We start from the raw sequence: 72,089 nt of genomic DNA on the forward strand, positions 1-72,089 counted from the left end.
CTTTGTCTGTAAACACAACAACAAGCAGGAGAAAACTACAACATGGTTTGTGTTTTATGTTCTGTCCGTTTTTTAATCGCCAATACGGACCTGAAAAACAAAGGAGACCGCTAGCTAGGTGATAACTTCTCACGGGGCCGCACAGTTAGTAACTTTTTTTTTTAAGCAAAGCAACCAGGCAGTGCGTTTCTTTATTCTGAAAATCTCGGCAGCTCAGTTTCCGCGTCCGATTTCCTGTCTTTCCTTCCCCAAAAATGTCGAACTTTACCCGTTTCAGAGGCGTTGCGCGTAGAAAATTGAACCGGCGTGTAAAGGCCGCGACATGCTGCTCCTGAGACGCGGCCGACTCGCGCCGCTGACGGCTCCGGTGGAAAAGGTTCTGTTGACCACAGCGGTTCCAATCAGCAGCTATGACGTGCTGCTGCAGTAACGTGCTGCTGACGGCTCCGGTGGAAAGAAGGGGTTAGAATAACTGATCTGCAAAGTGATGTTTTAGGAAGTTGGAGGAGTCTCGTGTGTAGGTGTGTCTGAAGTTTAACAGCCCTGAAGCTCGTCACACATTCTCAAATGCTGCTGTATATCATTAGAGCAATTTCCACAGTGTAAACATGAGAACTTAATTGCTATGTGCACGTGTTTGTTGAGATCCATGAACAGCTGTCATTGAATTTTTTGAGAAACATCATTAAAGTCTGCTGGAAAATCTTGTAAATTAATTCAAAACTCCCTGATACTTGGACATTAGTTTGCATTTGCAATGTTTTGGTCACCCTGGACCTGTGAGTGGTTTATGGGCTTACGTGGAGCTTGGTGAGATGCTGAATAGCCACCGAATCTTGTGTTGGACCAGGGAAACAACTAAAACATGCTGGAGGGTTATCCTCAAGAATTAGGGTTGGACACCACCACCTTAATGGGTGCCCATATGTGGGTCTTAAGATTTCCATGAATCAAATAACTTTTTAAAGGGATTACTGTTGACATAATTTGCTTTCCTCCTTTGAAAAAAGGCCAAATGTCTATATAATCTAGCTGTGAGCAAAGTGTCTGTACAACCAACACTTGTTGGCTTTTGAGCTTCTACTGCTTTAATTTGTGGGTTCCAATTTGAAAACATTGGCAGCCACCATCAGACCCTTGGTTTGCTGTGTTGTCAGTGCAGTCAGAGCTCCAGTGGAGTGACACGCTCAAGTCAAAGTCTGACTCTGTGGCTGATGCAGTTTTATCTTTCCTCCTTGACCAGTGGCGGAGCTTGATATGTGCAACATGTGCGGCCGAACAGGGCGGCAGTCTGGAGGGGGCGGCATTTAATTTCTTTTTTTTTTCTTTTTTTTTTCTTCCATCAACCGATACATCAACAAAACATAGAAATCACATGTTCTTCATAATAATAATAGTGATGAGTGATGATAATAATAATATTTCTGTAATAAAAGCACAACAAAGTCATTGTTTGCGTTTATATTGGGATTTTATTGCGCCCCCTTGTGTCCGCCGCGCCTCTGTAGTGCGCTCTATAGCGCCCTTCATCAGGTGGGGGGCGGAGGGATCTCGGAGAGTGATGATGGAGGGATACAGGTACCGTTTCACATATCACCACTCACAAACATAATGGAGAAGAAGCGGTCGAAGCCATCTGGTGCCCAATTTCAGAAAAAAAGAAAAGAAGAGGAGGAGAAATGAGGAAAAGATGCAGGTATGCATCTCTTTATTATTTAGTTTGTATTTTTCCCTTCTGTCCCCCAACTTATTGATTAACTAACCTCTCTAATCTGAACGTTTTACATGGTGCTATGATGATCCCTTCAAATGTCTTTTGCTAGCTTCTTACGTTGCATGTATTTAGAACTACTTCCAACCGCTAGCTTTTTCTTTGTCAAATGAGCTTTTATGAAAAGCTAAGAGTGGGAAAACCGAAAGGCTGATAACCAAACGCTATCAAATTAAAATGAGTCTTTGAGAATTTTGCTGAAATACATTGACGGCGGGCGGCAGGTCTCGCGCCGGCGCCATTCGGCTTTCTTTTTGGACTGGGGAAATGAGCTACGTATTATTTACCCCACGAAAAACGGAGCGGCAGCGGGCCGCTGGAGGTGCCCTGTTAGTAAGATCCCGTTTATACTGTAAACTGCCATAAAATAAAAACTATAATAGCTAGAGCGGTCTTTTTTTAGCTGAAAGTTGAGACTGTCTCGCCTTTCAGCACTGTACAAGTCGATGATGTCATCGTGTTGCGTTAAGTGTGCTGCACAGCACACCGCGGCTATGTTAACTCACAGTGACCTTGAAGCAGCGTGGGAGAGTTGAAGAATTTAACCAGTTAAAATGGATTCATGGATATTTAATCAGTAGTTGTGGCTCCTCTGGTCATTTAGTTCTTTGTGTGCCGGAGACATTTGCTGAATAAGGAAATAAAAACTTAAAATGACAAAAAATTAGGGAATAACACTTGTTTTGTATTTTATCAATTATTAATGATTAATAGATTGTTGGTGTTTTAACTTTTGGTAAAGGAAAACACACAATTTCCAGGCAGCCCCAGTCTGGAGAAGTGATGGTGACATCAGCCGTTAAAAATAAATAATACTCTGAGGTTTTTATGAATAATTTGTACTTTTACTTGAGCATTTCTCTAACACCAGTACTTTTACTTGTAAATGAGTAATATTTTAGCAATGTAACAGTACTTGTACTTGAGTACAGATTTTCAGAATTCTTTCCACCACTGCTGAAAACTGTAAATGCTCATTGTAACATGTTAATTAAAATGCTTGAGCAACAGACGTGACATGAAGATTGTATTGTTTGTTTTATGCAACATCAGGAGCCCTACGCAGATATTTTGGGATGACATCAGCTGCCACTGAGGAACAGCCAGCTACCTCCACTGCTCATACCAGAAGGCCAGTATTTGAACTCGAGGAGGGACAGTCTGCTGGCACCACATCTCCCCAGGAAGATACTTTAGGTGGGTTTTGCACACGTGTGTGTGTCCAGCAAACATTTAGCTATAGACATTTAAATAGTATTTTCACAGAATATGGGAATTGTTCCATATAGCAATGTGGTGAGTTATGCTTCATTTTCTGTCAATAGAGAGACATACCAGTATATGTGAACTTGATGAGGGACAGCCAGCTGCCGCATCTCCCCAACAAGATATGTCAGGTAAGTTTTGCACAAGTGTGTGTGTGTGTGTCCTGCAAACATTAGAGAAATTTGAATGTCACATATTGTATTTTAATAGAATATGTGAAATGGTCCACATAGCAATGTGTTGAGTTACGCTTCTGTTTTCTGTCAATAGAGAAGCCTGAATGATCAACCAATGAGTCCCATTGAAGGTGATGATGAGCCTCTTTCTTCAGACCCAGCCAAGTGGCCATCACCAATTACCGACAGCATACGCACAGAGCTAGTTCGAGGGGGACCTACCAAGGTGCCAACTACTTTCATATTTCCCAGGAATGAAGGCGATGGCAGGTGTTGTCATCATCACTATTTCAGTAGAACTTTGACAAGTGGTGAGAAGGTGGCCAGGAGCTGGATGTTGTATTCAGTTAGCAAACGTTGTTATATATAATACACTCCACGCAATTTGAAACAAAGTTGTAGGTGTAATTTTTTTTCTGGTGTGTGTGTGTGTGTGTGTGTGTGGGGGGGGGGGGGGGGCGCGTCACGGGGGATCTCGCACAGGGCGCCATTTAGGCCAGCTCCGCCTCTGTCCTTGACACACTAAGGCCTAGTCCACACGTAGCCGTTTTTTTAAACAAATATCCGCCCCTCCAAAAAATTGCATCCACACCACCTCCTTTTAAAAAAAACTCTGTCCACACGTACCTGGATAAATACGTTGTTAAGGACATGCCAGACCTGTAGGCGGCAGTACTTCCCCCGTTCTTAACCCCATCCTTCGTCTGTGGTCTTCGGCAAGGAGCAGTAATTCCGCTTGCAAAAACAAACAAGCAAAAAGCTCTTGGACAATTGATAAAGCGAGCGCAGCTCTGAGGGCATCCATGCTGTCGGCTAGTGTAAACACAGGTCGCACACGTGATGTCAGCATTTTTTTGTCGCGGAAAGTGACGCTGCGGACCTTAAAACTCCGGTTTTGTCTGTCCACACGCAGACACCCAAAACGGAGAAAACGCAGATCTTCACTTTGGCCGGAGTTTTTAAAAAGATCCGTTTTCGTGTGAAAAAACTCCGTTTTCGTGTGGATGACAGGCCAAAACGTAGAAAAATATCTACGTTTTGGCAGATCCCCGGCTACGTGTGGACAGGGCCTAATTCTGTGCCCTATAGCTGCTCAAATAACCTCCATGTTCAGCAGCACATACCTCAACTGAAGAGGAAGAAATGATCTTTTATGTAGTGCATCTTAAGATAAAAATCACAAGGTGAGTCACATGAACAAAAAACCAAAAAAATTATAAAATATTTTTTGAAATGTGAATAAAACAATATAATTAAAATTAGAAAAATAAAAATGCTGTTGTTGGTAAAAAAAAAAAAACGACAACTTTGGGCTGGGATGTGATATGCTTAATTAATACTCACGTAAAGTAACGTGCACAGTAATATATGGTTTATATCCTATGATAAAATATTAATTTATGCCAACCGTGACTGCATTAATTTTGTCAAGCAGTGGAGTAGAGGCTGCTGCAGCAGCGTAGATGAACGAGTATTTGTAGAAAAGATGGAATCTAGGGTTATGGTTAGGGTTAGATCAGCTAGATCAGAATGATTTACACTAAAGGAAACTAAAGCTTCTTTTGAATTTTTGTCTTTTTAAGGAGACGATTGTGATTATAAAACCAAACAGACTAAATGACAAGTATTACTGAACCCAAGAGACCATATTCCTATTTTTATATGACACAACAACAATAGAACATAATTAACATGAAGAACTATGAAAAAATAAACTGATTTGTCATCAGTGCAGAGGCGGAGCTGGCCTAAATGGCGCCCTGTGCGAGATACCCCTGTGACCCCCCCCCCCCCCCCCCACACACACACACACACGAAAAAACAGTACACCTACAACTTTGTTTCAGATTGTGTGGAGTGTATATATAACAACGTTTGCTAACTGAATACAACATCCAGCTCCTGGCCACCTTCTCACCATTTCTCAAAGTTCTACTGAAATAGACACACTTAACGCAACATGTCGGCATCATCGACTTGTACAGTACAGATGTGCTGAAAGGCGAGAGTCTCAACTTTCAGCTAAAAAAAGACCGCTCTAGCTATTATAGTTTTTATTTTATGGCAGTTTACAGTTTAAACGGGATCATATTAGCAGGGCACCTCCAGCGGCCCGCTGCCCCTCCGTTTTTCATGGGGTAAATAATAGCTAATTTCCCGATTCCAAGAAGAAAGAATGGTCCTACCAGCTTGCCACTTCAATATGAAGAAGATCAGTTCAACATGGGGAAAAAAAAACCTGACCTGTAGGCCAGAGAAATGTTCATTAGCACATCAAGTTTGATTCAGTTTACCGGTAAACATATCACGAATGTACAACAGGTCAATTATTAATCATCTTGGCTACGTAGCTCAATCTGTGCAATCCAGTAGCGTTTGCTACAAACAAATACAAAAACAACAATAAAGGAAAACAACTGTCTTGACAGACAGCATAGCCGAATTCAAGGCAACACATAACAATAATCATTCGATTGCTCTTGGTTTCAAGTTAAGCCCATTAAAGTGCTTAAGTAAATAAAAGTGTTTCAAAAACAGCGTTTTCGAACCGGAGTTCTGCTCGCGGTGGGAACTCCGCCGAACAAGGTCATTTTTTTTATAGCGAAAACGATCGACTGGTCACTGACAAGTAAAAGGGTGTTATTGGTAGATGTTAAGAACACTTACCGCTGAGGTAAAATGAGAGTATAAATGAATTGAGGGGGAAAAAACGCTTTGTTTTCCAACACCGTTCTACAAGCAACAAGCTTACGGCAGGAGCAGCTTTCATGGTTGCCGCAACTTGGAAGGAGCCAATCAGGAGAGGGACCTCACATCAGCTGACGTGGGTCATGTGACAGGGAGTAGTTGATATGGGTTACACTTTGTTGTGCTTTTATTACAGAAATATTATTATCATCACTATTATTATTAAGAACATGCGATTTCTATGTTTTGTTTATGTATTGGTTGATGCTAAAAAAAAATTTTTTTAGGAAAAAAAAAAAAAGGAAATTAAATGCCGCCCCCTGCAGACTGCCGCCCTGTTCGGCCGCACATGTTGCACATATCAAGCTCCGCCACTGCATCAGTGGCCAATGAATCCTCTGAGATATGGCCTCCCTGGTTTTTATTTGACCAATGTGCAGACCAATGTCACTTTCATAGAATTTTTCAAATATGGAATCTACCTCAGATGCCCCACACACAACTTTGACTTTATTGGCTTTATCTGAGCCCTAGTGTCTTATGTAAAACAGCTCATCATCTATGAGCAAACATTGGAAAAGTATGCTGTGGGAAAGAAAACAATGATATGTAATTAACTTAGATGAGTGAATAATTTCTACGTTAAGCTATTAACTTTGAAGCATAAGTAATTAGACCATGTATCTAAGTTAATAGCTTAATGCAAAAAATTTCAACTAGTCTTTAAAGGCATAGCGCTGGTGTTTGTCACAATGTTCTGGAAACTAGCTTTTAAAAATGAAATTAAGCAGCTCCTTGTATTTTTTTGGATCCATGATAAACTCTGGCTATTTTAATGTGTATGTGTCCAGGGGTCTCATTTATAAATCATTGCATAGAATCCTTACTAAAACCGTTCTTAAGCTCAGCAAAAAATTTTTTTACTTACGCCAAGTAAGTTTGTGATCTATAAAACGTGGAGTACTCACAGCTTCACGCAATCTCCGCTTTATAAATCACACTCTACCTAGAAACATTCTCAGGTGTTTCTGGATCACATCGCACACTCAACACGCCCACTTTCTTCCATAAATGGTCAATGCAAGGTGCCTTGTGGATCTCATGCATATACATAAGCCAGCTTGTTGCAGCATTTCATCATTAACTATGGCAACCGGGATTCAATCCCCAGACTCCCGGGTAAGAGTCACATGCACTAACCAGTCAGCCAAACAGAGATCTCCCGTGACCAAGTAGCCTAGGTGCATGATCAATCGGGTCACAGTGACAGGACACTCACACTGTCACAGAAGCATTATGTTCTGTCTCAATCTGCCCCCCTGCTGATATTCAGCATGCCATATTCTGTGCTTCAGGCTGCGTGTGTGTGTGTGGGTGGGGGGGGGGGGGGGTGGTTGGGTCGGGGTTGGGGGGGGGTCTGTGTGCGCACACACAGTGATAATGCTGCTGGAATTAATAATTTTATCCTTCTCAGCAGCAGCACTGCAGGTGCTCTCCATGTCCAAAATGTGTGTAAGCCAGGTCCTTAGTCAACTTAAAGTTGCGCACATTTTTCCGCTAAGTTTTCTTTTATAAATCCCAAAGTTTGCGTGGAAAGTTGCTTACGCACTTTTCCGACACCGTAGGAGCGTGACTCTTGCTGAACTCAGTCTGCAGTAGAATAAATCTAAGAAAATGAAATTAATATTATTACAGCACATTTTTTTGATAGTGTCCCATTTTGTAACAATTCTACATTTTTTCTCAATGACTTTAACAAACCATGAGAAAAACACCTTAAAATTGATGCCATTCATATTAAAACTTAAAGCTCGGAGCAGGGGAATCAGGTTTTCAGATATCAAGTCAGATAGAAAATCAAGTTTAACTACTTTCTCTGAATTTTAACAGCAAATAAATGATTAAAATTCAACATTCTGCTGTTTTGAATGTTCTAAGCTTTAACAAAAATCAGGAAAAAAATATTTTATGAAACTTAAATTGTAATCAATAAATTCACTTGATCAACCCTTTTAAATCCATTATTAATGTAAGCATATAAACTATAATAAGTAGAAGAAAAGGGGAAGCTTTAAAACAACAGAGCTGTGTGTGAGACTGGAGTCTGGGAAGCCTTGCCTTCAGTCATGCACCGTGTTTATTATGGAGATGAAAGTAGGTGGCTGATGGGTGAGAGGCTTCACTGCTCTCAGATGGTGCACCATTCATCTGCATTAGGACCTCTTACAATAAAGGCAGCAATTTATTTCCACCAGCACAATTTGCTGTGCAGCTGAATACTGTAAGTGTGAAAGAAGAGGCAGAAACCGGAAGGAAAGCGGGCAAAATTGATTTTGCAGGATAAATGAAGCAAATACTGTATAATATTTATCTCTTCTAGATTAATGCACTACTGGGTGCCCAGACAAAGTTTCTAGCTCCTTATTTTTCTGTTGTCGGCTAACAGATAGCCTATTTCATTACTCTATTTTCTTCCTCCATTCTGCTGTGGAGGAGCAGCCTCAGTTAACAGAGAAAAGGATTCACCCACTAGCTCCCTTGTCACCGAGAACGTTTCAGATGCAAGACTGCAGCGAATGCATTCCGCAACACTGGTAGTGTGAGATCACAAAAACAATGGAGATTTGCAGCAGTTGGCTGCACAGTGGCTAGAGCTGTTGCCTTGTAGCGAGAAGGTCCTGGGTTCGCTTCCCGGCCTGGGATCTTTCTGCATGGAGTTTGCATGTTCTCTCTATGCATGCGTGGGTTCTCTCCGGGTACTCCGGCTTCCTCCCACCGTCCAAAAACATGACTGTTAGGTTGATTGGTTTGTCTGAATTGTCCTTAGGTGTGAGTGTGTGTGCATGGTTGTTTGTCCTGTGTGTCTCTGTGTTGCCCTGCGATGAACTGGCTCTCTGTCCAGGGTGTACCCCGCCTACTTGCCTGTTGACTGCTGGAGATAGGCACCAGCCCCAGGCACAGCTATGAAAACCCAAAATTCCTATCTCAAAAAATCGCATGTTTCATCCGACCAATAAAAGAAAAGTGTTTTTAATACAAAAAATGTCAACCTTCAAATAATTATGTTCAGTTATGCACTCAATACTTGGTCAGGAATCATTTTGCAGAAATGACAGCTTCAATGCGGCGTGGCATGGAGGCAATCAGCCTGTGGCACTGCTAAGGTGTTTTGGAGGCCCAGGATGCTTCGATAGTGGCCTTAAGCTCATTCAGAGTGTTGGGTCTTGCACCTCTCAACTTTCTCTTCACAATATCCCACAGATTCTCTATGGGGTTCAGGACAGGAGAGTTGGTATGCCAATTGAGCACAGTAATACCATGGTCAGTTAGCCATTTACCAGTGGTTTTGGCACTGTGAGCAGGTGCCAGGTTGTGCTGATAAATGAAATCTTCATCTCCATAAAGCTTTTCAGCAGATGGAAGCATTAAGTGCTCCAAAATCTCCTGATAGCTAGCTGCATTGACCCTGCCCTTGATAAAATACAGTGTACCAACACCAGCAGCTGACATGGCACCCCAGACCATCACTGACTGTGGGTACTTGACACTGGACTTCAGGCAATTTGGCATTTCCCTCTGCCCAATCTTCCACCAGACTCTGTCACCTTGATTTCCGAATGACATGCAGAGTTTGCTTTCATCCGAAAAATGTATTTTGGACCACTGGGCAACAGTTCAGTGCTTCTTCTTGTCATGTTCTGAGGTAGATGTCTAACCCAAGACATGCAGAATCAGAGATGGAGACTTAGATAAAGGAAAAACAATAATATTTATTTTTTTAAAGGAGAAACTAAGGGCGCACTGGAGGTCCAGCGGATGGGGAAGCAAACAGTAAGTGGCGTCTAGGGGAAAACAGAGGTGAATATAGGGAATTGTAGTTCTGAGGGGATTGTTTGGAGATGGGACTTACGATGCGGAAGTTCAGGAGGGAAATGGAGGGGGAGTGAGCCGGGGTGATATCCAGAGCAAATGAAAACGGTCCAGGAGGATGAGTGGTGATGAGAGGAGATGAGGAAGTTGATCCGGAGAGGGAGCGTGAGCGTGGTGGAGAGCAGGACGGCTGAGTGAATGGTGATCCAGGAAGCGAACCGGAGAGATGTCCCTACAGAGATGGCAGAGGGTCCAGAGATGAAGCAACCTGACGTAAGTATCCAGAAAAAGATATCCACATTAAAACGAGTCTTCAAAAACATGCACAAAAACGAATTGAGGGACTAGAGAACACAAAGGGCTGGAGACTACCAGTCAGTAGTAATCATCCGGCGTTGAATCATGATCACCATCCTCCTTTTAAAGCCGACCCGCTGATAACGCTGATGAGGTTCAGCTTTCGCTCCCTCTCCTGCAATCTGAACACTCATAGATGGTGAATAGTGTGAAGAGTACTCGCCCCAGCTCATGACAGTACCCCCCCCCCCCCCCTCCCTCAACGGACGCCCCCTGGCGTCCTAGCCGAAGCAGCCTCGAACTCCCGGTTCAGGGACGGATCCTCAATGAAGGAGCCAGGAATCCAGGAATGTTCCTCGGGACCGTAGCCCTCCCAGTCCACAAGGTACTGGACACCACGCCCCCGACGACGAGAGTCCAAGATCTTGTTCACCGAGTACACAAGACTACCCTGTGTAGAGGCGAGCAGGAGGAGGCGGAGATGAAGTGGGACAGAGGGGACTGGAGACCACAGGTTTAATAAGGGATACATGAAAAACAGGGTGAACACAGAGGGAAGAAGGGAGGTCCAGGTGAACAGTGGTAGGAGAGGGAACGTCCAGGATCTTAAAGGGACCAATAAAATGTGGAGACAGCTTGCGGGAAGACGCCTTAAGGGTTATCTCCTTGGAGGACAACCATACGGATTGACCTGGAGTGTGGATGGGTGCGGGGCGCCGCCGGCGATCAGCAAACTGTTTATTGTGCCTCGCCGTGTGGTCGAGGGCGGCTCTGGTAGAGGTCCAAGCCCGTCTAGCACCACGGAGGAATTGGGGACTGTTGGGGAAAGAGTGAGGGTTGATAAACGAGGGAGGCTTCAAAAGGTGATTGACCTGTAGCTGAGGAGATGTGACTGTTGTGAGCGTATTCGACCCAGGGTAAGTGTGTGCTCCAGGAGGAAGGATGTGATGAGCAGACACAGCATGGTTCCGAGTTCCTGGTTCATGCGCTCACATTGACCGTTAGTCTGAGGATGGTGTCCAAAGATAAGCGCCTCCTGAGCTCCAAGGGTTTCTGCGAACTCTTTCCACACCTTGGAAACGAACTGCGGACCACGATCTGAGAGGATCTCCTCGGGGATACCATGAAGGCGGAAGAAGTGTTTCACCAGGAGCTCCGCTGTGACTGCAGAGGAAGGGAGAGATTTAAGGGGAACCAGGTGACATGCTTTAGAAAAACGATCAATGATAGTGAGGATAGTAGTGAAACCGTGCGAGTTGGATAGACCACAAACAAAATCCAGGGTGATATGGGACCAAGGGCGAGAGGGAATGGGAAGTGGCTGCAGCAGACTCACTGGAGAGTGATGGTCCCCTTTCTGTTGTGAACAGGTGTCTCATCCCGAGACATAGTCCTTGGTGTCTCTATATAAGGATGGCCACCAAAACGGCTTTCTGATCAGAGCTACTGTTCTACTAACCCCTGGATGAAAGGGAGAACCTGCCCGTGTGTGCCCAATGCATGACCTTACTTCTCAAAGGTCGCGGCACAAACAATCTGCCCGGGGGGCCGTTGTTGGGTCCGGGATCGGTCTCAAGTCTGGGATCGGTCTTGAGAGCCTCAATGACCTGGTCTCTGATCTCCCAAGAGACTCCTCCTACAATGCAGTTGGAGGGGGAAGGATGGTGGCAGGTTCGGCCTCAAGGTCTGAGGCGTATTGCCTGGAGAGGGCATCTGGTTTAGTGTTTTTTGCACCTGGACGGTAGGAAATCTGAAAGTTGAATCGGGAAAAGAAAAGTGACCAGCGGTACTGACGTGGGTTTAACTGTTTAGCCTCCTTCAAATAAACCAGGTTCTTATGATCTGTCCAGAAAATAAAAGGATTCTCAGCACCCTCCAACCAATGCCTCCATTCTTCGATGGCCAATAGCTCTCTATCTCCCACGTCATACCTGCTCTCAGCTGGGGTCAGGCGACGGGAAAAGAATGCGCATGGATGGAGCCTTTTGTCCTTTTCTGCCACCTGAGAAAGTACAGCTCCTACTCCGGTGTCAGATGCATCCACCTACAGGATTAATTGGCTCTGAGGGTCAGGAACATGTAGAACTGGGGCGTTGGTGAACTTACTCTTGAGAGTATGGAAAGCAGTATCAGCTTCGGGAGTCCAAACGAAAGGTCTGTTTATGGAAGTAACACTGGTTAATGGTGCTGCTGTCTGGCTGTAGTTTCGAATAAATCTACGGTAGAAGTTTGCAAAACCAAGGAATCTCTGAAGCTGTTTCCTGGTTGTTGGTGTGGGCCATTCGGTGACGGCCTGGACTTTATCTGGATCTGCCTTCAACCGCCCGCTCTCATTGATAAAACCCAAAAACTTTACTGTAGGAACATGGAACTCGCATTTCTCAGGTTTTACGTAAAGTCTGTTTTCTAGCAACCGTTGCAACACGGCTCTCACATGCTGAATGTGTTGTGCCTGGTCCTTAGACAAGATGGGAATGTCGTCAAGGTAAACAGTTACAAACCGGTTTAGGAAATCACCCAGAACAGAATTAACAAGGGATTGGAAAACGGCAGGAGCATTGGTTAATCCAAATGGCAAAACAAGGTATTCAAAATGGCCTAGGGGTGTCTTGAAGGCTGTTTTTAACTGATCTCCTTCTCGTATCCTAACCAGGGTGTAGGCATTTCTGAGGTCCAATCGACTGAAAACAGTTGCGTCCTGGATTGGTTCAAAGGTGGAGGAAAGTAAAGGCAGAGGGTATTTATTGCGGATTGTGATCTGATTCAAACCTCGATAATCGATGCATGGTCTGAGAGTTCCCTCTTTTTTGGGCACAAAGAAGAATCCCGCACCCAGAGGAGATGAAGATGGACGAATGGTACCAGCAGCAAGGCAGTCTTGAATGTAGTGCTCCATACTTTCACGTTCGGGTTTGGAGAGGTGGTATAACCGGCTTGATGGTAGAGGGGCTCCAGGCAGGAGATCAATGGCACAGTCAAAAGGCCTATGGGGAGGTAAAGAAGTAATGGGCTCGACACACGGGAGGCGACAAACGACCGCGATCAGCGAAATTTGTCGCTGTCGCTTTTATGACCTGTCACACGGGAGGCGATCCGTGGCAGCGGCCAGCGGCAAAGCCGTCTACGCGTTCTGTTCCATGGCGAAATCGAAACTTCCTTTGTTCTGTTTGGCTGTGTCAGGTTGGAGGGAATTAAGGTTATTTAAGCGGTTCAGAGTTAATAAAGTGGTAGATATGATGTTTCACAAGGTGCTGCTAGAGTTATGTGAAATCTTACTTCTGATTTTACTATATAAAACATAATAATAAACTTCTACCCCATGTTTGCTAGGAGATGTGCGGAGCATCCTGCCCGCTCATTGGTCAGTGAATGAAACCTCCGTTGATTGGTCCTCGCCCAAGCGACAGCGATGAAAAGTTGAAAATGTTTCAACTTTCTGGGATCGTGTCGCTGGGTCGTCCGTGCACGACACGTGCACAAGTGCAAACTTTCACACGCACGTTTTTCGCGTTTCGCTTGGTAGGAGGGAGACCCGCGATTATCGCTTTGTCGCGCAGGTCTCATTGAAAATGAATGGAGGAGAGGCGATGTCACCTCCTGTGTGTCGAGCCCATAAAGTCTTTACTAAAAACCTGTCTCAGGTCGTGGTAGACCTGAGGAACTGCAGATAGGTCTACGTCCTCCAGAGGCGGTGTAGGTAGATCTCGAGCGGCAGGTGAGACAGATTTTAAACAGCGTTGAGTACACTCTGGACTCCAATCCAAGATCTTGTTCTCCCTCCAGTCCAAAACTGGATTATGCCGAACCAACTAGGAATGACCCAAGACTAAAGGTGACTGAGGGGAAGGGAACACAAATAAAGTTATCATCTTGGTGTGATTACCTGAGACCAAGAGACGCAGAGGTATGGTCTGGTGAGTGATGGTGGAAAGATTTCTATTATCCAGGGAGGAGACTGAGAGTGGCATAGATAACCTGGTGGTGGGTATTTTCTATTCCTCCACCAGTCTTGGATCCAAGAGGGACTGTTCACACCCTGAATCCAACAGGGCTTCAAGGGTGATTTGTCTGGAATTTACAGACAGAAAACAGGGGAAAAAACACTGGGAACTAACAGGATTTGAGTTACCGCCCACCAGTAGTCCCAGTTTTACCGGTGGACCTCTGCCTCTCAGAAATCAAATCCTGGTTCACCTCTAATTTCATCAAACTCAACGGCAATAAAACTGAACTTCTTCTTGTTTGTACCAAATCCACCATCTCCAAATCTGACAGCTTTTCCGTAACTATTGACAGCGCCACAGTCTACCCCTCCCCTCAAGTCAAGAGTCTGGGTGTCATCCTCGACAGCTCACTTTCTTTTCAAGCTCACATTAACATAATTTGGTCAGCATATTTCCATCTTCGTTCCATAAACCGTCTCCGCCCCTCCCTTACCCCTCACACTGCTGCCTTTCTCGTCCACAGCCTAAATCTGCCTATGACCTCTGATTTTATTGAACTATTTCTCTCTGTGTTTTTTCTTCTTTCCATTTTACTGTTGTCTTATTGCAGTTTTAATGTATTTTCTGAATGTATTTTCTGTCAAGTGACCTTGGGTGTTCTGAAAGGCGCTTTTAAATAAAATGTATTATTATTATTATTATTATTATTACTATTATTATACATGTGGCATGATGCATGAGGCCAAATGCCCCGAACATCTGTTCACAGAGTTTATTTAGAGAGATGGGAGTGAGTGAGAGAGAGAGAGAGAGAGAGAGAGAGAGAGAGAGAGAGAGAGAGAGAGAGAGAGAGAGAGAGAGAGAGAGAGAGAAGAGAGAAAGAGAGAGAGAGAGAGAGAGAGAGAGAGAGAGAGAGAGTTTGTGTGGGAAGTCAAGAATGTGTGTGTGTGTGTGTGTGTGTGTGTGTGTGTGTGTGTGTGTGTGTGTGTGTGTGTGTGTGTGTGTGTGTGTGTGTGTGTGTGGGTGTGTGTGGGTGTGTGGGTGTGTCTGAATAAGTGGGCATGCAAGGAGGCATAGAGCAATACATATTACATTCAGTTGATTGAGTCAATGATCAAGAGTTAATAAACATAAATTTTCCCATAACAGTCTATATGTATGAGAAGAATGTATGCATGTGTGAGGAGAATGTGTGCGTGTGACAGTAACAGAATGACTCATGGCTTACATGGCCCTCACAGCAGACAGCTTCCTTCTTCAGTAAAGGAGAAGCAGTTTATTAAAACATGTTATTAAAACGTATTGCTTCATACAGGTAAAAACATGTAGTGGAGATAAATGCACCTACATTTTACTTTTCAAACACTTTTTTTTTCATTTGACTATTTTCCTGTCCTGTCTGTCTCTCATCTTCCTACATCTCCTCTAAATTCTCTAGAAAACTGCTGCCTGCACCTCATCAGTTACTTTGAACTAAGCAGATCAACGGAAAGCGGAGTGCGTGTTTCTATGCTGCGTCAGTGAGGTGAAACACCGCAGCACATGATGAGCGGAGCACGTCAGGCACGGTTAAGACAGAGTACCAGAAGAAATAAACGTATATGATCGATTGTGTTAGTAAGGTTTTTGTTGCACCTCTTTGAGAATGTACCTTGTGCCGGACACAGCGAGTGCACCAACAATCAGCGCTCTGCGTCCCCTCCGCTCAAAAGAATCCCCACTATGCTGAGAGTCCATAAATATTGTAATATAGGTAGAAACTGGATCTTTTTTCGGGCTCTCCCTGAAAGATATCTATTCAGTCAATAAAACAGAAGTTAGATAGTCTGAAAATTGAAAAAGAAACCTGGAATCAAATGGAGTTTGGAGTCTAAACCATTCAGTTGTTTCCACCTCCCAGAGAGACGGGATTGTTGGTGATCTTATTATATCAGGAATGAGGTTGATTGCAGTTACCATGTGCATATTGCATCCTGATTATCTGCTGTGATGCGCACAACTACACTTTTTTAATCAAACACATCAACAAAGCAACACAAACAGATTTAGACGCTCCACAGGCAAATAATTTGTTCAAATGCTACTACTGCTGCTTTTCCTGTTGGCTCAGTGAAGACTCTGGAGACTCTTTAAAGTCAGGAGGACATTTTTGTGCAGCAGAATCATGATCATGGGGTCTTTGCTTAAAGAAAAATAGATTTTCTTATTTCTCATTTGCAAGGTCATAATGATGCACAAATCATTTCTACAGGATTGTGATGATGTTTACAAATAAATTTATAAGTGTTGAGTGATTCATTGTCAGATTGAGGTATTAGATTATATACGTGTGTGTGTGTGTGTGTGTGTGTGTGTGTGTGTGTCTGTGTGTGTGTGTGTGTGTGTGTGTGTGTGTGTGTGTGTGTGTGTGTGTGTGTGTGTGTGTGTGTGTGTGTGTGTGTGTGTGGGGCAATTAATATGTAGTTAATTATGATCAATAAGATGTGATTTTCCATATAAAAATGAAATATCAACCTGATTGATCTTTGAACAGACAAAACACATTCTCACTCCCAGCGCATCAAAAACACTTGGCAGCAAACAAACGTAAAATGAAAGTTGAACCCACATCTTTTTTATCCGTGAATTCAATGCCTTTCGGCGAGTCTCAAAAAAAAATGTGGGCGTCTTATTACTGTAAAAAAAATCATCATTAACATAAAAAAGAAACTCCAAAAAACAGAATTTATTCACACCTGGACTCGAAACCAGGTCTCCTACATGAGAGTCAGACATCTTACTAAATGAGCTAAATGATGTTCTTTGTATCTGTAACATTTATATCCTTGTTGACAGCTGAAACAACGTCAATCCAAAGAACGGTTTGGAGCAAAAATGGCTATATTGTTGCTAATTTGCAGGAAATCTCTAGAAGAAAGTTCTACAAAAAGTAGCAAAGGGTCCTCAGAAATGTAGCTAAATTTGTCACTAGGTGTTAGGAACAGCGACAAAGTCGCTGAGTTGGCACTGCCTCTCTCTCTGCTGCTAAAGCTACGGATAGCCAATGCTACGGGCTATGCCTGAGCGTGAACGTGCATGAAGCAGCCTTCTCGACCCGAGCATCTCTCTTTTTCTGTGATTTTACAGAAAAACAGGCAATCACAGTAAAAATGCCAGAGCTCATTCTACAGGACCAGGACACCGCAGGAGAATGTATGAAGAAGAAATGTATTATTTCTATAAATGTTTTGGCTGTCAAACTTCCATATAGTCCCTTTAAGAAGCCTCCTCTGGATCCAGATGACCCAATGAATTATAGAACAATATCTAACCTCCCATTTTTATCCAAAGTCCTTGAGAAAATAGTGGCCATCCAAGTATGTGAGCATTTAAACACTAATGCTCTGTTTGAGGAATTTCAGTCTGGTTTTAGAGAATATCACAGCACTGAAACTGCATTAGTGAGAGTTACAAATGATATTGTCATGGCCTCAGATAAGAATCTTGTGTCTGTTCTAGTCTTGTTAGATCTCAGTGCTGCTTTTGACACAGTAGATCACAATGTTCTTTTAGAAAGGCTTGAACATGTTGTAGGGATCAAAGAAACAGCGCTAGGCTGGTTCAAATCCTATCCGGTCAGATAGATTTCATTTTGCAAATGTACATGACAAATCGTCTTCATACTCCAGGGTTACTTGTGGAGTACCTCATGGTTCAATGCTTGGACCAATTCTTTTAACTATATATCAGTTCAGTTTTAGTTTATTTGTCATATGCAAGTTAGCACAGGGTCAACATTGCAATGAAACGTGTATGACGAGCAGCGGTCTCTCAGCAACATGATACAGGAGAAAATATAATAAAATATAATAAAAATATAATAAAATAAAGCAAAAAAATATAGTAAGGAGCAAAATATTAGAGAGACATGGTAAAAGGGAAAAGATGACTAAATATATATGTGTCAATAAAGAAAATCCTGAAAAGAAATATGACGGGAGGGCAGATGGGATATTGCACAGGAATGAGCTGCAGAAAATTACAGTATTGCACTTTAGATATAAATTACAGTATTGCAGGATATAAATTATGCAGGATATAGATTATATATATGCTCCCAATTAGTAAAACCATTAGACAGCATGAGATAAACTTCCACTGAATTATATTTATCCATTAACCCTGATGAGCCTAATCGGTTGGGTAGATTACAGGCTTGTCTTGAAGACATAAAAAATTGGATGACTCAAAACGTTTTGCTTTTAAATCAAGACAAGACTGAATTTCTCATCTTTGGACCTGAAATTCAGAAAAGGAAATTGCTTAGTCAATCACCTGACCTGAATGACATTAGTAGTAGTCTCCGAGAACTTAAGTAAGGAACCTTGGTGTTATCTTTGACCATGACATGTCATTCAAATCCCAAGTTAAACAGGTTTGTAGGATTTCCTTTTTCCACCTTTGGAATATTGCTAAGATTAGAAGCATCCTTTCCAGGAGTGATGCTGAAAAACTAGTTAATGCATTTATTACATCACGACTGGATTACTGTAATTCATTACTCTCAGGAAGTCCACAGAATGTAGTTAAACATCTTCAGCTAGTCCAAAATGCTGCAGCTAGAGTTCTGATGAGAATTAAAAAGAGAGATCATATCTCTCCTGTCTTAGCTTCCCTACATTGGCTACCTGTTAAATTCAGAATAGATTTTAAGATCCTCCTTCTCACATATAAAGCTCTTAACAATCAATCTCCATCATACATCAGTGGTCTGATTGTTCCATACATTCCTAACCGAGCACTTCGCTCTCAGACTGCAGGTTTACTGGTGGTTCCCAGAATATCTAAAAATAGGATGGGAGGCAGATATTTTAGCTATCAGGCTCCTCTCTTGTGGAACCAACTCCCAGCTTTAGTCCGTGAGGCAGACACCTTGTCTACTTTTAAGAATAGGCTTAAAACATTTTTATTTGATAGGGCCTATGGTTAAAATCTGATGTTAGTCTATATCTGGACAAGTGAGGTAGTAAAGAGAGGTGGAGTGTACAGTCGGTAAAGACGACTCTTCCTTGCCCTGCCTCCAACTAAAAGGCTAGGTTATCCAGAGTTACTGTATTTCTGTAGTTATGCTGCTGTAGGCTTAGACTGCTGGAGGATACACTGACCACTTTCAACACTCTACTACTTTCTTCTACAATCTGCTCAACTGTATTATTTCCTGCAGTTTCAGCTGTTAACTTTATTTTTTCTCTCCCCAGAAGAAGCTACAATGATGTTCTGCTGAGCTGTGGTAGCCTCATGGAGGGGGCCATCTTCTTGAACACTGCAGCTAACCACCTAAACGTTCTTCCTATCCTAATGATAACACTTTCCTTTCCTTGACATTGAATGTGCTACTACTAGTTTACCCATTTAATTATAGATTCACTAGGATAAATACAATAAAGTCTATCTCTCACCAAATAGAATATTTACTAAGAAATCACAATGTAACCATGGAAACACTACTTGGTGTGTGTGTGTGTGTGTGTGTGTGTGTGTGTGTGTGTGTGTGTGTGTGTGTGTGTGTGTGTGTGTGTGTGTGTGTGTGTGTGTGTGTGTCTTCTCGATCCCCAGTGAGTCATGGTGGATGGCTGCTTATACTGAACCAGGATTCTCTGGAGGTTTCTTCTTGTTAAAAGGGAGTTTTCCTTTCCACTGTCGCTGCATGCTTGCTTAGTATGAGGATTGCTGTAAAGTCACTGACACTAGTCAGTGACTTGATGCAATTTGCTGGGTTCCTTATAAAGGAAACATTTTTTTTTCTAATTGGCTTAATGAATTGACCTGTATTGGAATGTTTATTATGTGAAGTGCCTTGAGACGATGCTTGTCGTGATTTGGCGCTATATAAATAAACTTGAATTGAATTGAATCAAAGAGAGGGGGGCTCGACAGATCCAAGATGGAGGTGCCACCTTTCGTCTGCGCCTATAGGCAGTAGCGGCCACACGGGGTCTATTTATGTCTATACTTTAGTCCCAAATGTTTTTTGTCTTTTGTTTTCACTCATCAGCCACAGATCGCTCGCTAATCTCACTCACAGCAAGCCGTGCTTTCTACTGTGGTGAATCACTAACGTCCCTCCCTCTCTCGTAGTTGGTTAGGCAGTGAATTAAAACGTTAGGAATCCTAATGTTTTAAATCACAGTGTAACCAGTGCGTTTTTTCTGTTGGGAGACAAACCCCTCATCCGTAACCAGGTTAATTGTACAGAAACCCGGAAAGGTCAAAATTCCTCAAATGTTTTTTTTTTCTACTGGCTGATAAAAATGTTATGAACAGATCAGAATAGATGTATTAATCCGACAGTGAGGACATTCACTCATCACAGCAGCACACACACTTATAATACACAAAACTTACACTTATAATAACAAGATTACAGGTAAAACTGACTCCAGCCATGTTTGCTTTTATAATTTCAATAACTTCATACTGATGACCCACAGTAACGTAACCCTCTGTTTAGTGCATGCAATTACATCAATGACGTTAGCTTAACATGATAGATTACTTTTGCTTGGCAAAATACAATAACTGGTAATATTATGAATAACCCTAGATGGAATTTAAATAATTATACATTAATTACAACTTAATGTTCTAGGGAGACGTTTGTGACGTGTGGCTGTAACTCTTTACTGCTTATAAATAGATGATGTGAGTCCTTGTAACCCTGAGCTGATGAGACTGTATGTATAAACATACAGTCTCATGTCTCAGAACGACCATCTCCATACACTGTTAGAAATTACCAGCATTTCACATTAATTTAAAGTAATATTTTACAGTAATTTATTGTAATTAAGTTTCCCTGTAATAACCCATTGAATTAATGTAAAAATAAAATATCCTTGGATTTTACAGCATTTAACTCCTATTTTACAGTATAATCTTGCCATGTAAAACCATGTGTAATATTACAACCAGGAATTTTATTTTCACAGCAAAACTGTAAAAAGTGCACTGATTTCACACCATCAAACTGTAACATTACAGTAAAATATTGACTTGGAAGTCACGTGACACAGGCAGCCTATATACTGCCAGAACAATGAATGACAGACAATAGAGCAATTAAAGTTATGGATGTAACATATAATGTTCATGAAATTTAAAGACATAAAAGTTCAAAGATGAGCTGATTTTTGTTTGGTGGTAAAAGTTATTTTACATTTTGTAGTGGACTACAACTCTTGAGTTGCCTTTTCTGGACAAATGTTGGAGCATTAAACGTACCAGAAAATTATTGCTTTTTTCCGTCCGGCGGATCCACGGGCAGACTGGAAGGGGAGGAGACTTCCTCTAAACGAACTACTAATTTGAACTGAAGGCGCGAAATCCCTCTTTCCCTTTCTCCGCCGGTGAAGAAGGTGAGCAACTTTGTTTTTACAATGATATTTACTTTTTGTTGAACGTTTATTGCATGCCGCATATTGTCTTTAAAAATGTTGCATCGAAGGCTGCATGTGGAAGTTGGTCTACCAGCTCAGGAACGTTTTTAAAGGGGGGGGGGGGGGGGGGGGGGGCGCGGCTATCTATTGTTGATGGAAACAATGGGGGGTTGACAAATGAAACATGATGTGCCGTGAGGCAAAGCGATGTCAGACCCATGATTTACCGCAGAGCGGAGCGGGTGCAGCTTGGAGCACTTCTGACGTGTTGCGCTCCACTTTTGTATGCAAAAACGTTCAAAGATATTGCCAACTAATGCTGCGTTCCCACTGGCCATAACGTATACGTCAAACAGCGCGCATAAAGCCCCGTATTTGAAGCCCTATATTTTTTTTACTTTGGCCCTTGTAACGTCTGCCGTAACCGTTGGCTGCTGCCTCAGGAACCCCCCTGCTGCAGGGGGGAAAGAGCGCGGGAGGGGCTCTCTAAACTTATCCAACACGCAGACTTCTTCACCAATCTTTTTCCAAACGAAGTCCTAGTTATGCCGATCTGTTTAGGCATGACAGGAGGGGCCATACGGTTCGCGGTGATTGAATACGACGATAAGTTTATGCTCTATGGCTGAAATTCTTAAATGCTTGGTTTTTTTTTCATGGAATCTGGCTCGTAGTAGTGATATGACAACAACAGGCGCTCTGATTGGTTGCTGCTTGTAAAGCGACGCAGCTGAACGTTGAAGCTTGAAAAGTATCAAGCTTTGACGGAGCCAACGCTGTTGAATCTCATTGCAGAAAAATAATTAATTGCTGTGCATTCATTTTGCACATGTATAAGATATGTATAAGATACAGATAATTAATATGGTTAACAGATACAGATAATGCTGTACTCACTCATCCTTAGAAATCTCTGTCAGGGTGTGAACTTTGACTGTACTCATTATCTTATTTGATTTGATTGCAAGTATAACCAATGTACTGTCATTTTTGCACACTATAATTAATAATCCAGCTGTCATATCTGCACAATGAATGACTAATATATTCTGCACATCAGACTCACTTTGATTATTACTGACTCACCTCGTTTAATCATAACTGAATAATCCCTCTGTTATTTTACACAGATTGGTGTATTTGTGTTTGTAACTACCGACTTCAAGATCACTGCTGCTATTTCCACTATTTATCATCCACATTTTCACTGTTGCTGCCACATTCATCTGGAATTCTCAACCTATTTAGATACTACTCCCAGATATACCCGAGTGCTTTCTTTTCTTAAATACTTGTTGTATTGTTCTTTAACTGCTTCTGCTACTCCACTGCTCATACTTTCATACACAAATTTCCTAACTGTGGGACAATGAAGGAATACTTATCTAATCCTTGGCTATGGTTTCCTCTTGCTCTGCAGTCCATTCAAGATATGTGTGATAAAGTAACTACAGAGTGAAAGGCACTCTGATTAGTTGGCGCTCATAACACTGCGTTTCTTTTTGTTAGCAATGTTTTTTTTTAGTATCGGTTATCTACTTATCACTGTTATCTACAACATTCTGACCTAAAATTTGTGTTCTTCACCTTGCTTCCCTGTGTTGACTTGAGTATGCCTGTATTCTAGGTTGGACTGACATCTTGATACTTCTGTACCTGTGTCACACAAATTTGTAGTTCCTGTTGCTGGTGCGACTAAGGTAGTTACTGTTTTAATCATGAGCATTGCTGTTTGTGTTTTATTTCATTTTGATGATGAATAATAATTGTAAAAATTACTGTTTACATTGATAGAAAAATCTCAAAGTGCTACTGAAAACACACACATAAATAAATACAATTGTCTGACTTAGGTGACTTAGGCCACCCGTGCCTACAAGGTGGAAGCTCCACTTCTGTTGGCAAAAAAATTTGGCGGTCAGTAGGAATGTTCAAATAGCAGGAAGGAGGAACTAGGAAGAATAACGAATGTTGTGGGGTAGAAAAAAACTATCATAATTTTGAAGAGAAATATCTTTTGAAAGATTTAGGTATCTTTAATATATACACAAACACTGTGGACTGCAGCTTTATTTGGATAAACAACATCAGTGTTTACAACACTTCTACACTGTAACATAACTTCTGTGACATAAGTCTGTTAATGCAGTCACAACTGGGAGTCAAACGGACCCTTTAGTCATTGCTCCAACTTCTGGGCTATAACTGTCCCTAATAGTAGTGTTACCCTATGATTCCCCTTCTTAGGTGTGTCAGGTGGGGCCCAGTGGATTTCCCAGAGGGGGAGACCGAGGCATCGTTGATGAAGATGAAGAGGGATCTACTGAACATCTACTCAGGCAGGCTTTTTACTGTTGTTTTAGGTTATTTTGTTTGGAGTTTTTTCATTGGTCAAGATCTAAAAACTGTGTGTTCGGCAGCTAACAAGACCAAATTGTTACTTTGGTACTAACAATACATTTTTATTGTCTGTATACACAGAGGAAGGAATGAAAGGGGCGGAGAGAGCAGAACCAATGATGGAAAAGACATATGTCATCCTCCGGCAATACCTTAACAAAATGCCTGCTGCAGCAATGTCTGACATCAAAGAGGAGTGGCCCTTTCTCTTCTCTCAGAAAAGCCTATTCTCACATTTTGCTCTTTTGACGGACATCAACGTCCTTCAGAAAGTACAGGTGGCAATAAGTCAACGAGGACAGACCATCCTGGATTACTGTTCAACACTGGACCATCCCAAGATCAATGAAGTTCTGGTCAACTACGCTCAAGACTCTGATAAGGCTGCCTCCATCCTGCTGGTCCTAATGTTGTACTTCAAAGAGCCAAAAGAATGTTTGGTGCTTGAAGTTGATGTAAGATTTTGTATTAAAAAATTTAAAATGCAAATTGAATGATTACATTATCAACTGTACGATTTATTAACTTTGACCAATGAGGAATATTTATACTCTATCCTAAATCTATGCTGCTGTGTGATTATGTTACAGCCATGTGCCACTGCCGTGGACATAAGTTCTGCAGAACTTCCCACCACCCCCTTCTTGATCATTCAAGGTAATATTACTTTGATCCAATATTGACATTTCTGTCTTGATATAACTTGTTTCATTCTTGAAATCTAGATGAATTTTGTAGCTGAAGTAGAAAAAAATGCTCATATCAGTCTTTTCATTTCAGGTGACATGATGAAGCCCTCTGGATGGCTGATATCCATCGAGGGACAGGTCATGATGGGCCCACACCCGTTCTTTTTACATGGTGTAGCTGCATTGTTGAGCTGCTATTACGTCTTCAACATCGAGTATCCTGCCACTGGATCGTTAACACTGGAGTTCATTCAAAGGTATTTTATAAAGATCACATTTAAAGTGACAGTGTGTAGTATTTGTCATTAATTTCTGGAAATATAAGTTGAAATGTTTTGCAAAATGAATCAAATGAAGCCCATTCATTGAAAAATACCAGCAACTTTGTGACAAATAACCATAAAAATCAGGTATAAAATACACACGCGAGGGTCCGACTCTCTGGAGGACGCCATGTTGGATTGTATGTTTATTTTGATGTATTTATGGTTTTGCTGGAGGTTTTTGACTCCTTTGAAAACTGTGCAACAACACTCTTCTTCCTTTTCTTGTGTGTTATTTGGCGGGTGGCACTCAACATAAAAAGATGCATTTTTCACCAATTAATGTTTTGGAGGGTGAACCAGAGTCATTAATCTCATATCAACTGAAACTATCTTTGCTTTTTTAACAGGTGCTTCCTGGGAATCAACCCTGAGAGAGGGTCAAAGACCAAGAAGCGAACAGCAATCAACCCTCGTGTGAGCACTTTTTTTAGGAAGCTCATTGATTTTGAGTGGACATCATAGATTTTTGCAGCAGTACTCAGGCTCAGTTCTTCAGTGTTCGTTTTTTTTTAGATAAGTTTACGTTAAATGTTTTCCTGTTCTATTGCCCATAATGTTAAAGACTAAGGAGCGCCTGACCCCATTCCCTTCTTCACTGTCTCCTTTCCTCTCGTGTTGTTGTGAGGGCCTCATTCCCTTTTCTCAGTGTTTTTCCTCATTTTAATTTTACAACTTGAAAGATTAATCTTGAATTCTTGGCTGTATAAAATATGTTGAATAAAATTTCTATAAATATGCCATTGGATTAACACTGACTTTACTTTGGCGACGGGGTTGTATTTGTGCAACGGTAGTACATTTAAAGCAAATGGAACCTCAGGATTACTTATTACTGGATTACTTATTACAGTACATTACTGGATTTTTTTTTACATTTTCATACATTGTAAATTCACAGTAAATCATTGTGAACTTGTAAATAGTACATACTGTAAAAGTACAGGGCCTTGTTGTAATGAACAGCAAAAGATTGTAATTCCCCAGGAATGTACTGTAATATAACAGTAAATGCTTTGTCATTAAAGCTGTAAAGTTGCAGTGTACAATTGTGATTTTACAGCAGTACATAATAATATCACAGCAGCAAAATTACAGTAAATTGCTGTGAGTGCATGTAACAGTATTTTACTGTGAAAGCACGGCAAAAGTACGGCAAAATTTATCCAGTAAATTATTGTGAATTCACGGTGAAAATTTTAAGAGTGTACGTCTCTAAGAAAACAGTCACTTGTGTCTTTTAAAACAAATGTTACTGTGTTAGCCATTTTTTATTAAAACATCTTTTGTTCATTCTTCTGCTAGCATAACTTGAATCCAAAAAAAGCATTTTTATTTTCAGTTTTCACAGTGTTTTGTGGTATGAAGAGATAAAAAAAAAACGTAAACATCGGTAAGAAGCATGGCCTCTTTGTGACTGCAGTACAAGCTGATAAAGATTATAGTCAAATCAAAAAGTATTTCCTTTTACATATGTATTGTTAACAGTTGTAAGGTACTTTTTAAAACACGTTCATAAAGCGTAAAGCACGTGGATTAAATGAGTCCATCTCAGTCAAAAGTTATATATATATATATATATATATATATATATATATATATATATATATATATATATATATATACACACACACACACACAGACACACAATATATATGTAAAGTTTTTGTAGACTTAGTTTTGTTGTTGTTTGCTTATTTGTTCATAATTTGTCGTCCTGGGGTTTTTTCATCATAGGGCTGTTAGATTAGTCTCATTTGATTAGAATCACCTTTTATTTTCCACTCCCTTGTCTAGAAAGTGTTGCAGTCTTCTCCTCAAACTTATTGCCCAAACAACAAGAAATTCTACTTCAAAGAAGAACCAAAAACTTCAGAGAGAGATTGAAGTGCAGATCACAGATGCGGTATGCCAGAAAGCATTTATTCTCTAGTGGGTTTTAGACGGAGTACAGCAACAAATGGAAAATTGAGAGGTGGCGTGTCATCCTGGCAGTTCGGGCAACAGGGAAATACAGCTGATGAAATCTGGAAAAAGAATTCAGCTGAAACTTTCAAACCACAAGCACTCCAATCTTACAGTCCTCCATTACATTACTGTGAGATACCTTATGAAAGATAGAGACGGAACATGTTGAAGTAAGTTCATACATTTAAAAACTTCTTACAGTATATATTGCAAGGAGCTGGTGCCTATCTCCATTGGTTTTAAAACTCCGACTTTCTTCTCTTGAACTCACTCCCAAGCTGGAGAGAACATTCCACCTGTTCTGACTGAGAACGGTGGCCCCAGATTTAGAGGTGCTGATTCATCCAATTTACTTCAAACTCAACTAAGAAAACCACCCCAGTGCACCCTGACAGCCATGAAACTAGGGCTGAAACGAATCATCAAATCGTTCAATTCATTAAATTCCTCAAATGTTCTTTTTATTGATTCAAGGCTTTATTAAATGTGCACACCACAGACTGAACACATCTTACTGATGCACAATGTGGTAATCTAGGTAAAGCGGAGAAAAATAGAAAAAACAGCAATGGACCTGAGACCCTCAATCATTAAGTGTAATGTGATAATCTGCTGTCGTCGACCCAATTTATGCCAGTGTTTCTCTAGTCCACATGTGTCAGACACAAGGCCCGCGGGCCAGATATGGCCTGCCGCCATATTGTTTTATGTGGCCTGCGAGAGCTTCAAGTGTCTTAAAAATAGGTCTATGCCACTTCAAAGTGTACATTGGCTTTAAACTACATTTCCCATAATGCATGGCGATTGTGTTAGTAGTGCAGTGACAGTATTTGTCTTCTTCGTCCCAGTGTACCCACAATCATATTTAATTAATGCAACAAGAGAAAATAAATGTCCACAAATGATCCCAAAATGTCCAGGAAGAGAAAGATTGATGTTGAAGGAAGGTGTTTCAACAACTAAGGCACATGTTGATGCTTCAAGTAGAAAAACCGGTATGTCTTTACAGTCCTTAGTGTCCATGCTACTAACATGAGCATCTGCAGCATTACCTCCTCTGCCTCGGACAAACTGAGAACACTCCTCTTACTCAGCGAGTTTACTCAGAAATTAGCCGATGTTGAAGCCCAGAAATGGATTTTAACAGCTCAGTAATGTTTGCTGCTGACATAGAAAGCACACCAACCAACTTCCAGACTGAGATGATTGAACTCCAGCTTAGTGTAATCATAGTAATTTACATTTAATTAAGGACCGTAAGACATTAAAATTTCATATCGAGTATGAAATCCATCTTACGGACCACTGGGTTATTAAATCAGAAGATATGAACTTTTTAATGCAGGGATTAGACAACACGTTGTATTAACTGAGAGACAAGAGAAGAGAGAGAGAGACCTTCAAACGTTCAAGATGATTTATTACTAAATAATTTTAAACAATTTAACAATACTAACTCTCTATTGATGGATGTTCTGTTTGAATGAGGTGTGAGATGAATGGTGTATGTGAGTTGTGTTATTATCAGAACTCTCGTATCTGGAGAGGCAAGTCTGAGTGGGATGATGTTTTGCTTCTAACTAGTTTGACCGGAGTAGTTTCATAACCACGAGACACCATATTGTCGCATCCACACTTACCCTTAGAATGAGACCTCCGTACAGATCCGGATGCCAGGTCCACAGACCCTCCTCTGGTACTGGAGCCGATGGAACAGCGTCGACAGTACGACAAACCAGTCTTTGGATAGTCTCCAGGTAAAAAGCGACAGGTGGTTCACAGCATCAAAAGGGGACCCTCCTTGGGTCAGCGAGTTCAGCTTTTATTCTGAAAGGAACCGTTGCTTGGTTGGTGAAAACAGATTTTTCCAGCTTGATGGTTCTCAGCTTAAAAAGAGAAGTACAGATGGCCGAACCAATACTTCGCTTAGCATGCGGTGAACTCAATGAGATCTTGAAAACTGAACTTAAGATGGCGTTGGAACTAGTTTTATTAATCTGGATGTTTTGAATTCTGGTTGAATTAAAGCTGGCAGATTTAGAAACACCACCGAGACTATGCCACACTTCAGACTAGGAAGGTTCTGATTGGATCAGCAACAGCAATGTGTCATGCGATTGTTTACCTTACGTGTCAGTGTGTCTAGTGAACTAGATTAAGTCATATTACTTATTAAAACATATTAATCATTACATTGTGATTTCACAGATCGGTCACATGGTATTATTGACTAACGGTTGTTTTGATTAGCTTTATTAAAAATAGAGTTCTTTGATTTAATAAAAGAAAAGAGTCTTTTAATCTTCTTTCTTCTTTTGCTGGAAAGTAAACAGTTTAGAAGCAAATGCATGACCTTGAGGCTGTCTCATGCACTCTGGCGCTGTGTCAGAGGCAACTGTGGAAAGAGGTCAAATAACCTTGAGGAATAGCTCCTTCATCACGTTACATTAGTGACACGCTCCAGTCAGTCTGACTCTGTAGCTACTGTAGGTTTTACCTCTCCTCCCGACACGCTGACCAACAGCTGCTCAGATGTTCTCCATGTTCATCAGCACAAAGCTGTGTGAGCACCTGTTGTCTGTGATGAAGATGAACAGAACAACACAGCTCCTTCCTCAGCTCAGAGCCCAACCCCACAAGTGCAGGTGTTTGGCTGGAACAGGTGAGCATCACAGGAAATCAAAGTAGAGCAAACTGGGCTTGGATTATTTGGGTTTTTACTGTATGCAATTTTTCAGCTCCACAGCATGAAACTTAAAAGGTGAGATGTTGCATTTTCATTCAAGAGAATTACTATGTTTTATTTATGTTTTTGGCCTGTGAAAAATAATATTTCAGCTTCTTCAAACAAGAACTGGAAAGGCTACAGACAGAAGAATACTATGCTCCTCCTAGGGGGAAGAGCCCTACAATGGGCCAGCCATTACCTTGAGCAATATCCTTTGAAGGATATGGTTTTTTGGGATTTTGCTGAGGATCTGCAGGACGCTTGCAGCAGCTCACAAGCTCCCTCCTTTTTGAGGAATCATAATCGGTCAGCAAGCGCCGTGCTAAGAGCTGCCCTCTCAGCCTCTAAGAAGCGCCACACCTCCACATCTCCACCTGATCCTGACAGTTCCACCTCCCCGTCTCAGACCGTCAGAACCTGAGTCATCTCCTTCTCCCCTGAACCAGTTGGCTCCGTTTCAGCTCCTCTAAGGGACTGTCCACCACACAAGAACCCAGCGAAACCACCAGGTTCACCAACGAACCAACCCGAGGGTCCTGGATGTGGGAAGAGTTTTCCGGCAGCCTCTCCAGGTCAGCGTTGCTGGCAAAATGCAGTTCCTTCCGACGCCACCTCCAGGCTCCTGGTGGGTAAGGTCTCCGAGGGATCTGTCGATTCACTTCGTGGTCTGCGCTCAGGACCTGGAGTCATGCAGAAAGTAGCCTCCACTCTCCTGGTGGATCAGAGGTCTCCCACCTGACGACGACACCGCAACCGACACAAGCAGTCGTCTGAGGCCAGAGCTGGGCATCTTGCCTCAGCGGTGGTCCCGGAGGACGCATCACATCCTGCTTCGGTGGTGGTCCAAGAAGACGCATCGCATCCTGCCTCAGCAGTGGAGGACGCATCACATCCTTCCTCAGCCGTGGTCCCGGAGGACGCATCGCATCCTTACTCAGTGGTGGTCCCGGATGATGCATCACATCCTGCCTCAGCGGTGGTCCAAGAGGATGCATCGTATCCTGCTTTGGCGGTGGTCCAGGAAGACGCATCACAGCCTGCCTCGGCGGTGGAGGATCGCACAGGCTCCGGTCCAGCCCGTCCACGAGGCTCCGGCCCAGCCTGTCCAGGAGGCTCCACCTAGTCCGATGCCTCCAGTCCAAGGGGTCGACGCCTCCAGTCCAAGGGTCGACGCCTCCTGTCTCGAAGTTGACGCCCCCTGCCTCAACGTCGACGCCCCCTGTCTCGACATCGACGCCCCCTGTCTCGACGTCGACGCCCCCGGTCTCGACGTCGATGCCTCCCGTCTCGACGTCGACGCCTCCCATCTCAACGTCGACGCCTCCTGTCTCGACGTCAACAGAAATGGGTGTCTCCCCGTCTCCTGTCTCAAATCTCCCCACAAGTGTTCCAGTCTCCCAAGCCTCAAGTGTTCCAGTCTCCCAAGTCTCAAGTCTCCCCACAAGTATTCCAGTCTCCCCGTCTCCTGTCTCAAGTCTCCCCACAAGTGTTCCAGTCTCCCCGTCTCCTGTCTCAAGTCTCCCCGCAAGTGTTCCAGTCTCCACGTCGCCTGTCTCAAGTCTCCCCACAAGTGTTCCAGTCTCCCCGTCTCCTGTCTCAAGTCTCCCCACAAGTGTTCCAGTCTCCCAAGCCTCAAGTGTTCCAGTCTCCCCACAAGTGTTCCAGTCTCCCAAGTCTCACGTCTTCCAGTCTTCCAAGTCTCAAGTCTCCCCACAAGTGTTCCATTCTCCCCGTCTCCTGTCTCAAGTATCCCCACAAGTGTTCCAGTCTCCCAAGCCTCAAGTGTTCCAGTCTCCTAAGTCTCAAGTCTCCCCGTCACAAGTGTTCCAGTCTCCCCGTCTCCTGTCTCAAGTCTCCCCACAAGTGTTCCAGTCTCCCAAGCCTCAAGTGCTCCACTCTCCCAAGCCTCAAGTGCTCCAGTCTCCCAAGCCTCAAATGTTCCAGTCTCCCAAGCCTCAAATGTTCCAGTCTCCCAAGTCTCACGTCTCCCAGTCACAAGTGTTCCTGTCTCCCAAGTCTCAAGTGTTCCAGTCTCCCCGTCTCCTGTCTCAAGTCTCCACACAAGTGTTCCAGTCTCCCAAGTCTCAAGTCTTCCAGTCACAAGTGCTCCAGTCTCCCAAGTCTCACGTCTTCCAGTCACAAGTGTTCCTGTCTCCCAAGTCTCAAGTCTCCCAGTCACAAGTGTTCCTGTCTCCCAAGTCTCAAGTGTTCCAGTCTCCCCGTCTCCTGTCTCAAGTCTCCGCACAAGTGTTCCAGTCTCCCAAGTCTCAAGTCTTCCAGTCACAAGTGTTCCAGTCTCCCAAGTCTCACGTCTTCCAGTCACAAGTGTTCCTGTCTCCCAAGTCTCAAGTCTCCCAGTCACAAGTGTTCCTGTCTCCCAAGTCTCAAGTCTCCCCGTCACGTGTTCCAGTCTTCCCGTCTCCTGTCTCACGTCTCTCCACAAGTGTTCCAGTCTCCCAAGTCTCAAGTGTTCCGGTCTCAGTCCCCATCTCCAGAGACCAGTCCTCGTCCTCCTCCTCCAATACCCCCATCCCCAGGGTTTCCTGGTCCCGCATCCTGGTTCCCTGCCGCCGGCCCCCAAGGCTTCCCTGGTCTCGCCTCCTGGTTCCCCGTTGCTGGCCTCCTAGGCTTCCTTGGTCCCGCCTCCTGGTTCCCCATCGCCAGCCCCCCAGACTTCCCTGGTCCCACCTCCTGGTTCCCCGTTACCGGCCTCCTAAGCTTCCTTGGTCCTGCCTCCTGGTTCCCCGTCGCCGGCCTCCTAGGCTTCCTTGGTCCCGCATCCTGGTTCCCCGTCGCCGGCCTCCTAGGCTTATATGGTCACCGGTCCCCTGGACTTCTCTGGTCCCGCCTCCTGGTTCCCCGTCACCGGCCTCCTAAGCTTCCTTGGTCCCGCCTTCTGGTTCCCCGTCGCCGGCCTCCTAGACTTCCTTGGTCCCGCATCCTGGTTCCCCGTCGCCGGCCTCCTAGGCTTATCTGGTCACCGGTCCACTGGACTTCTCTGGTCCCGCCTCCTGCTTCCCTGTCGCCGGCCTCCCGGGGTCTCCTGTTCCTCCCTCGCCCGCCCTTTTTGGGTTGTGTTCGTTGGTTCCCTCTTCTCCCTCCCACTGGTTTTTTCGTTTCCTGTGTCGTGTTTTGTGCTTGTTGTTGTTTGTTGTTGTTTGGGCGTCTGGTATCCGCCCCTTGGGGGGGGGGGGGGGGTAACTGTCATGGTCTGCGTCTGCCCCTTCCTTCATGTGCCTCCTGATGTTTCTCTATCCTCTCTAGGTGTTCCTTTTGTGTCCTATCGCCCTCATGTGTCATGTCTGCGTCTTCCTCATGTGTCTTCTGGTTTTCCCCATTTGCCCCTAGATCTCCAGCCCTCTAGGTTTCTCAAGTCATTTCCTTTAGTTATAGCTTTTCATGATTTAGTATGTTTTTTCCCATCAGTGTTTATTATTTTTCTCCCTCCTCCCTTTGAATTGTAGTTATGTTTCCTGCTCTTTTGTATTAGGTTTTATTCTTAGGTCAAGTTAGTTTCTCCCCTGATTAGTCATTGCCTTCACCTGGTCCTCCTCCCACACCCCACACACCTGCAGCTCATCTCCCTCTCATCCTCCCTGTGTATTTAAGCCCTGTCTTGTCTCAGTGTCTTGTCGGTCCATTGTTTGTAATTCTGTCAGTCTCGTCTTGGATTACTAGTGATCTTGGTCTTCTCGTGTCTTGAGTGGTTTTTTTGGATATCCAGATCGTTATCTGGACTTTTGGATTTTGGCTTCCAGCCTTTGGACTTATTTTTTGTTCTCCTTAAAATAAAGGACTTTTCTTATTCATCATCTCTGCCTCGTGTCCTCCTGGCTATCTGCATATTTGGGTCCTAAACATCCTCGAAACGTGACAGAGATGAAGGGAAGGCTGTTGGAGTTATATAATAAAGTCTGGGAAAAAGGAAAATTACCAAAAAATTGGAAAGAGGCAGTGATAATTCCAATAATTATACCTGTGAACGATCCAAGTATTCCTGAGAATTATAGGCCGATAGCTTTAACGTCTCATATAGGTAAAGTAATGGAAAGAATGATTACGCATGGGTAAAATTATTATTTAGAAAGTAGGAATTTGTTAATGAAATATCAAAATGGGTTTAGGACTGGTAGAGGGACGATGGACGCCATAGTGAGTTTGGAAAATGACATTAGGAAAGCACAAAACAATTAAGAGAGTTTAGTTGTAGTTTATTTTGATATTGAGAAAGCATATGACATGGTGTGGAAGGAGGGCTTGCTGATTAAGTTAAAAAGGTTGAAGATAGAGGGAAGAACATATGATTGGATTAAGGATTTTTTGTTTAATAGATACATTCAGATAAAAATAGGTGATAGATTGTCAGAGGGTTATATATTTGACAATGGGACGCCACAGGGAAGTGTGATCAGTCCTGTTCTATTTTCTATTATGATCAATGATGCGTTTGAAGAGATAGGATATGATGTTGGGAAAGCATTGTTTGCAGATGATGGAATATTATGGAAAAGGGGAAGGAACATTCAATACTTGCAGAAGAAAATTCATGAAGCAATAATTAAACTGGATAATTGGTCTTATGAATGGGGATTTAAGTTTTCGATGGACAAAACAAAAAGTATGGTCTTTACAAAGAAAAGAAATGTTAAGATTGAGCTTAAATTATATGGGGAACCTTAGGAGCAAGTTCATAGTTTTAGATATTTGGGTGTAATATTTGATGAAAGGGTGATTTGGAAGGAGAATATTAATAACATAGTTGAAAGATGTAAAAAGGTAATAAATATTATGAGGTGTTTAAATGGTAATGATTGGGGGGCTAGTACCAAGGCTTTAAAACAGGTATATATAGCAATGGTCAGATCGGTTATTGATTATGGTAGTATTAGTTCCGCAAGTAAAACATTACTGAAGAAGATTGAAGTTATTCAAAGTCAGGCTTTGAGAATTTGTTGTGGAGCAATGAAAACCACACCGATAGTGTCCTTACAAGTGGAAATGGGAGAGATGCCATTGACTCTTAGATTCAAGTTACTGAAATTAAATTATTGGGCTGGTGTACAAGGTAGTACAGAGGATGAGCATATGGTTAAGGGAGAGATGAAAGTAGGAGGGCAGTGTTTCAATGGACAGTATGAGAGTTTGGTTTGGAAGTCATGTAGATTGGCGGAAGCCTTTAAATTAAAGGATATGGTTGTTTTTAAGAAATTTTTACATTCGCCTACTTCATTTTGGTTATTTCCAAAAGTGATGATAGATTTTCATATTCACAATGTAATTAAAATACGGAAAGGTGTGGGAAACTGGGATAATGTCGTGGAAGAAAGATTAAATGATGCTCATCAATCATTCATCCCTATATGTACTGACGGGTCGAGAGAGTCAGGAAATTTAACAGGGTTTTCCTTCTGGATTCCGAAATTTAGTAAATATCATAAAAGTCGAACTTCTAATAATCTGTCAGTATATACAGTGAAAATGTTAGCCATTTCATTTATCCATGCTTTCGTTCTTTTTTAAACACAGAAACAGTTTTGTTTACCTGTTTGTAGCTACGGTTTCGCCGACAGCTGCCGGCTTCTTCAGGCTGACGCTGATGGTGGCGCGTCACTTCCTTCTCCGTTTATCTGCGGGCAGCAGAGGACGTTGTCGCCCTCTACTGCCCGCTCTCCCCTCTCCGACGATGCAGTCCCATGCGTGGTCCAGCGTGTAAACTCCGTCGTCCCTGTTCATGGTCCCACATCCACGTCTCCTTATCTCTATTGCTTCCTTGATCCATCTTTTGTATTTTTGTTGTTCAGTGGTTATGATCCGTGTGCTGTCCCAGTCCATTATATGGTTTTCTCTTAAGCAATGATCTGTTACGGCTGACTTTTTTATTGTACTTTCTGCTTCTTCTTTTGCTGCTCTTGTGTGTTTACGATTTGCCTCTTTCTCGCACTCCTTTCTGTGTTCTATTGTCCGTGTATTGAGTTGGCGTCCGGTTTCTCCTATGTATGTTTTATTGCATATTTTGCATGGGATTTCGTAGATGACTCCACAATTTTGTCCAGCTGATATTTTGTCTTTTGGGTGTACTAATCTGTTTCTAACTGTTGTGTATGGCTTTGTTGGTGTGTTTATGTTGTGTTTTTTCATTGTTGCTCTTATTTTTTCCGTTATGCCTCTGATGTATGGTAGGGTTATCACTGGTTTTGGTTCTTGTCTTTCTGGGTTTCTGGTTCTTTTTTTTTGGGTTGTTCTTTGCTTTCTGTTTTTGTTTGTTGTTTTCCTTTGTTTATTGCCCATGTTGGGTATCTGCAGGTCTTTAAAGCGTGTTGTATGTGTTTGTCCTCTTGTTTACGGTCTCTCTCTTCTGTTATTATGTTTGCTCGGTGATATAATGTTCTGATTACTGACATTTTGTGTATGGTGGGGTGTTCTGATGTCCATAATAAATATTGGTCTGTGTGTGTTGGTTTCCTGTATGTGTTTATGTTTAGGGTCCCATCGGTCTGCCTGGTGATTTTCATGTCCATAAATGCTATGCTGCCTTCTGTTTCTAACTCATAAGTGAATTTTATGTTGCCCGTGTCGTCAATATTGTTTAAGTGTTGTGTTAGTGTTTCTGTTTGACCTTTTGGTATGATTTCCAGTATGTCGTCTACGTAGCGTTTCCATAGTTTTATTTTGCAGTTTGGGGGGGCGGTGGCTATGGCTTTTTGTTCCAGGTCTTCCATGAAAAACTCGCACAGGGTGGCTGATAACGGGTTACCCATGGCGAAGCCTTCCAGTTGTTTGTATATTGTGTTGTCGTATGTGAAGTAAGTGGAGTTAGCTACCAGTGCTATCAGTTGTGCTATGTCCTCTGCTGTGAGGTTTGTTCTTTTGTGTAAAGTCTTGTCCTGTCTGATTCTGTTAACTACTATGTCTATGGTTTTTTGGGTTGGTGTTTTTGTGAACAGAGATGTGACGTCATGTGAGATGAGTATGTCGTTGTCTTCTATTGTAATTTCCTTTAGTTCTTTTGCCAATTCTATACTATTTTTGCAGTGTTGGTCTGTATTTCCTAATAACGGGCTGATGATTCTGCTGATATCTTTTGCCATGTTGTATGTTGGTGTACCTATGCTGTCAACTATTGGTCTAAGTGGGGTGTTTTGTTTATGTATTTTTGGCGTTCCATATATTCTTGGTGTTATGTTTGCTGTGGGAATCCAGTGTTTGTACATTTTTTCTGTTATTTTGCCTTTTTCGTGCAGTGGCTTCAGTAATTTTTTCATGTTTTTCTTAATGTTTTCTGTTGGATCTTTTTTAAGTATTTCATATGTATTTTTGTCTTCTAGCATCTGTTTCATCTGTTGTTTATATTTTTCTCTGTCCATAACTACTGTGGTTCTTCCTTTATCTGCCGGTAGAATAATTATCTGTTCATTTTTGGATAAAGCTGTCATGGCTGATTGTTCTTCTTTTGTGATATTGCTGTGTTGAATTTGGCTGTTTTTTAATATCCCAACTACGTTATTTCTGAGTTCTGCTTTCTTTCCCTCATCTGTGATCTGTTGACATGCTAGTTCTGTTGCTACAATAAATTCATCATATGGTATTTCTTTTGGTGTGACAGCAAAGTTTAAACCTTTCTTTAATATGCTCTCTTCTGCTTCTGTTAGTTTGTATTGTGAAATGTTACATACCCATGAGTTTGGTGTGGAGTTGCCTTGTATTTCTCCCCTCTTTTTCTTGTTTATGAGTCTGTTTAACTTCTTTATGTGTCTTTCTTTCACTTTTGTGAACTCTTGTTCCTGTTTTTCCATCATGTGTCCTTTAATTAGTTCCTCCATTTGTTTATCAAGTTTGTAATTCCTTTTCAAGTCCAGGTGTCCTCTTTCCAGTTCGTCCTCCACACGCCTCTGTTTGGTTATGACGTTCCTTATCCTCTCCTTGAACAGTGCTCTCTGTGCTCTTTCTATTATATTTTGTGCTGTCTGGGTCCGGATCGATGTTTTCAGCTGTAGGCTTGTGGGTGTGATGTTTTCGTCCCGGCATCTTAAACAGAAGCGAAGGTGGTTTCTTAGACGTGCGCGTTTCTGCCTGAAGAAGCCGGCAGCTGTCGGCGAAACCGTAGCCACAAACAGGTAAACAAAACTGTTTCTGTGTTTAAAAAAGAACGAAAGCATGGATTTACAAAGACACAGCAAGAACACACCTAAGACATTTCATTTAGTTTACAGTGGATAGAACAAAATGGTGTTAGGAAAAGTATTATTTGCTCGGACTCCATGTCTGTATTGTTGTCAATTAGAGAAATGTCAGCTGATGAGGGGTCAGATATTTTGTATGAGATATTTGAGTGCTTGTTTAGGTTGATGAAGACTAATTCAGAGGTTAGATTTATGTGGGTTCCAGCTCACAGTGGAGTAGAGGGTAATGAAATAGCTGATTATTATGCAAAGCAGGCAACGAAACTGGATACTGTGATGGAGGTTCCATACAGTCTTGCGGAGGTGAAATCAGCTATTAGACAGCAGATTCTGGATGAATGGCAAGAGCAATGGATATGGGACGTGAAAGGAAGACATTTATACAAATTAAAGGGAAAGGTTGGAAGAATGAAAGTCATTCAAATGAGTAACAGAAATCAAGCAGTGATAACAAGGATGAGAATGGGACATACAGCTTTGAACAGTACGCTTTTTATTCTTGGACGGCATAATACCGGTATGTGTGAATGTGGACTTGATAGGGAAACAGTTGAACATGTATTATGTGCTTGTGGAATATATGTGGGTAATAGGAAATTGTTGGTTGAAAAATTAAAAGTTAAAGGATATAAGGAATTTGAGTGGAGTATTCTGTTAAATGGGGGACTAGTGGTGTATAAGTTAGTCATAGACTTTTTAAGGGACAGTGGATTGCTCGATAGAATTTTTTTTTTTTTTTAAGTAGGATACTCCCCACTTCGACTCACACTCCCATTCAGTAGGTGGCGGAAATGCACCTGAAAGTTGGTTGCCACCCGCCAATTAAACAACAGAAAGAAGAAGAAGAAAGAAGGGAGAGACTGGATCTGTGCCAGTTCTCTCATGTGCTCCATTTGTTTGTGTTTTAATGGCTTTTAAATGGGTTTTAGTTGTTAAAGCTTGGTGAAGCTTAACAACTTTTAGAGGTTTTTAACAGACGGGGGACCCGAGTGCTGGTTTCCTCTTGGCTCCCAAACTTGTGTTTAAGTCAGTGGACTTTGTTTTGTGAATGTTTGGGAGCATTCGGATGTCTGTTTTAAACGTAAACCCTTGGCCATTTTAACAATGTGTTTAAGTACTTTTAGATTTGGAGCTTTTTGTCATTTTAAAATCCTTTTTAATAAAATCAATGTTTACAATTTCCACACCCGAGACACATGTGTTACTCCCAGTCCTTCTCCTTATCCACCAATAGAGGATGTAACACTATAGAGCTGGTCCAACGTTCCTTGGCCAGGATGACAACCACATTGCTCCACCTGAATCTGAGGCTTGACAATCCAATGGACCCTCCTCTCCAGAAGCCCTGAATAGAGCTCACCAGGGAGGTTCATGAGTGTGATCTTCCATAGTTGGAACACACCATGCAGTCAGACCCCTTCTACTGTTGTTGTGTCGTAGCCGACACAAAATGGTTTCCATATTTTGAACTAAGGTAACTCTTCAACCATTTACGCAATCAACATAATTCCAGCAGATTCTGAAAGCTGTGACTCTATGCTTTCCAGTGGTATACAACACATTATGATAATTTTACTCAAGTCCCTGCCTAAGAACCAGAAAATGATCACACTTCCTAGAGGAGCGGAGGAATTGTTTTCTACGCGTATTTTCAACTTCTTTTCTTTTTTATTTATTTATTTACCGTGTCCTGTCTGGCTGTGATGCAAACAGAATTGATGTCTGAATGCTGGTAACAAGCCTTACAGATTTACTCTCAGGGGGAGCATCAAAGCGTCTGCTTTTAATGTCACGCCTGATACTTAAAACTTCATTGTTATTGTTTTTGAATGCTTTGTAATTCCGACCAGACACGGAGACAGAGGTGAAAGAGAAAGGAAAAGACAAAAGGTGGGGAGGGGCACAAAAATAAACAATAATGAACAAGAGTCTGCTTCTACACCTGCAGAAAAAGACAAAAAAAGCAAAAGAACAAAAGAAAAATGGGACACCACAACAATACAACAAGATCAAGCTATCACTGCGTCAACTTGATGAAAAAATATATAATCAACATTGTTTAACTGAAGAATCACGATAATAAATCACAGTGCATTAAGTGCCCACCATAGTCTTAAGACCTGTGTTTAATGTGCCCAAGCCCATACTTTTCAGAGCACCATGCGAGCACCTGTGTGTGTACACGCACTTGCTTATGTAAGGTTTCTCTATAGGAGCGTCCAATAGAGAGTGTGAGGGACCACAGATCGCACCCCCCCCCCACCCCCACCCCAAAGATGCGCAGGAGACGGGGGGAGCTCCAAGTCCCAGAGATCCAGGCGCTGCCCCAGAACACAAGAACCCCAAGGAGACTGCAACAAGAAAGGCCCCCGCCCCCCTTGAGAGGCACAGAGGATCGCCCCGGGGGGCCACAACCAGGTGCCGGCAGAGTCCCGGGAGACATCAGCGGCAAGCCTACAGGCCCACCTGCAGCCTCCCACCCCCTAGCCGGCCGAGCCCGGGACCCAGCGACCCGGGACCCAGGGGCGACCACCCCCGCCGGGGACCCAATAGATCCCAGGGACCCAGACCCCACCAGGCAGCCACCGGTATTGATCAGGCAGATGCCAAAAAATCTTAAACCCCCTGACCCGGGAGCCACAAACACTCAGGCAGACCAAGGCACCACACCCCACACCAGGTGTGGCAGGGGAAGGGGGGGATGAAGATCTATATCATCAAAAGAAGTCCCAGGAGAGGGGAGGAGTCAAAGGCCCCACCTGACATATACAGTCATACACAAACACAGTCACACACTCCCAGGGGCGTAGCACCAAATTCTGGGCCCTAGGTACAAGTCTTCTAGGTGGGCCCCCATGCTCAATTACTTAATATCTCTCTTAAACATTTTTTGTCATGCTATAAGACAAGATGATAAATATGATCTTAGTTTAACCTCTATATTGAGCAAATACAAATGCCAGCATAGTAAAAGTGAAATGCCCAGACTTCACATATAATTATTTTTATTTGCCAACAATGTGTTCAAACAAAAATCCTGGAATTTATTTTCCAGTAAATGCCCACTGATGGGTCTTCATGTTACCAAAATCACTTATGAGATCTTTAAAGTCCAATCCTTTGGCTAATTGGCTTTCAAAAGAAAGAAGAGCTAGGCTGTTCAGTCTATCCTGGGACATTGTTGATCTCAAATAATTTTTCACCAGTTTCAGTTTGCTAAAAGCCCGTTCACCCCCAGCAACAGTCACAGGTAGTGTGCAAAAAATTTAATAAAAGGTTTGGCTTAATTTATACTTCTTAGTCTGCATCGGGACGGATGCACGCAACACCGTTATCTGTCCTTGCGAGCCCGCTGGAGAGCCTTCACAAGGACGGACAGGGTCGAGCTCTCTTTTCTAAACATTCGTCCGTCGAGATGGAGATTGCAAGCTTGTGATTCGTCAGGACTCCTCCGCCGTCTACAGTGCCACCATTGCACCCTCAAAAACATAAATAGAGCCAAATATATTTAGTGGCAGACATGGAGCATCTTGAAGAATACCTCTAGGAAAAACTCTAAAATATGAATGTTTTATTCCCCCGTGACTGGAGGAGTGAAAAAATGTGCAGCAAGTGTTTAATTCGTGGACGGAAATGACGTAATAAACGTGGGTTTAGTGATGGCAATCACATGAAGAGGTGGAGGAGGTTGAGGGACAAATTTGTCTGTGTTAAAAAGTCTCTGAAATACAAAAAATACAATATAAACACACTATCTTGGACAGGTCACCCCAGAACCGTGCTACACCCTCTGTTGTCCTGGTGGGCAGTTGCTTTGCAACACTCCCCAGGAGACAGAGAAGTTTGAGGGAACATCTTTGGTGTGTTCTTGCTGTGTTGAGTTTCAAATTCCATCTTTCAGTTTTTTTTTATTATCTTTATTTCATTCAATAAAAAAAATAACACAACAGATACTAAACAATATTCAAAAAACACAATATATATTTGAATGAAAGGGAGCAGATAGAAGAACAATCTTATTATTTCTGCCCCCTTTTTAAACTTAAATATCAATTTATATTTTTGCAGTCCCTCATCAATTCTTTCAGTCCCGTAACTGTTCACATTTGTTAATTATTACGTCCACATCAATTGTCCGTTGTCATATCCACTCAACACACGTGATTTAATGTGTAGACTGAACACTTTTAGAGTTCTTGACTCTTTCCATTCTCTGTCCAGGCAATTCCACAACTTCACACCATTCACAGATATGCTCATTTCCTTCATTCTTGTTCTAAATCTAGGTTTTTTGAAGATTTCAAATCCCTTCAACGAATAACTGCTATCTCTCTTTTGAAATATATGCTGAATATTCTTTGGCAATGTACCTTTATTTGCTTTATACATTATATGCAATATTCTCCAGTTGACCAAATCATGAAATTTAATTACTTTATATTTTATAAATAATGGGTTAGATGGAGCTGTACTATGAGTGTTGTCTATAATTCTCATTGCTCTTTTCTGCAAAACAAACAAAGGTTGTGTATACGTTCTATATGCAGTTCCCCAGATTTCTACACAATAATTTAAGTATGGCAGAATCAGTGCATTGTATAGTAATAACAATCCTTCACTATTAAGTAGAAACTTTACGCTATATAATACTGCAATGGCTTTGGCCATTTTACCTTTTATATGGCCTATATGTGATTTCCAGCTTAGAGCTTCATCAATCATTACTCCCAAAAATTTGATTTCTTTTACCCTTTGAATTTCCATGTTATCTATTTCTAATATTACGTCTATATTTTCTTTGTCATTAAATAGAATGAAATTAGTTTTTTTAAGATTAAGTGTTAATTTATTTACATCAAACCAGTTTTTAACTTTTATCAGTTCAATATTTATCACATTAGTTACTTCATTTATATCAGACCCTGAATAAAACAATGTTGTATCATCTGCAAACAAAACAGAACCTATTTTGTCAGACACATTTACCAAATCATTGATATACAGGTTGAACAATTTTGGTCCAAGGACCGACCCTTGTGGCACTCCATAAGCAATATTTCGTAGCTCTGATGTAATGCCATTTATCTGAACATATTGCTTTCTGTTATCTAAATAACTTCTAACCCATTGATGAGCAACCCCTCGTATTCCATACTGATATTTTTTTTGCAGTAACCTTGAATGATCGATAACGTCAAAAGCTTTCTTTAAGTCAATAAAAAAACTAATAAAGTATTCTCTATTGTCTATTGCTTCAGATATTTTCTCTGTTAAATCCATTATTGCCATTGTTGTTGAATGTTGGGTCCTGAATCCATACTGTTCATTAAGTAAAATCATATTTTTTTCAATAAATTTATCCAACCGTGATGCAAAGACTTTTTCAAGTATTTTGGAAAACTGTGGAAGTAGTGACACTGGCCTATAATTTGTGAAATTATGTTTATCACCATTCTTAAACAGTGGAACCACTTTTGCTATTTTCATAGCATCAGGGAAGACTCCAGTAGAAAGTGACAAATTACATATATAAGTAAATGGATCAATAACAGATTCTATTATGGTCTTTACAGTCATCATGTCCAAATCCTCACAATCAGTTGATCGCTTATTTCCAGTTTTTTACAATTTCTCGTATTTCCTCTTTTTCTACTTTGCCAAGGAAAATACTACTGACATTATGTACTACTGTATTCAAATTGTCTTCAATTAAAGTGTCATGACCCATCAAACTCCTCCCTACATTTACAAAAAAATCATTGAATTCATTAGAGATTTCTTTTACATCATAAATGTCTACATTGTCCTTGACAAAGTAATTTGGTACCTTAGATCTAGTTTTATTTCTGTTCGTCACACTATTTATTATTCCCCATGTAGCCTTTGTATTAGCCTTATTCTTTTCCAATAATTCGCCATAATAATCTTTTTTCCTTTTCCTAATTATTGCTATTAATTTATTTTTATATTTTTTATATCGGTCTTCTGCTACTCTTGTCTGTGATTTTAAAAAAATTCCTATACAGCTGGGTTTTTTTTTTGCACGTGCATTTCTTATTCCTTTAGTCATCCATGGTTGATCTACCCTTTTACCACTACTTTTGAATAATTTACAATTATTATTATATAATTTCATCAATTTTTTCATGAAGGACTTATATGCAATGTTGACATCCCTTACATATACTTCCTCCCAATTCTGCATTTCAAGATCCTTCTTTAGCGCTTCCCATGCTCTAAATGATCTATCTCGTTTGTAATTTAACGAGGTTTCTTGCTTTATCAATTGTTTATTTTTCAGTACTGCAAAGACAGGCAGATGATCACTAATATCGGCTATCAATACCCCACTCCTCAATACATCATCTTTTTTATTTGTAAATATATTATCAATTATAGTAGCACTATGTGCTGTGATCCTGGTTGGTTTGGTAATTAACGGAAATAATCCTAAACTGTACATAGAATTGATTAAATCATTTGTTTTCTGTCCAGCAGGCTGCTCTATATTAATATTAAAGTCTCCACACAAGAGCAAGGTTTTGTTCTTTATGTGATCGCCCAATTCACTGATTCTTTCAGTGAATGTCTTAATACAAGCACCAGGTGCTCTATAAACACAACCAACCAGGATATTTTTTGATGTATTATTATTAATTTCCACAGTTATTACTTCCATGACCCCATCCTCAATCATTGTCATGTCTTCAACTAATTTACATTTCAAATCTGTTCTAATAAACAAAGCTACCCCACCTCCTCTTTTGTATGTTCTATTAGCAAAAAAAAAGTTCATATCCCTCTATTTGAACTTCATCCATCATGTCGTTCCTGAGCCATGTCTCTGTTATTGCAATCACACTTAATTTATTTTCGAGTTTACTGAAATAATCTTGTATTATTTGTAATTTACCAAACAAACTTCTACTGTTGATGTGGATAATTGATAGCCTATTTCCTGTGATTATCTCACTGTTCAATTTTTCATCTTCATAATAATCACAATTTATGTTTAAATCAAAAAAGCTTTCATCTATCTTATTATCAATGTCATATATTTTTTCCTCTGTGTCCATGTAAACTAATTTATTTCCTCATTTTTTACTATTCAGTAGCCCTACTGGTAGCCTGCAAGTTCTTCATAATTTTTATTTTCTTTAATTTATCAGTATTTCTTATCCATATTATTCACTTGTATCTTTCCAGTTCTGCCATTTCTTTGATAACCAAAATCTTTGCCTGCTCTGGAGACCCGATCAATTTAATGAACACTTTGCAGTTTGAGGTCCATGTTGATTGTATTTTTTTCTGCTTTCTCAGAAGTCTTGCTTGCCTTGCTATGTCTGCATATTTCTTAATCAGGTGTTCGTTTATATATACATTTGTTCCCTTCAGCTTTCTTCCTTGTTTAAGCAATTCTTTCTTTTGTTTTCTGTTCACCAATCTGATAATGATTGCAGGTTTCTGATTTTTGTTCTTACTTGGAAGAGTATGGCACCCCTCTATATCCTTGCTATCTATGTTTATCCCTTTGCTGCCAAGAAAGTCTATTACCTGTTTCTCTAAGCTGTTTAATTCATGCTCTGGTGGATCTCTACTTTCTGCTGCTGTTACCCTAGCATAAGTCCTGTGCATTGTTTCAAGTCCAGTCACTATTACATCATTTATTCTAGAGTATTGTTCCAGCTCAGACACTCGAATTTCCAGCATAGCAATTCTTTTGTCCTTTTCTTCATTTTGTCTTCTCAAGTCTTTGATCTCTTCTACTAATTCCAATATTGCTTTCTGCTGCTTCGAGATTGTTGACATTTCTTCTGACATGAAGTTTAGTGATCTCTTTATGTCTTCCAATTCCTCCTCAGTCACGTTATTATTATTTTTTTGGAGGCATCCTTGTTCACTCACCCCGTTTGTTGATAGTGGGCCCGTCACTCTGAGGTTTAGAGGTGAAGCCGGCCCTGGTCTGGCGGTTTGCTCCGCCAGCTGAATGGTTGTAGCGGGTAGCTCAGCCTGGTAGCTTTCCTGGATGATTGTTGCAGGTAGCTCAGCCTGGTAGCTTGCCTGGATGACTGTAGCAGGTAGCTCAGCCTGGTAGCTTTCCTGGATGGTTGTTGCAGGTAGCTCAGCCTGGTAGCTTTCCTGGATGGTTGTTGCAGGTAGCTCAGCCTGGTAGCTTTCCTGGATGGTTGTTGCAGGTAGCTCAGCCTGGTAGCTTGCCTGGATGACTGTAGCAGGCAGCTCAGCCTGGTAGCTTGCCTGGATGACTGTAGCAGGTAGCTCAGCCTGGTAGCTTTCCTGGATGGTTGTTGCAGGTAGCTCAGCCTGGTAGCTTTCCTGGATGGTTGTTGCAGGTAGCTCAGCCTGGTAGCTTTCCTGGATGGTTGTTGCAGGTAGCTCAGCCTGGTAGCTTGCCTGGATGACAGTAGCAGGCAGCTCAGCCTGGTAGCTTTCCTGGATGATTGTAGCAGGTAGCTCAGCCTGGTAGTAGCTTGCCTGAATGGCAGTTCTTTTTAAAACACAGAAAAGGTTTACTTACCTGCAACGTTTCGTTTGCGGCTGCAAACATCATCAGGCTGACACCGATGGTGGCGTCACTTCCTTCGTTTATCCGCGGGCAGCAGAGGACGTTGTCGCCCTCTGCTGCCCGCTCTCCCCTCTCCGATGATGCAGTCCCATGTGCGATCCAACGAGTAAACTCCATCGTCCCCGTTCATGGTCTCACATCCACATCTCCTTATCTCAATAGCTTTTTTTATCCATCTTTTGCATTTCTGTTGTGCGGTGTTTATGATCCGTGTGTTGTCCCAGTCCATTATATGGTTTTCTCTTGTGCAGTGATCTGTTACGGCTGACTTCTTCATTTGCTGCCCGTGTGTTTTCGACTTGCCTCTTTCTCGCACACACACTCTGAGTTGCATTATGTGTAGGAAAAGCGATATATAAATAAAGTTTGATATTTTGACATTTAGTTTTTGTAAGTCAGAAAAAAAAACTTTTGTTAAATTTGTATCGGGTTACATTTTTATTTTTAACTTAGCTTTTACATTGTTAAACTTCCTGTTTTGGGTCATGTTTAAGGTAGTTGAAATATGGCGGACGTAGCAGGCAGCGTGGCATCAGCTCCTGGTCCAATTTCTAAACTATCTCGACTGAAACCAGAGGTGTATAGGACAACAGATGGCAAGGTTATTGTGGAGGATGAACTTCTTAATTTCCTTGCTGTTAAAATTAAAACTTTGAGCCAGGATGAAATTGTGTTGTTGGCCATGAACACATTTGAATCTGAAGGGATTGAAGCCTCAAAAAAAGTTTCCTTTGAGCTCTGCCATAGTACTTCACAGCGGTGCATTGGCTATAAAAGGCAGCACAAAGATGCCAATAATATTAAGCTCTGTCAAAGTGCTAAATGAGTGTGGGGAAAATATCCCTAGATTTGTATGTCATCACTTGGAGGATTTACCACCTGTTACATTCTCCAGTCTGGATGTATGCTGTTTGCTGCGGCGGATGGAGCAATTGCACACGGAGGTTAGTGCTTTGAAACATGTAGCCAAACTTCAGGCAGATGTCTGTGAGCAAGTTCGGGCTGAAGCCGTAGAAATCAACCAACGAGTGGCCGCACTGGAACGTCAGTCAGGCGACCTGGCTGGTTCTACTATTCTAAATGAGCAGGGACCAAGGACGGGTCCTTTTTCTCATCCGAGTAATAACTCTGAGGAGTGGCTGGGTAGTAATGGTGGCCTGGCCGAGAAGCAGGGAGTTGGCGTTTTGGCTGACCAGAGGATTGGGACGGGTCCTGTGGAAGCATGTGCCTCTGTGACTTCATGGAGTGGTGAAGAGTGGACTCTGTTAGCGGCCTCTGGTTTTAACACCGAGACTACTGCGACTATATTGAATATTGTGGAACCAGAGCCTCTAACACGAACCAGAGCCTCTAACACGCTCCCCACAGTGGAGTACAGTCGTGAAGAAGGGCAGGCCTCGTCAGAAGCTGGAGAAGGTTGCTGCAGGGATGCATGTTCCTTCCACAACTAGACACAACAAGAGGCCTGGAACCATATCGATTACTGGCACTGGAACTGTGAGTACCATAAAAACTGTAAAGACAAAATTAGTGAGTGTGTTTGCCACTAAATTTGCCCCAGAAGTTGATGCAGAAACGCTCTCATTGTATCTTAAAGAGAAACTTAACAGAGACGTCACCTGTTTAAAAATTGTTAATTTACGGAGCAGGTTTGGCTCCTTTAAGGTTACGGCTGAGTGTGATGACATTGGTGAAATGTACAACCCTGAACTGTGGCCTGAAGTGGCTCTGGTCCGACGGTATTATGAACCACGGAACCCCCGCTCTCTCCGCTCTTCTAATGTGACTCCAGCAGGGGAGGTTTCCCCTGGTCCTAACAACTCAGCATAAGCATGTCTCTTCGGGTGCTGTCCTATAACTGTCGTGGCCTGCATCTGGGCCAGGATGCAGGGGATAGAGCTCGACGTATTGCTGTGAACAGTTTGCTTGAAGAATGTGAAATATTGTGTTTACAAGAGACTTTTCTGCCTAAACAAGACCTGGACAAACTTAACCACCTCAGTTCTAAATTTTTCGGAGTGGGGGAATCAACTACTGATCTCAGCACAGCTAGAGTCAGAGGCAGAATATCTGGAGGAGTGGCTGTGCTTTGGAACAAAACAATTGATGCTGTAATTAAGCCAATTAGACTGGATGTAGATTGGTGTATGGCATACACCATATATATATATATATATATATATATATATATATGGCATATCCAGAATAACAATTGTTTTGTTATCCTTAATATTTATACTCCACATGAAACTGCTGGAAATGAAGGGGGATGTCTTGGTAGGTTGGCATTTATTAATGCATTTATTCAAAGCCACAGTACTTATAGTATACATGTTGTGGATGACTTTAATGCTGATCTATCAGATAAAAGATCTCAGTTTGCTAAACACAACACAGTTGTGTGAAGACAATGATCTTATTCTATCTAGCAAAGTGCTGTTGCCAAAAGACATTTACACATATATTAGTGAGGGTTGGCATAATACATCATGGCTGGATCATTGTATTAGTACAGCTGATGGGCAAGCAGCTTTGGATAGCATGACTATAAAGTATGGGGTAACTGTGTTAGATCATATACCTTTTGCTTTTTCTATAAATGTGGAACAACTGCCTGATACAATGGGAGTTAATTACGTCAATAATGAGAATACTATAAAATAAGAATGGGCAGCATTTAGTGACAAAGACATATTGTCTTGTAGTAATAATACAGATCAATACCTAAACAATATCTCTGTGGCTAAAGAGGCTATCCTGTGTAAAGATGTCAATTGTAAGAATCCCGAACATAAAAGTGAACTCTGCTCTACGTATGATGATTTAGTGGACGCTTTGTATGAAAGTGGTAAGCCATTTCATGTCAAAGGTAAGCATAAGCAGAAACCTCATATCAGGCCTGGCTGGAAAGAACATGTTGCCATGTATCAGGATGAAGCACGGGTAGCTTTTAAATGTTGGGATATGGTGGGGAGACCTAGGCAGGGTATGGAATTTGAACAGAAAAACGTGCAAATGCCAGATATAAGTATGCTGTTCGTTTTATATTAAAAAAATGAGCAGATCATGAGAGCAGATTCTATGGCCAGGAAATTTATGAATAATGATGTCAAAGGTTTTTGGAAAGATGTAAAAACAATTAAGCAAATCATCTCTACCAGGTACTGTTGAAGGTGTTTTTGGGGAAGATAATATTGCAGCATTATGGAGACATCATTATTATGCATTTTTCTATTGTTTAAAAAGTGATCGGTATGAGGATGGCTGTTATTAATGATGAATCTATATGTTTAACGACCCATGAGGTGCATCAAGGTATCCACAACCTAGCTGATAAAAGGCTTGTGGTCTGGATCACATTAGTGCAGAGCATTTGAAATATGCTAGCCAAAGAATAGCTCCCCTTTTAGCTCTTTGTTTTACAGGGTTTATGATTCATGGCATACTACCAGACTCAGTGATGGCAATTCTGCTTGTTCCAGTCATTAAGAACAAATCTGGGAAGGTGACCATTATGGATAATTATAGGCCGATTGCACTAGCCAGTGTTTTATCTAAAGTTTTAGAAAGAATAATTTTGCTAGAATCACTGTGTACCTCAGTTCCTTGGATAATCAGTTTGGCTTAAAGCCAAATATGGTACTGACATGTGTATATACGCACTTGAAGAAATGGTAAACTGGTATAGAAATAGAAATTCTTCTGTCCTTATGTGTTTTACTGATGCCTCTAAGGCTTTAAATCGTGTAAACCACAGAAAACGTTTTATTAAGTTAAAGCAACGTTTATGTTGTAAAGTTTCTGTTTTTCTGGATTCATTTCCACAATAATGAACAAAGTTTTCCTCTATGCCAAGACATATTTAAACTGAATTCAAGTTTTTCCCACTCAGGTAGAAGCTCAAGCTGTATGGGCTTAAAAATGTAATCTGTCTCCACTGTAGGAGTCTCCAGCAGGGGTAAAGTGACAGAGAGCCAGCAGACCCTGAATCTCCACTCTCCATTAGCAGAGTCAGCAGCTGTGAAAGGGCAAAGCGTCTGCCAGATTTATCAGAATGTCACCCAACACCACATTAGCCCTGACACGAAGCGCAACACACATGTATAAATACACACACATGTGTCGCCTCCTCAGTTGATACCCAGGTCAGATTGGGGTCAAACTGATATGTCAGAGGCAGTCATATCACTACAGCCCGCACTGCAGCAGAGCCTTTCTACTTGGTGTGTTATTATGTTAATGTAAGCCCATAACTCCTGTGAGTTTGTTCTTTTATCCTCAGCTGCAGGACGTAAAGACAACCACCTGTGTTTCCACTCTGAAAGTAGAAATCAGCACATCTAAGCCTGACGTGTACTCTGCAGCTTCTTAATTCATTAAACGTCTGCTGTGCATCATCTGCTGCATCCGGTTTCACGAGCAACAGTGTTTGAAATTTCCTCACAAGACACCAGGATTTAGCTTAAAAATAAACAGCTGGTTGGAAAAAAGTATATGAAAAGTTTTAGTAGGAAAATCATTTTCCAAACCTCTGTTTCGAGTAAAAATTTGTATCACACATGCAAAATGGAAGATGGAGGGAGTGTTTCAGCCACATGTGCAAATTCAGTTGCACAGCATTGTTGCATCAGTGAGCTGTGTGTGGCACAGCGATTGTGACGCAAATAAAGAAGTTGTCAGATCTGAAAGAGGCGAAGAGGATGGTGGCAATAAATATTGATACCAACCAAAACGGCTGCATTGTGGTTCTCGGGGATCTCTGATATATTCCAGATCAAAGGGAAACATTAAATAGAAACTTCTAATCTAATCAAAAAGGCAGTAAATGACGTATCATGTTAATCATATCAAACTGGAACAAGCTAGTTGCAGTAAACAGAAAGTGATGGCTGTGCTGCAGCTGCCCAGTTTGCAGCAGCTCGGTCTGTGCTACGACTGAAAGAAGCGGTTTGTTAATAGTGTGATCAACACAGGACATGCAATTGGTGCTCCAGTAACTTAATTTCTTTCCACTCTCGGTCAGACAAGCATACTCACGGCCTGTTTTTAAGAGTCGGAAGAAGACTCAGTTTTACACGGTGGCATTCCCTCAGCCTATGAGTTAGATAATTTAGCAAATTTTTATCCAGTTGTTTTTAAGTTATTTTTTCTCGCTTTTTAAATTTATTAAGCTAATTGTTTTTACCAACATTATTTGCTTTTATCTCCTGTTTGTTTTTGTTTGTTTTTCTGTATATTGTTGTATTTTTGGTCATTGAATGGGTCAGTGATTATTTAAAATTTCTATGCATGTACAGCACTTTGGTTCACCTACACTGGCAGATGGGAAGTGCTATATAAATAAAGATGGTGATGATGATAATTTGAAAATATACATATGAACGTAGTTTGAATGAAAATTTGTCGCTTTGAAGAGTTATATCAGTCTGTGGAAATAGCATTTCTCTCATTTTAAAATGTGTATAGAAAATGACTTACACAGCTTTCAGAGCCCATTTTTTTGCATAATATAGCTGTAGAGGCCCCAGAAATAGTGACCTAGAACAGCCCTGGCAGACTCCAACTCTAATACGTCCTTCCCCAGGGTGTCTCTGGGGAGATGTTAATAAGCCTTTTCCAGATCAATAAAACAAACGCCAACCCTTCAAATAAATTCAGATTAGGACTGTTGCACCCCTATATGATGTTGCCCGTTGAGGAAAGGAAGAATAACATAAAACTGGCTGGAGAGAGTGGATGTAGTAAAAACATTTATTAACTTACAAAGTAAAAAACAAAATAGAAACACTATGTTTACAAACTCACGCTCAAGGAAGGAAACCAGGAGGTTATGCGAGAAGGCAAACTAATCCCAAAGACCAGGCTTTCTTTTGAAATTCCTGGTTTAACTGCCTCAAAATAGGTTCCACAAATACGGCTAGCATAAAGCTCCTCCCATCCACCATGGTAACACATGCTGGAGAACAAACCTGCTCCGTGGCAGGCTAGCAGCTAAGCTTACTGAAGCTTTGTGAATATGATTGGACAAGGTATGTTACGGCCCTTTTTTTGTCAGTGGCTGGCAGCTATGAGGTAGTGAATTAGAGACGATGCTAGCACACAGTGGTAGCAGCAGCAGCTCAGCTTTGTTTTTGATGGCCAAATAATTACTAAATGTGGAGTCCAAACTTTTGAAATAGAGTTTTAATTGGATTTACATCTTAAAATTGTTTAAATTTAATCTTCATTTGCAGCCAGGAGCATTTCATCCATCCATCTATTTTCAGCCAGTTATCCGGAGAAGGGGGGCAACAGCTTCAGCTGAGACGCCCAGGCTTTCCTCTGCCAGCAACTTGGGCCGGCTCTTGTGTGGTATTTATCATTTTGTACTTGTGCATAGTAACGTTCCTAAATGTAAGAACATCTCTGACCGCGCGTACGCACAGCATCTAGTGGCAGAACTGGGAAGCGCAGTACTGAATGTCTCAGTCATCCAAATGTGTTTCTTATCCACAAATCTTATTTATCCAGTATGCAATTTTGTCAGTGGAAAAATTACTTTTTCACATAACTGGTGCTAAAACCAACAAAAGACACCTGTGACCGATGGGAATCTGACATTATATCATGGCTGTTCTCTGTTATTGGAGGATTTAACAGAATGTGCACACTGGCGGGAACACTTTCTCCATGAGCACACTGACCTCAAAGGAATTCCTTCTGCTATGCTGGGATTTGGGACCCTTTGTAGAGCAACAGATAAACTGCACAAATTTGATTCCAGTTCAAATTTTATTTTACAGCTACGAAAACACCCCAGACCCTCCTCTGCTCCCCGATCATACACGCAACCAGAGTGAATGACAGCTCAGAAGAGGCTGAGGCTGCGCTCTCAGACAACATTTCCAAATAAAACTAACTCCACACAGAACGACTCCTTAACAACCCATTAGTCCAGGATTTATCAGATTCATTTTTTTTTCTGACAGGAACCTCTCCTCTGTCCCGACCGTGTTTATCACCTCTGCAACTTGTGTGGTTTTTTTGCGCTTCGGCAGCCAGTGTTTCGACTTTGCTGTCAATAAAGTTTTCTTGCTATTATTAACAAGGGCTGTCTATGGACATGCGTGAGCCTTGCTTGCCACTCCTCACTTGAATTGGTGACAATTGTAGTAGCAGTAGTAGTCATAAACTTTATTACAGACTTACAGTCCAAAAAACACATAAAAATTGATTGAATTCAGATGATCATTGTTCTTAGATCCAACAAATCCTAGAGTGAACAGTGGCGCTTTGTCAAGCACGTTTATATATATATATATATATATATATATATATATATATATATATATTTTTTTTTACTATAACCCAGATTATTACAACTGGCAAAGAAAAGACTGAGTTCATGCTTTTAATTTCATGAAATTAGCTTTGTTTTTTATGCTGAATTTGCATATATTGGTGAATATTAAGCACATTTTTGGAACAATTTTACTGTTACCGGTCTGTTTGTGGTGATTTGGCATTCCCTGTTGGTGATATATGGATCATCTGAAATAAGCTCAGTCATCACAACTGCAAATTTCAGACTTAAAGACAGATGATTAGTGAGTATTTTTATATTATTTTTCTGCTTGCTTGAACTATTTTGCTGCTGATAAAAAAACAGTAATGTGACTCAAAATTACAAATATTTTAAAACTTTATTATTTTTTCTTTCAAATAAACAAAAAATATATTTTGTAAGGAAGCAAATGGATAAGAAAATTATTAATAGTACGAATAAAAAAAATCATTATTCATATATATTCACCTTCCCATAACACGTCATGAAAATCTACCTGGCAAGCTCTTTTTGGCACATCTGGTAAATTGTGTCCAACCCCCTGTCTGGAGCTGCCAGAACGGAGCTGTCCGAAGTGCTGCGGATGATCAATGGCAGAAATAACAAGGAACAGTTGAAAGTAATGTGGCATTCTAAGTGAGTCAAAAGTACCATAAAGTGAGCAAACATTTTGAATTGGCACATCTTGTGAAAAAAGAAATATTTGCATAACCACACAAACATTGCATGAATGTCTGAATTATTTTGAAGTTTTCAACAAAAATGCAACGTGCAGTTCACTGTGATTTCTACAGAAAATTAGCATATTTACTTGCAATCTTGTATGGACATTACATTGGTATGAATTTATATACAAAACAATCATCGGTAGAATCCCGTCATATCTTCTCTCATTACTCATCACTTCCAACAACCAGTGTAGTTTACGTTCCAGTAACTTAATCTCTATGGTTATTTCCAAAGCTCGCGCCTCCTTTGGCTGCTCCTCATTCCAGTTTGCTGCTTCCAATGACTGGAATGAGCTGCAAAAATCACTAAAGCTCACATTCCATTATCTACCTTCAATAATTCATTGCAATCAATAGTTTCTGATGAATGTGCTTGCTTCGGAGTACTTAAAGTCTGTTTGGATTGCTTGTAAACATTGTATATAAGAGTAGTCCTTTGTCTTTGTGTCTAACTGTTTTATTTTATTTTTATCGTGTATGTTTGATCTTACCTGTTTTTCTTTGATGTAAAGCCAACTATGTGTCTGTTGCTGCTGCCTCTTGGCCAGATTGTTGTTGCAAATAAGAATGAGTTCTCATTCGACTCATCTGGTTAAACAAAGGGTAAATAAGCTGTATGTCCCACTAGTCTCAACTCAGCGATAAAACTGCTAGAGAAAGAATTTCTTTTTGAGATCTGGTTTTGTTGTTTTCTTTTTTATCTGTGTCCAGGAACTAATAGCTCCTCTAATTGTTTTTTTTTCTTGTGTAACATTAGCAGAATATTCATGCTTTTTGTCACGATGGTCGACTGGGTACGGGAGTTGAACTCGGTAAGGATGTTTGACGTCTGGATTATTCGGTAGAGAACTCTGATCAGGGGTTTCAATGAAACGATGACTGAGTGAAGAGCCGGTGCGGCGTCTTCCATATATAGGCTTGGGTGTGACTGGGAGAATGCCGGGAGTTCCCGCGAGGAGCTTGCTGGGAAATGTGGTCCAAGATGGAGGCCGGTTAGCTGGGAGAGGCCGGTTTGGGGGCTTGGGTTCTGACAGGACCCCCCGGTCCAGGGACGGCTCCAGAAGTCCCAGGGCGACCTCGGCGGTCCCAGATGTCAGAGACAAGGGCAGGGTCCAAGATGGAGCGGGCCGGCTCCCAGGAGGGTTCCTCAGGGCCGTAGTCCGCCCAATCGACCAGATACTGCCAGCCCTGTCCCCTGCGGCGAGCGTCCAGGATGCGCCGGACGGTGTAGATGGGCTCACCGTCGAGGAAGCGGGCAGGAGGAGGCGCCGGAGGCGGAAGGAGGGAGGATTCCACATAGGGCTTGAGCCGGGAGATATGGAAGGTGGGATGGATGCGGAGACTCTCAGGCAGCCGCAGCCGGTACGTGACCGGGTTGATGACCCTTTGCACGGGGTAAGGCCCAAGGAACCAGGGAGCGAGCTTCCTGGACCCGGCACGGACACGGAGGTCTGCCGTGGACACCCAGACCTTATCCCCTGGAGCATATGAGGGACCAGGACGGTGTCGGCGGAGGTGTTGGTGACAGTAACGGGGGTTAGCTCGGGTTATGGAGGCCCGCGCCTTTATCCAGGCGTTCCTGCAGCGCCTCACCAGGGATTGAGCGGCCGGCACCGCAACTTCGGGTTCCTGGTGGGCAAAGACCGGGGGCTGGTAGCCATAGCAGACTTCGAACGGGGACATCAGAGTGGCTGAGGAGGTGTGGAGATTGTGGGATAACTCAGCCCAGAGGAGGTACTTAGGCCACTGCGAGGGTTGGGCCGAGACAAAGCAGCGGAGGTACCGACCCAGTTGTTGGTTTGCCCGCTCCGTTTGGCCGTTGGTCTGCGGGTGATAGCCCGAAGATAGGCTGACTGATGCTCCCAACAGATGACAAAAAGCCCTCCAGAACCGGGCCGTGAACTGGGGACCACGATCCGAGACCACGTCGACAGGAAATCCATGGAGACGCACCACATTCTCCAGGAACAACTCAGCTGTGCGTCGGGCCGAGGGGAGGCCTGGAAGGGCGATGAAGTGAACAGCCTTAGAAAACCGGTCAGTGACCGTCATGATGGTATTAAGGTCGTTGACTGGTGGGAGCCCTGTGACGAAGTCCAACCCCACATTGGACCAGGGGCGGCTGGGTACCGGAAGAGGTCTGAGGGTACCAACCGAGGCCTGGTTGGATGTCTTGGAGCGGGCGCAGACGTCACAGGCACTCGTATATTCCTTTACATCTCTCTCCATACGTGGCCACCAGAGAGCTCGTTTGAGGAACCTAAGAGTCCGTGAGAAGCCCGCGTGGCCAGACAGGCGTGATGAGTGGGCCCAGGACAATGCCTCGCTGCGACAGGCCGTGGGGACGTAGAGCCGACCCGCAGGGGGTCTCTGGAGGTGCTGGATCGTCTCGGAGGGCGTTTTGGATAGCCTCCTCCAGTGGCCACCTCAGGTGGGCCAAGAAACGGTGCTCGGGGAGGATAGGTGCCGGCTCGGACGTGGGCGTTGGATGTGTGAACTGGCGGGAAAGGGCGTCCGCCTTCTGGTTCTTTGTCCCTGGGCGGTAGGCGAGATGGAATTCATAGGGCTCAAAGAAGAGGGCCCAGCAGGCCTGGCGAGGATTGAGCTGCTTGGCTGATCTGATGTGGGTCAGGTTCTGGTGGTCCGTCCAGATGGTGAACGGCTGAGTGGTGCCCAGTAGCCACTGCCTCCATTCCTCCAATGCCCACTTTATGGCCAGCAGCTCGCGATCTCCTACGCCGTACTTCTGCTGGGTGGTGGAAAACTTCCTGGAGAAGTAGGCGCAGGGATGAAGCCTGTCGTCGGGCCCGGCTTGGGACAAGATGGCACCGGCGCCAACATCCGAGGCGTCGACCTCGACCACAAAGGGGACTGCATGATCCGGATGGCGGAGGATAGGAGCCGACGTGAAACGGGCGACTAGGTGTTGGAAGGCCCGAACGGCGTCAGGAGTCAGCCGGAACGGTTGGCTCGGAGGGCTTGGTCGGGTGAGAGAAGTGAGAGGTGCCACAATGGTGCTAAAGTCCTTAATAAAACGGCGGTAAAAGTTACAGAAACCCAGAAAACTCTGCAGTTGTTTCAGGCTCGTCGGGAGGGGCCAGTCTCTCACCGCCTGGACTTTCTGAGGGTCCATGGTTAGTCCTTTATCTGAAATCATGTAGCCCAGGAATGATACGGACCGCTGGTGGAAGGAGCACTTCTCGGGCTTACAGAACAGGTTATTGTCCAGGAGCCGGGTTAGAAAAGCGCGAACATGGTGGAGGTGTTCGGCCTTGGACTTGGAGTAGATCAGGATGTCATCCAGGTAGGCAAACACCCACCGTCCCAACATGTCGCGGAGGACATCGTTTATGAGGCGTTGAAAAACGGCGGGGCTATTGCACAGCCCGAAGGGCATGACCTGGTACTCCCAGTGACCGGTGGGTGTGATGAAAGCGGTCTTCCACTCATCTCCAGCTTTAGTACGGACCAGATTGTAGGCGCTCCGGAGGTCCAGCTTGGTGAAGATCCACGCCTGGGAGATGGCGTCCAGGGCAGATGTGAGGAGCGGCAGAGGATGACGGTCTTTGACTGTGATTTTGTTCAGACCTCGGTAATCGATACAGGGGCGGAGATCACCCTCCTTTTTCCTGACAAAGAAGAAGCCCGCGGCACCCGGGGAGGAGGAAGGTCAAATGAAACCCTGCTGGAGGGCCTGGTCAATATATTCCTCCATGTCTCTGGACTCGGCGGGAGAGAGAGAAAAAAGGCGCCCCCGGGGTGGACTGGTTCCTGGTTGCAGCTTGATTTCCATGTAGTACGGGCGGTGAGGCGGCAGTGTGGTGGCGCGCTGCTTGTCGAACACCGCAGCCAGGTCCCGGTAGGGCAGTGGCAGATTGGGCGGTGTTTGGCCAGTGTCACCGTCCGGGCGGTCTGGCATGCATGTAGGAGGAGAGAGGTGGGCCTGGTACTGGGTCCCCCATTCCAAAATGCGGCCCTGGGACCAGGAAATCCGGGGGTCGTGGAGACGGAGCCAGGGAAATCCCAGGATTAGAGGAGAGGAGGGAGCACATATGATCAGGAACTGGAGGGTCTCTCGGTGGCCTTGGACAATCATCTGGAGTGGCTGGGTTCGGTTTTGGATCGGATAGGGTTGGAGGGGCCTACCGTCCACCGAGGTCACAGGCACAACTCTCTCCAAGGGGGTCATGGGGATCCGTAGGCGCTTAGCCAGATCCATGTCCATAAAATTGTCAGCGGCCCCCGAGTCCAACAGCGTGTGCATCTGAAGTGAGGTCTCACCATGAAGGAGGGTAACATGAAGAAGGAGTCGATTTGAAGAGGCGGGGGCTGAAGGTGACCCAGGCTGAGCGACCCCGATACTCAGTGGGTTCCTTCGTTTCCCAAACGTAATGGACAGTTCAGGCGTCTGTGGTGGGAGGAGCCACAATAGGCACAGAGACCCTCGCGCCACCGTCGCTGTCTCTCCTCTGGAGGAAGGTGGCCTGATTGCATGGGCTCATCAGTAGAAGCGGGTCCGGGAGCAGGCGTGGGGGAATGAGGAAGAGGGCCAGGTGCCCTGGATGGGCGAGTGAAGGGCTTGGGCCGAACCAGAACCCGCTGATCCATGCGCAGCGCCAAATCGACCACTTCATCCAGGGTCTGGGGCAGTTCCTTTCCCGCCATCTCATCACGGATGTAGGTCGCCAGTCCCTCCAAGAAGACGGCTCGGAGGGCAGAGTCATCCCACCGCAGCTTGGCGGAGATGGTGCGGAACTCCGACGCATAAGCGCACACCATGCGCTCCCGCTGGCGGAGCTTTAGGAGTTGTGTTTCTGCTCCCACTTCACTGCTGGGTGGAACAAAAGTCTTTCTGAGGGCGGACACAAAAGCAGCATAGTCATATCAAGCCGGTGATTTGGAATTATAAAGCGCAGCGGCCCACTCAGCCGCGCGTCCGGAGAGCAGGGAGGTGAGATGCGCCACCCGAGAGCGCGCAGTGGGGAAGCGCCCTGGCTGGCACTCAAACTGCATGTCGAGGGTGGCGAGTAGACCGTCTGGGCTCCCCGTCTCTCCGTTCCACCTCCTTGGGAGACTAAAGTGCAGCCCCTCTGTTGGTGGAGCGAGGGCTTGCTGCTGGAGAGCATGGAGGGCTGTGGATAATTGTAGGATGAGATCGGTCTGGGAGTTTTGTTTGGTGTGGAGCCGATCGATCAGGGCGTGGAGCTGAATGAGTTCATTTTCCATTTGCTCCGTCTTTCTTTTCATGCGCTCGAACTCCGCTGGATCTACGGACTCAGTCATCCTGTCACGATGGTCGACTGGGTACGGGAGTTGAACTCGGTAAGGATGTTTGACGTCTGGATTATTCGGTAGAGAACTCTGATCAGGGGTTTCAATGAAACAATGACTGAGTGAAGAGCCGGTGCGGCGTCTTCCATATATAGGCTTGGGTGTGACTGGGAGAATGCCGGGAGTTCCCGCGAGGAGCTTGCTGGGAAATGTGGTCCAAGATGGAGGCCGGTTAGCTGGGAGAGGCCGGTTTGGGGGCTTGGGTTCTGACACTTTTACTATCCCATTTGTCTGTTTTTATTTTATTTTTTTTACATTACTAAAAGTATTTCACTTTTACTGCATTTGAAATGTAAAATGTTTACAGAAAATGGTCTACCATCAATTTGATAATTAGACATTAAATGTAAACAATATAGAGCAGGGGTCTCCAACATTTTGGGAGACTGTGAGCTACTTTTAGACAATGAAAGTGCAGAAGAGCTACTGCCATACATTTTATTCACATTGATACTTTTCATGTGTGAATATGCTTACTACGTTAAAAAAGGCTTTGCTCACTATATTAACATGCACTGTATTCACAAGTTGTTTCTCTGAATTTCAATACATCAATATTGACGCAGATTGGATTGTCGCTAAGATTTTTTGTTGAATATGTTTTTCACTTCAACATTAGACTTCTTAGACCCAAACCAGGTCTGTATCCTTGACGTCATCTCTTCTTCTTCAGACGCGGGTCTTCATCACCACTCCGACAGCTGCGTTCAAAGTTGACAGAAACAGGGATGTGTGCTGCAACCCCCACTATGAATCGGCATATATTTAGTATAGTGCAGACTTGAAAACATTTGCCGAAAGATGTAAGCAAATGATCAGATTTTTTTTTTAGTTCCACAAAAAAATTTTAGATTAGGCATTACAGAAAATGGGATGGCTTGCCATCAGATTTAAAAGTTGTCCCTCATTCATTAGGCAATCATTTCTGAAGTCAGGTGGGATGGCTCAGTGGCTACTATGTTTCCAGGCAAGCAACTTTCAAATGTGTTGAGAGCTACTGGTAGCTCACGAGCATTGTGTTGGAGACCCCGGTTATAGAATAATGAGATCCTCACAGCCCGAAATATGAGCAATAATAAGTGCTCTCAGGAAAGTTTCTTTCAGCTGGTTCAGTGTCCTATGTCCCAGAACAGACAGAAAATGAGGAAATTGGGTTTTTTTATACACTAGAGCACAAAAAAGAATCTGTTAATGCATCTTGTCTGCTCTGCACATCAGTTTAGATTCAGATAATTGGTTTCCGACCATTACATACGGCCAACAGTTTTAGATGAGCAGCAGCAGCGTGGGCCACTGCTGAGTTTGTCGCTTTCTGATTCATAAACATCTGAGCCGTGCACTCCTACGCAGCCATGTGGGAGGCAGAGGGCATTTATAAATGACACTTTGGTTATTTTTCTGCATCTGATAACCAAGTCCATCACCACATTCGCTCATGTCCTCCTGCTTTAACAGAAACACATTCAGCATATTTAGTCATTGTGCTCAGAATAGATCTGAATTCAATGTGACTCCAATAAAAATAATAACATAGACTTTATTCACCCCACAGCTGGGAAATTCACTTGTGACAGCAGCATCAACACTTAAGAGAACAATGTGAATATAAATAATAACAAAGGTACATGCATATACACATAGGCTGTAAGCAAGTGTTGTAACTTTAAAAAATACACAAATGAAAAAATTAAAAACTTGAATTCCAGAACTGCAACATACTGTCAGGGACCTAGACATATATAAATATATAAGTTATAATCTATAAGCTTGCATATCTAAAAGCTGCTGACATCAATATTTAATGTTAGCAATCAATAGAGTGACTGAATTTGGGATCAGAATAATCTACAGAGGATTTTCTCCTGAGGATGCAGAACGTTTTCCAACCTGTACATTTCAAGTATTTTAATGAATAAGTATTGACCCTCAGCAGGTCCCATTGACCAAAGCCTACTGGTTGTGCAGCGCTAGGCTAAAGACCAAAGGTGACAGATCATTTGCTGCTGTGGCCCCCAGACTCTGGAACTCTCTCCCCCTGAGCCTGAGATCAGTGGACTCAATGGTCTCCTTTAAAAAGCAGCTGAAAACTCACTTCATTAGTTTAGAAATATACATGTAGAATTAAATTCATTTTTAAAAATATATATATATACTTGACTCTGTCTGAATTAATATGAAGTGTGTGCCCTCAATATTCCAAGGAATCTAAGGTAACATTAAATCAAATATTCAAAGAGAAATCAGATGGATTATTCATATTTATAGGGAATATCACATATTATTGATCATTTAACAAATGTAGCTAATCCATCATGCTACATGTCCTTTGTTTGGTGACCTGATCACCACATCCGCAATGCGTCCAGGCCATGATGTTGCGCGGTTTCTCCGTCAAAGTTTCCTAAGGTCTGTTTATCCTCATTCTTCAGCAGTTTGTCCTCCTGTTGCCTCCATAAGTGGTTTTTACAAACACTGTGGAGATAATTCTGATAACTTACTTCCACTAACTCCAGCTGTTTCTATAATTTCTTATTCCTCCACCTCACTCAGAATGGCTTTATTAAATACCCGCTCTATTAACAATAAATCTGTCATGCTTAATGAGCTTGTTTTCTCAAAAAATCTGGATTTTCTGTTTCTGACTGAAGTTTGCCAGCAAACATTTGATTATTCTGGTCTGATTCAACTCTTCCTGAGTGGTTATTCTTTCCTGAGGTTCTTTCCCTGGGGTTCTGATCATGGTGGAGGCCTAGCTGTTGTTTTCAGAGACCATCTTCCATGCAGCTCTACATCCGCTGGTCGCTTTGCTTCCTTTGAACTGCAGCTGATTAAAGTTGGGCTTAAGGACCCATTCTACTGTCCTGTGGTTTATCATTCACCTGGTCCAAATGGTTCTTTCCTTCAGGAGTTTAGTGACTTTCTATCCTCCACTGTGAAGCTGTCCAGACTGGTAATTGTTGGTGATTTTAACATTCACATTGATTATGACTCAGACCACATTGCCATGACCTTCTCCAGCCTCATGGACTCCTTCAGCTTTACCCAGCATGTTTCTGGCCCCACCCACGCCAGGGGACACACTCTAGACCTTGTTTATACCCTGGGTCTAAATATGTTTGTCCTGAGGACGTTTATATGTCTGATCACCATTGCATTTTCTTTAACGTGTCATTTTCTGCGTCACTACCTCCTGCTCGCCATCTGGTTAGTTCTCGTTTTCTTAATTAGAGCTCAGCTAAAAATTTCCTGCTGCTTTTGATCTACCCTGATCTTCTGGTAATGACCCAGACTCCTCAACTTCTCAGTTTAACGAGCACTGCCTCTCCATTCTGGACAACCCTGTCAGAACCAGATCAGTTTCTGCAGTGAAACCTGCTCCCTGGTTTAACAACAGCATTTGCAGCCTGACGCACCAATATAGAATAGTTGAGCACTTGTGGAAGAAAACCCGTCTCCACGTCCATCTGCTGCATCTAAAGGATCTTCTGACATCTTTTAACTCTGCAGTCAGAGATGTGAGTCCCGTTCGCACGTGCGATGTGGACCCGTGCATCTGACGCCATAGATTTTCTCTTTCCAGGTCTCTGTGCAATAGCAGCAGGTGAATTTAACAAAATAAGCTCTCTGACTCTGAAGAGCAGAACAAAACCAGAGGGAGATCTGGGAGGTGTGCACCTGTAAACAGGCCTGAAGATGATAACCAGAACCTGTGAAGGTGATATCTGACAGAGAGTGTATCATGACACACTGTGGATTTGGGAAATTATTCTGCAGCTTGGAGTGCTGATGCTGCTGGGCTTCAGTTAAAAGGAGGCATGTGCAGCGGCTGGAGATCCAGGCTCTTTGAAATGTGTTAAATGGCTCCAGGCTACTGGACATCGGAGAGCGTTTGATTTGTCTCAGTGAGGTTATTGACCACTAAGTTGGTTCAGTTTAGCACCACACAGCTGCCTTCATATTTATTCCAAACTTCCAACATCTGATGTGCTACTGGGAAGAAGAAGAGAAAGGGAACAATAGGATTTTAAAAGAGTTTAGAGGAGTTTAATCCTTTAATAAAAAAATCAACCATATAATGTGACAGCACATTGTTGGTGCTTTGTGAAATCTTTTATAAACGTAAAATAAAAAGAAAGGAAGTTTTTGTTTGGTTGATTACTTTTTTGTTGCAAGCTTGATAATCATGTATAAATGTTATATTGTTGGTAGGCCTGCTACCTTTACGGTGAGTTTGAGCTTGTAAACACCACATATCAATGGAATGAGCAGCACAGTTAAATATGGTAGTAGTATGCTAAAATCTTGGGATGTGCTGCTCGACTCCTCCAATTCTCTCTATTTATGTTTTGGAATTGACTCTCTCATTAAAGTAATTTAGATTTACAATTTCTCTGGTTGGAACTTCTTCCGCAAACCATGGCATGTGTGATATGGCACAGTATAAATACCTTAAGTCACCACACGGGGGCACACACTGCTCTCCCTACTGTTTAAAGAGCAAGTAACGCCTAAATTAACTTTTTTTTTTTTTGCTGATAACCTGTATAGATGAGTGTCTAATGGTGCTGTACACACGTGTAATCATTAGTGTGGCAGTTTAGTGCTACTTATTTTAAATTTAATATTTCAGCCCAAAACCATAATTATATCTCTATCTTCAAGTTAAATCTCTGCTCCACATTTATGTAGAATCAGCTGTGGCTGGTGGCTAAGCTAAAAAACGTGACATTATCATAAATGTAATACGTGGCTACACCACACTGGTCTGCAGATGAGGCAGCCACACCTCCACCTGGCTCAGCCACTCTCCTGCCGACATGACACATTGACGCTCTGAGCCGCTCGCCTCCTTGAAAACAATGCCCTCCTCCCCTTTTCATCTAATAATCGTGGTTAACAGGAAATCCTCCAGAATGTTGCAGAATCTGTGTCTGCTTTTCTCCTGAGGGATAAGTCTTGTGTGAGTGCGTGCTTTCGTGCATGCATGAGTGTGCACACGCTCGTTAACAGCTAGTTTTTAGATTGAGAAACTCCGACAGCACACGCGGGGTTGAGGGGGGTGCGGTCTACCACTGCCTCAGTGCCGCTCTCAGTCCACCAGGAGACGCCTCTTTCAGAAGCGTTTTCCCAACAGGAAGTGTGGATGAAATACGTCTCCACCCAGGCCTTGACCCTCACTTCAAGCTCACAGTAAGCCAGAATTAACATGGCAGAACTTAAAAGTCGTGTGGAGCTATTTTAGTGCTACTAACAGCAACAAAGAAGTATGTTAACTGTAGGAAGACTGTGTGATGTTGCAGTAACACCACAAACCTCAATAAACATCTAAAGAGCTCAGACGAATATGAAATCGTCATGATGTGGTAGTTAGAGAAGGGAAAAGTGCTGCCAACATGAAATAAACATCTCTCTTGGAGTCTTTTGGTGCTACAGTCAGGCAACCCTTCTCCCGCAAGTTCACCCCTACTCAACAACACTATGGGGTAGGTGATCAGGAGCTGCTGGCAGTAAAATAGGAACTGGAGGAGGGCCGCTACTGGTTGGTGGGAACACCAGAACCATTTCTAATCTGGACGGATCATCAGAATACGATCCATTCCAAGAATACTTGAACCCTAGACTAGCCCGATGGACCCTCTTTTTGGAGCACTACAATTTCCACATCTTATACCAACCAGGCTCCAAGAACAGAAAAGCTGATGCCCTCTCTTGCTGGTTCTCCCAGTCCAATCCAACAACCAACCCAGAAGGTGTTATAGCTCCCAATCACAACTTGGCCTCCTTACACTGGCCCTTGGAGGATGCTATCCACACTGCACAGGCCACATAACCTAGCCGCCTCTTAGATCCAACTCAGTGCCACCAAGATGCCCTGGTTTGGGGTCATTATTCCCTAGTGGCTGGACACGCAGGCATACCCGTAACACTAAAATTCATCTGCCATGCCCTTTGGTGGCCCTCCATGGCACAAGACATCCAGAGCTTTGTGGACGTCTGTCCCATCTGAGCTCATGCCAAGACCCTTAACCAGCAACAGACAGGACTCCTACATTCATTGAGAGTCCCATCCTGACCTTGGTTGCATATCGGGGTGAACTTCAGCCCTGAGGTCCTCCGACAGCCCATTCAAAAGGCGAGGGCCGTAATACTTGAAAGACACCTCACCGTGGGTGTGTGTCTTAACTTTAGGGGGTAGCTATATTAATACGGCAAAATATCTCATTCCAACACATTTCTACAATCTCTGACCCAAACGGTCACTATATCATTGTAACAGGCCATATTTTGACACGACATGTAACTTTCGTTAATATATATGCGCCCAACTTTGATGATCCCAGATTTTTTAGAAAAGTTTTTAATCTCATCCCGGATCCCTCCACCACTCACTTAATTGTAGGAGAGGACTTCAATATGGTACTGGATTGTTTTACTGATAGACTTTCTTCACGCCAAACTGTTCCTTCCAAATTCACCTTTACCATAAATAGTCTAACTCTATGAACCTTGTTGACATCTGGAGGCTTCAACACCCCACTGGCAGGGACTATTCCTCCCATGTACATAAATCATATACAAGAATCGATTATTTTCTAACATATGCTAAACTGACTCCAGAAGTAATTGACACCAAATACCACAACATTTTAATTTCCGACCATTGCCCCGTTGAAATTAAAATCGGCGTAGGTGGGACCAAACCTGTATTCGACTGGCGGTTCAACCCGCTACTACATAAAGATGAGCATTTTCGCCATTATGTGGATAATCTTATAACGGACTATCTGTCCCAGAACGACACAAGCAATTTCACAGATTCCACTCTTTGGGAAGCTTTTAAAGCTGTCGCACGGGGCCACCTTTCATATCTTATCTGTGAAATCTTTAGCCTTATGAGTAGGGATGGGTACCTTTGACATCTGAATCGATTCGGTACTAATTCCCAGTACCTAGGAATCGATACCGGTACTTAGAGGTACCAATTTTCGATACTTTTGAGTGTTTAATATTTTAATTCTCTTTTATAATTAAATATATATTTTTCTCAATATGTAAACATATTTGATAAATATCACGATAAATAACATACAACTGTTTGTATTTTAACATCGTTCTTGCAGTTTTATAAGCTGATAATTAAACTGAAGCAAACATCTTTACTGTGAACTAAATTTACTGTGTATCTTAATTCCTTTTGTCGTCCTTTTTCATTTGATTTTTCATACTGGGAAGTTAGAATTTCCGAGGAGAAAGCGAACGCACCATTAGCTGATAACAATGGTGGCAATGGAAGCTAACATATCAAGTTAACATTATCTTAAACAGTTTATTTAACTGCTGGAGCAGATTAAAACGATGATGCCTCACACTTAGATCGTTGTCACTGGTTTCATCTTCACCCAATCACCCGTCGCATTTAGTAAAGTGAAGCCAAACTTTAGAGCGCGTTCATGTTCTTCTAGTCGGAAATTCGGAGTTCCGAGGAGAAAGCGAACACACCATTAGCGAAACAGAAGCTAACGATATCTTAAACATTTTATTTACCTACCGGAGCAGATTAAGATGAGGATGTCTCACTTAGATTGTTGTCTCTGGTTTCATCATCACCCAGTTACCCATCACATTTAGTGAAGTGGACCCAAGCTTTAGCGTGCGTTCTTTCCACCATGCTGCTCTGTTTACAACTGACTCGCAGCGACCGACGACATAACGCTCTTGCGCATGCGCAGCTGTCTTGGCAAGTTCTCATTATGAAGGACGGGTACCGAAACGAGGCATGGTTTGAAATGATGTGAATCGGTGCTCAGTCGGTACTATGGAATTTGGTCGGTACCTTAAAAAGTACCAAATTCGGTACCCATCCCTACTTGTGAGTGATCGGCAGCTTGACTGGTGTTATTCCATTCACTCCACCCAGATGTTTTATACTGACTAGTACTGATAATCCTACTGACAATGCAAATATTTAGTATGTTGTTTTTCTTTGTTGCTGTTGTTTTTTTTTTTTTGGAAAGGTGTCTGTAGCTTGTATTTTAAGCTTAGCTGTCATTATTATGGTCTCCCCAACAAACTCCTTCATAAACTGCAAATGGTCCAGAATTCAGCAGCCTGTATTATCACCAGAACCCCTTCCTTTCACCACATCACCCCGGTTCTCCAGCAGCTTCACTGGCTCCCAGTTAAATTCAGGTCCATCTTCAAAATTCTCCTCCATACCTTCAAAGCTATCCACAACCTCTCTCCTCCATATATCTCAGACCTTATAAGTATTCACACCCCATCCCGTTCACTCAGATCATCTTCTTCCATCCATCTTGCGGTTCCTTCTGCCCGTCTCGCTACCATGGGGAGCAGAGCTTTCAGCCGCTCTGCTCCCCGTCTCTGGAACTCACTTCCCCCAGACATCAGGAACATCGACAGTTTTACCCTTTTCCAATCAAAACTCAAAACACACATGTTTAAATCTGCCTACAACCTCTGATTTTATTGAACTGTTTCTCTCTTTGTTTTTTCTTGTTTGGGTTTTATTATTGTTTTATTGCATTTTATTACGTGTTTTCTGTAAAGTGACCTTGGGTGTCCTGAAAGGAGCTTTGAAATAAAATGTATTATTATTATTATTATTATTATTATTATTATTATTTGTACTTTCACTGTTGACATTCACATCATCTGTACAATTGCAAATACATAAATAAAATATTTTAAAAAAAGGTTACTCTGAAAGTACCACACGTCAGCGGTTACCAAAATACCAGAGAAACATGTTTTCCATCAATCCTCTGATGATTTTCAGATCATGTACCATCTTCATTCAAAAGTTGTTTGTGAGTTCTTATTCCAATTTTTAAATGTTACACCGTCTTTTCTTTGGTATGAGGTCAGATTTAGGCTTATGAATCCGCCCTTCGACTGTGTATCTAACCACAGCGGGACTCGATTTACAGCGTGTCCACCAACCTGTTTAAAAGTCTTACCACGATACATGAGACAGGTGTATAATGAGTTGCGATATCCTTCTTTCAACAAGAGAAGGCAAGTCCAGGCACACTCTCATTCATTCAAAAATCAATTAAAGAGCAAGTAACGTCTAAATTAACTTTTTTTTGCTGATGAACTGTATAAATGAGTGTCTAATAGTGTTTTAAATGTGTGCATTCTTTATTTTAGCATTTTGGTGCATTTTCTTTAAAAATTAAAAATTCTGTCGAAAAACCACAGTAATGCGCCACCTTCAGCTGAAAACATAGAATTTGAGTCATTTTGAATAAATTTTAGCCAATGGCTAAAGAGTAAAGTACTACGTAAACCAGTAGAGTACTACGTAGCAGCTCCATGCCAAAGTTATAAAAGCAACGAGCGTCTCGGCCACGCCCTGTGGCGAGTGGGAGTTGGATTTGCAAGCGAGTGTAGGAGGTCAGCGGTAGTTCAGCATTAGCATATAGCATTAGCATATCCTAGTCTTAGCATATCTTTTAGTGTTATAAATACTTATTTAGTGTTAGATTTGGCTGTTGGATATTGTACTTTAGTTAGTGTTTGGCTGTTAGTGTAATTGGGAAAGTATTTCGGGTTTAGTGCTCCATATCGTCTTAGTATTGGTGAGTAGGTGTAGTGTAGTATGCTTGCGGTGACTCTGTGGGCATTTTACCCGCAATTCTGCACGTCTCCGTTTGAAGAGGGAGGCTGCCCACCGTGGCTCTTCCGCGATTTAGATGCAGCCCACTGACTCTGCTCCCCCACCACGGCGGGCTCCAGTCTGAGGTGAGTAAGCTAAATAAACGTTTTAACATCTTCTAAAGACAATTCCCTACCTAAATGCAAAGTCTTAGAGACGTGGTTCACTTCCTTTAGCTAGTCAGTCAGCAATTCTGCAACAGTGGCTCTAACTGACGCAGCACTAGTTGACAGACAGCATTACAGTGTGAAATCCAGCTTGTGAACAGGTTCTGTGAGGAATTCTGTTCAGGAGGTCGCATTTCAGGCTCTCCACATCATATGTGACTGACTTTTACGTTATAATGATCACACACTAGGAATGTTATAAAGCGCCTATATAGGACAGTTTCTTTTGTATATTATCTGACTTTATAAACTCCCAACAACAATGTGCTTCTATTTCTTTTTTCAGGCTAAATCTACCCAAGACACTGGCTGTCAGACTGATTTAGCTGCAAGAATGCACTTGTCCAGGCTGACGTGAAACCTTCCCTGTAGCAAAGGTGAATTATTTTTAATAATCTTCTATGTAAACATTTTATTATTACCTTCTAGTTTTAATTTATTTTACAGATTATTGTTACACGTGATTTTATGCTCTTTTAAACATTTATAAATGTGCTGCTTCTTTGTTTTTACATAGCCAGCCAGAATGGAGTTCACAGCCACTGTGTGTCTGGTGACCCACAGGGACCATGATGAAAATTCATCTTCCAGAAGGTCCCAGAGCAGCGGCCACACCCACTGAAAAGACCAAGGTGTGAGGTGTCTGCTGTTGATTCCAGCTTCCACCTCAGTGACAGTGCAAGCTCAGTGAACTGTTCAAGGTAAAAAAAAAAATTAAAACATTTCAGAATTTTTAAGATATTAACAATTAAATAAGTATGTGATTACATCATGACGGAGGCTACTGATTCTGCCCCCGTGACACTTGGTGGTGACGTGTGAGCTGATTCACCTGGAAAACAACTTTTACATTAAATATTTTGTTTTTGCTATCAAAAGTAAATTAACTAATAACCTGCATTATTGCAGGACACTCAGCAAAATATGGACTCTACACCATGAGGCAGGCACACGTTAATAACTCTATAAGAGCACATAAGGTGAGCAACACCACATATTGTACACTATCCTGAATTTGTTTTCTTTCTGCATCTCATTAGCCTGGCTGATCACCTGATAACTCCTGTCATCTGGTTATGACAGCATGAGGATGTCCTCACACACCTGTAACCTATCAGCTCATCTGGCAGAATAGAGAGAGAAGAGACAACACCACATCTCCTGTTCCTGGAAAGCCTTCAGCCATCCTTTGATGACTGAGAACCTCCATCAGCTCTGTCTCCTGTCTGCCCACAATTATTATAATAAATATTGTGTTTGACAAGTTTTTTTGTGCTGCCAAATATCTCATAGATTCCAGTTTTGATATTTTAATGGATATTTATAAATTACATTAATTGAATTATCACAATGCATGTTTAACTTGCTCTATTTTGATGAATTAAACTAGCACCTCACTGTTAAAAGCTCGTTTTAATTTCAAGCATGTTTAAGTATTTATGGACATGAACAAAAACAGGAATTATATAAATTGAGATTTATTTAATTAATATAACAAATAAGGGGGAAAGAGTCATTGAAAGGCACATTCTTCTGGAAGCTCCTGATCCTGACCACACCAGCAAGAGACCACCTGCAGACACCAGAGACCAGCTGCAGACACCAGAGGACCTAGAACCAAGAGAGCAGCTGTTATTAGTAAATAAATAAATCAGGGCAGTTTTAGTGAGCTGAACACATTACAGAATAATTTTCTCATGGGGCATTTTCATAACTTTATGCAGCAGACTGTAACTTGAGCCCAGAGCTACCGGAGAGCTGCTATCCAGCACGTTTCAGTGGATGTTCCTGCTTTAACAGGATAGATTAACTGTTAAGCAGCTCAGCTATTTGTTGCTGATTAAAACCAGGTGTGCTGAAGCAGATAAACCTCTAAAACATGCTGAATACTAGCTCTAGAGCCGTGGAGACAAACCCTGCAGCTAATCCAATGCTATGGCTAACGGCTACTTACGTTCAGAGGTGGTTCTGTTGGGTCGGTTCTGGGAGTTACAGGCAACTCACAAGCTCACAACAATAAGGCTCAGGTCCGCTTGTCTCCTCCAAATAGACTTGGTCCCTTTCTTCTCGAGTGTCTGGGTAAGGAGGGGGAGAAACGTCCTCCACTTCTAATGACTGCATAGAGTGAAGGGAGCTAGCATCGTCTAGTTAGCCGTCGTCTTCGTCACTGCCGCGGCTCCGCCCTCTCGGTCCTCCAGGCAACGCCTACTAATGTTGCATTTTTTTAAATTGATACGTGGGTGGAGAAGGACTCCGAGGCTCAATTGACCCGCTCTTTAAAGACAACATGACACAACAAACAACAAAATAACTAGAGTAGCGTTTATAATTATGGCTAAAACGCCCTAAAACCAAGCCAAATCAAAAATGGATCAGCGTTTCTATTCAAGGCTAAACGCCCAAAGGCCAGGCCAAATTAGAGTAGCGTTTATACTTCTGGCCAAAATGCCCAAAAACCAATTTAACCTCTGGTCACCTAGGATTTCTCTCAGTACCACAAAACAAAACAACAAACAACAAACTTGTCTCACTGAATCTCTCCACTCAGGGCTTGATTTCGT

At 42.5% G+C, this 72,089-nt stretch overlaps 1 protein-coding gene across 2 annotated transcripts; it reads left to right on the plus strand.

The window, feature by feature from the left end:
- Positions 1-21,318: 21,318 nt before the first annotated feature.
- LOC139061577 (uncharacterized) lies at positions 21,319-25,580 on the plus strand. 2 transcript variants are annotated; one of them, XM_070542025.1, is made up of 7 exons: positions 21,319-21,406; positions 23,055-23,127; positions 23,675-23,766; positions 23,909-24,282; positions 24,418-24,484; positions 24,608-24,773; positions 25,190-25,580. In XM_070542025.1, the coding sequence occupies exons 3-7, from the start codon at positions 23,730-23,732 to the stop codon at positions 25,302-25,304; spliced, it is 759 nt and encodes a 252-aa protein (XP_070398126.1). In that variant the 5' UTR covers positions 21,319-21,406; positions 23,055-23,127; positions 23,675-23,729; the 3' UTR covers positions 25,305-25,580. The 2 variants fall into 2 exon arrangements, with proteins under 2 accessions (XP_070398126.1, XP_070398124.1); XM_070542023.1 differs by lacking the exon at positions 21,319-21,406 and having other exon boundaries at positions 22,990-23,127.
- Positions 25,581-72,089: the final 46,509 nt, after the last annotated feature.

This window comes from Nothobranchius furzeri, chromosome 12 (assembly GCF_043380555.1).
Source record: "Nothobranchius furzeri strain GRZ-AD chromosome 12, NfurGRZ-RIMD1, whole genome shotgun sequence".
Lineage (NCBI taxonomy): Eukaryota > Metazoa > Chordata > Actinopteri > Cyprinodontiformes > Nothobranchiidae > Nothobranchius > Nothobranchius furzeri.

Bases quoted from the DNA above. Each gene is read 5' to 3' on its own strand.
- LOC139061577 (XM_070542025.1), top strand. From the start codon at position 23,730: ATGAAGATGAAGAGGGATCTACTGAACATCTACTCAG. The intron at 23,767-23,908 runs GCAGGCTTTTTA...CTGTATACACAG, and splicing joins TCTACTGAACATCTACTCAG to AGGAAGGAATGAAAGGGGCG. The intron at 24,774-25,189 runs GTATTTTATAAA...CTTTTTTAACAG, and splicing joins ACACTGGAGTTCATTCAAAG to GTGCTTCCTGGGAATCAACC.